General features: G+C 46.4%; 1 protein-coding gene across 1 annotated transcript; it reads right to left on the bottom strand.

The window, feature by feature from the left end:
* Positions 1-25565: 25565 nt before the first annotated feature.
* LOC115309911 (dermonecrotic toxin SPH-like) lies at positions 25566-70987 on the bottom strand. Its single transcript, XM_029968168.2, has 5 exons — positions 70765-70987; positions 38549-38680; positions 37906-38028; positions 28621-28852; positions 25566-25755 (listed from the first exon to the last, which is right to left on the bottom strand). The coding sequence occupies exons 1-5, from the start codon at positions 70958-70960 to the stop codon at positions 25566-25568; spliced, it is 873 nt and encodes a 290-aa protein (XP_029824028.2). The 5' UTR covers positions 70961-70987.
* Between the last annotated feature and the right edge of the window lie 1102 nt (positions 70988-72089).

Below are 72089 nucleotides of genomic sequence, written 5' to 3'. Positions count from 1 at the left end.
AATGGCACATCCTTCAAAACAAGAATCGCATTGATGGCTTTTTTTTTCTTTACGTTTTGTTACGTTTTGTATTTTTTTTTCTAACCGCGCGAAACCAAACATTGAGCCGTGATACTTAAAAAAACACACACAATATTAAAAAAACAAAAAAACAAAAAAACTTCTAGTTCAGGGACAGTGACAGAAATGAAAACAACCGTAATCCCGAATTCGAAACTATTGACCGAAGTCACCTTTTAAAGTTGTGACAGGAATACCGTTAGGATTTTCTTATAGCACGACCATACTGCTGAACGCCCTCACATAGGATACTGGTAATCTGAACGAAAATGTTTTTATCCTAGGGCTATTTTTTACGACCAAGCACAAAAACAGCAAATACAGACGCACTGAATCACGCCCAAGTAAGGAATCAAGGCCCCGTTGACTGTTTCAAAGCCTTATGAGTCTGACAATTATAAAACTACTTGTTCGCAGGTGATTGTCCCTGCAATCACTAAGGTTACATGTCTGTTGTTTTGTTGTCGTCTTTTTTTTCACGTAAAGCATACTATATAACTAAGGTCAAGAAACATATCTCAAAGCACAGCACAAGCTTGCTTGTGCTGTATCGACGAGATCGTGAAAAAAGTAAACGCGTGGGCGAGCCACAAGAAAAGGGGCAGAATCGACCAATTCCTGGAACAGGCACCCGACCTGACAACCAAGATGCTCGTCTTGAACGCCATGTATTTCAAGGATAACTGGAAAACTCAGTTGGACCCCGAGTTCACAGAGACGCGCACGTTCCTTAATCTGGACGGCGGCAAAGTCCAAGGTGCATATGATTTTCTTAATTCATAAATTTGAGTCCGTCGATGTCGACGCCCTGGACGGGAATGTGCTTAAGCTTCCTTACGCGGACAACCACTTTAGCATGATTCTCGCTTATGCTGAATTGTATGCTTCGAAACCTGGATACACAAAACGTCGAGCTGATCATGCCTAAGCTGAGCGTCAGCCAGCTGCTTAAACTGGGTGGATCTCTGAAGCAACTGGGCGTCAAGGTACCGTTTTCTCATTAGGCTAACTTTAACGGAAGCTGTGGAATATATGATCTGAGACTCAATGAAATGATGCACAGGCGGCTGCAGGTGTTCGACATCACGATCACGTACGAGTGAAGCCGCGAGCACAACGACGCCTACTGCCTGTCACGGGCTTCCGTGGACTCGACCCCGATGGACACAGATGACGACGAGGACATTTTTCTCGCGGCACTAAACCCCACGGACATAACAGCACTGCAGCGACGCGACCCTGAGCTTTTAAGCAGCTGATTGCCCACTTGGAAGGCCGGAGGCACGGTTCTCCGGATCTTCGTACGCCTCCTCCTTAATTTTAGCCTTCGAGACGGTGTTATCTACAAGAAGAACTTTGAGGCTGGCAAGTGGAAGTGGACCCTAGTTGTGCCGGAAAACCTACGCGAAAAAATCTTCGACGTCTGCCACGTCGATCTCACCGCCGGTCTACAGTCAAACGCTCGCACGCATTCGCGAGAAATACTACTGGTCGGGGCTCTGTCCGTCCGCCATTAAACCCGGACTTGTCGAGAGTGTCAACGACCAAAGACGCCGCCCACACAACCTGCGGGTTTTGTTTAGCCTTTTACACCGCCAGTGGCCCCGTTCCAGAAGATCGTTATGGCCTTGTTCGGTCCGTTCCCTATACTTCGGCGTCGAGGAACCGTTGGAAAATTGTGACGACGGATTATTTGATGTGATACGCCAAGGCGAAGGCCCTGCAATTCGGGACTACTACGAAAGTTGCCAAGCTTTATCGAGTCCATTTTCTTCTTTTACGGCACCCTAGAATTATTGATCACCCATCGCGGGTCTAGCTGCCTTCAGGCACACAGGGAAGGGGATCCTTCGTCTAAATCATAGCAGCCATGGCAAAACAACTGTATTCCATCCGCAGACAAATGGTTTGACCGAGAGACAAAGAGTCGATTGCTGACATGATCACCATGTACGTAGACGTGAAATATTAAACGTGGGATGAAGTGCTTCTCTATCCGGCGTTTGCGTACAACATGGCGGTTCAAGAAACCATAAGGATGACGCCGTTCCAATTTGGTGCACGGACGAAGAGTTACCACCATGCTCGACGCCATGCTGCCTCACGTGCCAACCGATGATGACAAGGACGGCGCTCAACTGGTCTCAGCGTGCCGAGGAGGCTCGTCAACTTGCAAGGGTCGGAATTCAAGATCAACAGCGAGTCGACGCACACCGGTACAACCTTCGTCGCCGCGATGTCTACTTTCAGCACGGAGATCGGGTATGGGTGTGGACACCGATAGGGCACCGGGGTCTCAGCGGAGAAGCTCATGAAACGCTGCCTTGGACGATTCTTCGGCGCCTTGGGGATTAGAACTACGAAGTTCCGCCGGACGGAACGCGACCGTCATCACGCCGCCCGCCGCGACCCGAGGTTATTCACGCCATACTACGACCCATAAGACACCAAGCGCTGTTTTGATTGTGTTTAGGAATTATGACCACTGCTGTCCTCTATTAATTTAGCATCGGGATAATGCATTTTCTAAGTGGGCGAGCAATGCCACGTGCAAAGCCGAGTGGGCAGAGCGCGCGGCTCCCACGCCGAACACCGCGTTTTAACCCACCAGTTTACTTCCATTTTCATTTCCGTTCCTGGTCTGGGAGGTTTGATATCATTCTTGTTATTTGTTGTGCGTATCAGATTGGAACATGCTGGAACCCGAGGAGACTATAAAAGCAGCCTCAGTGCGCTCCGTCGAGTTAGTCATTTGCCAGCACTCGATATCCTGCTGCTACGCCGACATCGATGCCTGTGACGCCCAGTTATTGTACCTTTTAATTTGGCACGACCCCTATTAAATATTTAAATAATTTATTTTCTCCCGGGCTCATTGTTTTTGTTCGGGACAATACCGCTCGGGGTTTTTAGAGAACCACTTTTGCCTTCTGTATTTAATACATTTTGAATTGGTGTTTGTTTTCATCGAAATGGGTTTCTGTATTGAAATATCAAGAACTATTTTGCAATAAAAAGGGCAGTAAAACGTCGTCGATATATAATGTTTCTTTACGTACGGCAGGGACGAGGACAATAATTACAATAAATAACATATAAACATATTCTGTCTATTGAGGTGTCAACTAGTGTCAACCGTTATATAAAACTCAGCCAAGCAAGAGCCCTATGAGCAAACGCGAAAAGTAGTCCGTAGGAAAAAAAACACAATTGAGCAGTCCTGTGTTAATATACAGTACAGTCACAACGGCAGCGGCGGCACGTCATGGCGAGGTCATTAGGCATCGGCGTTGCGTTCACGCTTGAACAAAAGCGTTCGGAACAAAATGAGAGGCATCGGACTTCTTAGCGGACGGCAGAGAGAACGCAACCACACAACGTGAAGATTGGGTTAATACTCTGTATTCCATTTATCGGGCGCTCGCCGGCGTTCGGCGCGCGCTCTCCGCTTGTGCTGATCAAACAGCTGCTATATAACAGAGCCGTAGTGCTGAATGAGATGACATCATCAGCGAAAGGTAGCCCTGGTCACAGATTGGACACGACGATTGCGTCAACGTTCGGCTAGAACTTCACTTGAAACCGAGCAATGACGCAGCATTCGTTTACAATCTGTGTTCAGCGTTCACCTTCCCTCGTGACGCAAAAACGTCTGCACTATGACCTTGTCTTCTAGGTGGTGAAGGCTGACCCACACCGCTCATAACTCCCCCCCTCTCCCCCCCCCCCCCCCCCCCTCCTTTTAGAGACAAAGGCGCTCTTGTTTGCCCTGTTCAATAAATATTTTTTTTTCTCGTTTTTTTCCTAGGGTGCGTGAAGGCGCGTTTCCCGGCATGGGCAATTAGCATTGACAGTGTTACGATGGCATTTTCTTTTAACCTGCTATTTCTTCTTTTCTTTTTCTTGGAGCGCATCAGGTACTACAAGACATAGCTACAAAAAAAATTGTATAAAACGGGTTTCTTAACGCTGTGAATTAGCTCACAATATTTTTTTTAAAGCTGTGGATTAGCTCACAATGTTTTTTTGTTTTTTTTATTTTTAAGCTGTAGATTAGATTAGTTGGTAACGCCTCTCCTTTGTACCCAGCAGACCCAGGTTCGAATCCCGCGGCGGCGTCCGACCTTTTTCAAGGATTTGGCAACGTCGACGACGGACGATCTACATTGCACAATACAATCAACAACTACAACTAGTACAACAACACCTACCACAACATCAACAACTGAGGAAATTTTCAGTAGTGGGAAAAGCCCATGACAATTATCGCTGTAAAAAAAAAGGAAGGTGTGCGATTAGTTTGGCGCGATTGGTTCCTTCCGAGTCAGGCAAGTCCGCGGACCTGGCACGGACCACGCCAGACCAGAAAAAAGTGACAATAGAACGGGCTATAATCTCGATAACTGTTTTAGGACAGGTCCGCAGGCCTATTTTATAACGTTTCGCCACGAAATACACAACGTTCTACAGGTCCACGGACTTGTCCCAGAACACGTTCCTATGGTCCGCGAACGAGCTCTTGAGTTTTGCTTTTTTTCACCTGGAACATGGCGGATTTTGAGCCGCAGGAATGGTGATGCAACCGATTTTGTAGGAACTTGCCCGGCAAAAGTCCGCCTTGTGAAAGAACCTTTAGGCTGACGCCGGAAATTCAGCACTGCGGCCTTCTAATCTAGGTGGTGTTGGATACTTTTAGTCATAGTTTAATAATGCAGAAATCCATTCATGCACGGCCAGGAGAATGTTGGGATCCAGGAAGGCAGTGGCCGGCGTTGGCACGGGTCCTCCGGAGAACATGGACTCGACGTGCGCGAGGGTGCCGTTGTTGTCCTTGGGCGTGGTGCCCAGGAGGCGACACACGACGTTGTAGTGGCCCACCATGTGAACGCCCTCGGTCAGGAAGCCCTTCTTCAGAGCTGGGATGTGTGAGGAAAGGTGTCGTTGAAAGCAACCTGGGAGGATTGGATCGCTCCCGAAAGGGTACAGAGTACCCGACACGGACCACGCTAGTGAATCTGATGAAGGAAGTTTTCGGGGAAGGGTCTCTGGGGAAGGATCGGCAAAGCCTTGTACTAGAGTTTTTCAGAATTAAAGTACTCTTTAGTCGCTGACAGTTTAAAAAAAGCAGGGCGTGGTTAGCCCCGAGCATCTCATTATCGCTCCATAGCCAATGAGATGGTGGCACTAGCCGATAAGAGCTCCGAAAGACCAATCAGAGAGAAAAAAGACTGAAGAATAATAAGCCATGCCCTGCAATTAGTCAAGCCAACAGCGACTGTAGATAACAAGGATCCCCTAAAGAACGCAATCATAGACTAACTGCGGCTACGTTCGGTTGAACCTCGTGTGAAATACTGAGAACTGAGCAACTGCCGAAAGCTGACGCAGCGAGCGTTTCTAATCCGTGAAAAACGAAAAATCCAGGAAGGTATTACTCCGAATAAAAGGTAGACATTTTGTTGCGCGAATACATAGCTACAATTCATAAGGAATTGCGCATATTCAAACTTAAGGCATGCACTGTAAGATATCCTAGTTCTTACGTTTCGAATATGTACTGATACAATGTGCGCCGTGACGACGCACGTTCGGAGTTGCTTGATATTTGACTCCATCGGATCAGAACGTGGGCTGTACTCGGACTTGGTGAGAAACAGTAGATTAATACTAGTATCTACTAGATGCACAAAATGTACTAGAGCAAACCTCGTGATTGGCACATCCATGAACGGAATACTTTCATGTATGTTCACGCTGACGTGCGGAATGCAAGAGCATGCATTAAAACTCCCCAATCCCCGGTGAAGGAGCTTATCGGGACCCGAGGCCAGGAAGATTGCTCGCATGTCATCTGTCTTGAGAGGATCGTAGCCGTGGTCACCTTTAGAAATTCTATTGGACATGGGTTTCATTTTATCTGTATTGTTCAGCTGGAAGATAAATTAGAAATGCAATTACGCAATGATCTACCGTCTCTATGTGGTAATGATAAACACCTCCTTTTCGACAAATATACCATTGGCGTCATCGTATTCATATCGTCCCAACAGAAGCAGCGGAACATTAGGTACAGTAAATCGATGAACTTACGCCAAGGGGTTGACGTACGCGTTTCTGAGTTTTAGAGAAAGGGTAAGCACAAATAGAGCGTCATGTAGACGAACACGATGCACACGCAGGAAACATAAAACAAAAAACACTGGAGGTCTTGTTGAGATAAATTTTCAGTCTGATAAGATTTGAACGAAAGGAAAACACTAGTGGCTTGACGAGTAACCAAAGTGACAAAGACAGGGAATCCGTGCCGAAGAGAGTAAACGTTGAAGCGAAGAAATTTGTGAAGACAAAAACTAACAGGTATTATTTTTTTTTCACTTAGCATCGGGTGTGGACACCTTTTTATATAATTCTTATATTCGAAAAAAATTCCTAAAAATATAGCCAGTAAGTTTTTTTTTTCACAATAAGTGCTTAGGCTGAGGTAAATTGTACTTTTTACAGATACGCACGAGCCAAAACAATATCATGAATATAAATGACAAAAAAGCTTACTTAAAATACACAATACCTTTCCTCTCTCACGGCTCAAGTGAAGATCTTTATTGACCACATAAATTTGTGTCTCTAGAAATTGAATTTGGAAGTATATAGTGTAGCTAGCATAAAACCGTTTTCGATAATAAGCTAAAAATGCTCTCACCAGATTGCGCTGCTTCACTTTTTCTCTCTAGTTCACGACCACTTCCAGAAAAGCCGAATAAACAGTCGAGTCCCCTTCCGACGTCAGTAGGTGGGAAATCGGTGAAGTGAGTGTAGTGCGTGCACTAATCCACCTTATGAAGAACACCTCCCAAGGCCTGGATGGTGTCCCGGCAACGGTGCTAGAAGCCTTGAGAAAGGACGCCAGACAAAAGCTCGCGTCTATCCTGAGCGACATCCTTTGCAGGACAGAATCTATACCAGATGACTGGAGGCTCAGCAAGGTGGTCTTGATCCCGGAAAAAGGGTACGATCGCCAACACCTACGCAACTACAGGCCTCTGACGGTTACGAGCACGATATGCACAGTATTCGCATACGTGCTCAAAGAGCAGATGGTTGCATGGGCAGAAGAGGCTGGGCACCTTACTGAGCTACAGGGAGGCTTTCGTCGAGGGCGTAGACTTGAGGACAATCTGTTCACAAGAACTCAGTGCATCGAGGTAGCCAGAAAGGAGCAAACACAATTACTGTGCTGCTTTCTGGATATTGCCAAAGCATGTGACAGTGTCCCTCATTCACGGCTCATTCGGTGTTTGGAACAACTAGACCTGCCACAACAGTGTGTTTCTCTCGTCCAATCTCTTTATGAGGGCAATAAGATGAGGGCAGAAATAAAGGGGTAGAATCCGAAGACGTGATTGTGACTAGGGGACTTCGACAGGGGTGTCCACTCTCCCCGCTTATCTATATGCTCTACGTGGCTGGGATGGAGGAAAGGCTAATTCAGTCAAGAGTGGGCTTCTCTTTAACCTACCTAGAGGATGGCGAGGAGGTGAACTGGGTGCTTCCAGGGCTCACCTTCGCCGACGACATCGTTTTAATGGCTGAGACAGCGGAAGATATGCAGCGGCTATTGGATATATGCACTGCGGAGGCTGCTGTTCGACACCTAGGCTTCAACGCAAAAACATCTGCGCTTGTACAGTTCTCAGGGGCCGAAGACACACTCTGTTGTACACTTAGGTTGGGTGTCGAGGTGGTGCCACTTGAGCACTCGTACAAATATGTGGGTGTCATCCTAGCCAATACGCCGGAATACCTTCGAGAGCATCACGCTTATCTTCGCCAGTCAGCAGGGCGGGGGGCCAACGTCCTCCGAAAAAGAAGTCTCTGGAGTTGCAATAGGTTCCTATAGTTATACGGGAAGTGTGAAAGGCAGTAACGGTTCCGGGCTTGACTTTCGCGAATGCTGCAGTGTGGGTCCCTGGGGGAATAACGTGAATTTCTGGATCGACGACAACGAGAAGTGGGACGACAGGCTCTGGGCTGCCACGGAAATGTGGCTAACGAAGCCGTCCAGGGAGATTTAGGATGGTCTAGCTTGGAAGCCATGGAAGTCACCAGCAAGATAAGCTATGATGCACGACTCCGCCACATGGATCGAAACCGACGGGCCAAAAAACGTTTTGTAGGCACTCACATGACTGGGAAAATAACAAGGTGGCAGAGGCGCCTTTATCAACTCCCCCCCCCCCCCCCCCCCCCCAAAAAAAAAACAAAAAAAAAAAACAAAAAAACTATGGCTTTGAACCCTTAGAGGTAGTGACGGGTGGGAGGTTGGAGTCCAAACTGAGAAGCAGAGTACATAAAAGTGAGGTCTTCCAGTGGTTTGGAGCCACTCAAGCGAAGCCAACGCTGCTGGTGTACAGTAAAAACAAGCAAATGATAAAACAGTTAGGGCGCAGGCGAGCTGGTGTAAGTTTACCATTTTTTTACCACCTGAGACTGGGTGGAAGAAACACGACGACGTCTCAAACACAGCTAACCACTTTATTTAGTTCTCCCTCCTTTTATACATCCTGACCAAACACCGCCACCAAAAAACATTTCAAACAATGGCACCAATGGGACACGCCTTGACATCGTAGCCACAAAATTTTTTTTTTTGTTAGTTTATTAACAGGGGGCACATAGAATAGGCAGCGGACAGGTCCTTAAATATTAAAATTCGGGGTTCTGGAGCTGCCGTGCCATGGGTCAGTTAGTGCCGCATTCCAAAGCTGGCCTTGACGTTAGCAACCTCCTTTCGGCCATGATGCTCGGTCGTTGTTCTACTCCGAATTGAAGGCGTCTAGCAGGGGATTGCCTTACATGCGAGAGACGCAGACACAACAGACTGCCCATCCGTTCAGGATCGGATTCTGCCTGGCGTTCTCGTGGAATGCACACGCCTCCGTTAAAGACAGACGCCATAGGCGCCGTAGACAAAACACACCGACGAAAACGTCTGTTCCCATGCACATGAACCGAGGCTCGAGAGAGACGCTTCTTCGGTTTCAGGTCAAACAGGTCCAACGTGCAAAAAGGATTCGGGTCGCACGCCCACCGTCTCGACGTTCACGTTGTCGTCGTCCGCACAGGTATGCAAGGTTGATCTCAACAACGAGCGCGCCATGCTGGCGGCAAGAAGAACCACGCGGGCCGGCGTTAGCCGGTTGTGAGATTAGCGTCTATAGACAGCCGGCAAGAGCCAGACGGCACCAGCAGACTGAGAGCCCACGATTATAGCCTGTCTCGCCGTACCTTGGCAACGGGTAAACGATAAGACCCACATTGCGTGCAGCTCCGATATGCGCTACGTATGGACCAACACGCGGCCTTGACGTCACGCAGCTGCGGTGGCGCTGTCGACTGCACTGCGCATGCGCAGACGATTCACCTCACGTGAATTCGGTTTCTGCGAACGCGCAGTGCCCACACCTGGCGTGGGCAAACAGGGCTTTTTTATAAGCAGCGTGTAGGTCTATACGAACGCAAAGCACACATATTGGAGCATAACGCAGCAAAAAGCCTGACACTTCTTCGCAGTAAAAGAGCCACTCCGGTGATACGTAGTCGCGCTCCGATTAGCCCGCCAGGGCCGTAGCTTCCGCCGTACACTCTAAGAAAAAAGGGAGGAGAAAGGTAGCAAAAGCGACTGTCCCTCCTTGTTGCGGACAAGTTGCCCAGAGAAGGGAGGAACGGCAGTTCAGATGAAAGGAGGCGGGCAAGCTCCTCCTTGTTCAGTTGGCGCAGGGGTAGAACATCGCGCTACTAACCAAGTGGTCAACGGTTCGATCCCCAGAAAAGTGTTTTTTTTTTTTTTTTTTTTTGTAAAGTTTTTTTTTTTTGTTTTTTTTTTTTTTGTTTATCAAAACACACATAAACAAACCCAGACCGATGAAAGGAAAATTAAAGTCCTTATTATTCTCCGAGACGTTTTCCTCCTCCAGGCAGACCGGAGAAAGCTTTCGCCCTCCCGACCCATCTTCTTTCGGTTTCGTTTTTCGAGTACATCGCGCACGTTGTTTAATAAATTAATGTTGAGTTGATTGAGCTTCAGCGGCAGCGAAGGCCGCCTGTAATTCCGTCTTCTAGTCCAAACGTGCAGAACATTTCGGTTGCATTGACGTTTCTACCACTAATTTTATCAAACGAGCTAACGAAGCCGCTAGAAACAGCGAAGTTCCGGAGCAGTGCCAGCAGCGCTACATACACTGGGTAAGACGGCCGTCTCCAATTTGCGGGACACACGCGGAACTACAGCAGCGAAACCACGAGGAACTGTGTCGACGTTTTCGACGTTATGGAAATCGCGGGAACTGCGTCCAAGGGAGGCAGGTTTTCCTGCCGGCTGCCTGGGTGCCTTCCGTGCTGAGTTCGGTTCCGTTGTCCCGTGCCGAGTGCCAACCGGCTTTCAACGTGATTCTGTATTTCTGCGTGTCTGCAACATCGTCAACGTGGTTCTGTATTTCTGCGTGTCAGCGACATCGTGATGGCAGTGTTGTGGCTTGTGAACAGAAGACTGGAATTATCGCCGATGTGACCGTGTGTTCGCGTATCAGTGGTGTAACAACGAGATGAGATGACGTAAACTGTCGGGCATTGATGCCGCTGGTCGGGCCGTTATCGGGGGGGCCGGGGCGTCGCAGGATGACATTCCGCTTTACATTAAAAAGTTTAAAACCACTTGAGGGATTAGGTGCAGTCGATCGACGTGTGGATAGTCATGTTGGAACGCTGGTCTGAACGGTAAGCTCCTATCGTACAGTGGCCAATGTGACTGTCGGTCCCCGAGAGCGATTGCGCTCTGGGGAAAAGACAACACTACGAAAGTATGACGGAAAGTACGTTTATTTATAATGGAAGTTTAGCATAAAAAAAAAGACAGGCAAAATCGAAAAAAAAAACAAAAAAACGCTATCCTTTATTTTACTGTTTAAGTATATTACGGTTCCTGTAGAAACTGCCCTCTAAGTGGCGCGCTGGGATGAGCGCTAGAAGTTTTCGAGCTCGCAACGGCGCAGCTCCGTACACTTAAGAGTTGTCGCAAGTCGCGGCTTTGACTGCATTCAAGTTGATCGAAAAGCGATTTCTGTGCCCGTGAAGCATCACTTACAGCTGAGTGGATATCCGCTCTACAGAGATTAATTCAAGACGGCAATTGCAGCTTTGCGCGAACAGCACAAATAGAAAAACGAACACTAGAGTATAAATACTGGCTACGAAGGGCCATGCGGGAAAACAAACTCATGGCTTGGAACCACATTGGAGCGGCTCGATTTATGGGCTTTCAAATAATTATGGCATGATCCAGCGTCTTCTTTTTAATAAGAGATTCATCCCCTGAGCCATTAAAAATAGCCTCAGATGTATGACATTGCTGGAAAAAAATGAACATGTTCGGAATAATTTTTTTTGCTTAGGGAGTCACCGAAAAATTCCGTACGTTCAAAACGACCACTATAAAAGACGGAAACGCAAGGCTCGGTAATAGTGATCGGGGTAGTGTGCTGTTGTATTGATGTTTGTATGTGCGATGCCTGTGTATGCGTCAATATATCTTGACCTGATGTTTGTAGTGTGCGCAACGTGTCTACATGTGTTCAAGATTCCGAAGAAAAGGAAACGCAATTGTGGCGTAAGAAAATAAAAATATATTTTTGTAAAACATGAATTGGGCGGTACCTAGCGCCACCTAGCCTAGCTACATGCGATTACTCTGCTTAACCGTGCCATCTGGTGGCAAGCGATTTAACATCCTTTTACGCTACGCGGCTACGCCATAATTTCGTGTTACCGTGCTGAGATAAGCCAAGAGGTTGCTTCGGATTTGCTTTTTTTTGAGAGCGGCTTTTGGTTTTGCGGGCGAATGATTTTCACTACTCCGTGATGTGCGGTTGACGCAACGGTTGACGAAGGAATTGTGGCTCGAGGAATAGCAAAGGTAGGACATAAAGTGCGCGAACTGAGTGCCGGTTGTCTCCGTTGAACATCGCAGTGCTGACGATGAGAAGACTGAGTGACTGCATGCTTTCGAAACGTAAGTTTCTTTACCTGCAGGGGTAAAGAAACTTCGGAAATGAATACAGTTCGCGGAAAGCTCGTGTTACGTTTTTATTTCCTGCTCCTCTCGCTTCGTGCAATAGACTTAGTGTTCTCGTTAAGCCTTACCGAGCTCGATTTGCTCGATTCGTGGCCGCCATAATGAGATGCAGTCGACGGAGGAACTTTTCCTCCCCTGCTTAAGGGACGAAAGTGTCTCCCTTTCTGAAGGAACATATGTGTCAAGAGCGTTCCTCCCTTTAAGGAGGACTATACTGACCCTTTTTTCTAAGAGTGTACTGGCATGTTATGCGATCACGGCTTCCTAGTCTACCCAGTATTTCTTGCTTCAGACACTAGGCTATGCGGCGACACTAGAGTGATATCTCACGTTTGAACTATCCAGCCGTCATTCCCAGGCACACCCAATGTTTTTTGCTTCAGTCGCTAGGTGACGCCAAATCAAACAGCATTGCAGGTTGCCTATAAACGTCGGGCTATCCGGCCTTGTTATGTTTCATAGCGCTGACCTATGGCGAATGATTTAACATAGGTCAGCGCTATCAAACAAAGCAAGGCCTAACGTTACTAAAACACTCAGTTGGGAAACTCGCCGTCGAAACCTGGGCCGCTGGCGTCCACCGGGACCGAGCTAAATACGACAACAGCGCCACTCTTTATCATTTGTCTGTACTGTGGTCACCTTGAGCTTTTAGAAAGCATGTTTTTGCATTGAAACCAAACGAAAAAGACTATATTTGTATGAAATTTTCTGGAGTTTAATACAAAATGAAGGGCGCGTGATGTTTTTAAAATCTTTAGTTCGCAAGGTTTTGCGGCACAATTAATATTGTTTTTATACAACCATGCCTCAGCGGTGCTTTCAGGTAGCGCGTCCCGACCTAGGTGCAATTTAACTTCGGTAGTAAAACGCGGCGTGTCCGCCGGGGAGACGGGGGTGGCACCCCTGTAACATCTTCCGCTGTATCTGTTTCGGTACCAAAATAGCCGATAAAGCCAAAATAGACGTCACGTGCAGTTCCTCGAGTGGCCGCTGCGGAAGAAGTGGCGGCGTTGTGTTCGCCATTAGCTCGGTGCTCGAGGACAGATCGGAAACACTTTTTCAGAGCAGTCTCTATGGCAGTTTCCCAACCGGGTGGTTTAGTAACGTTGGTAAGGCCGGACAGCGTGATGATGATAGCCGCTAATCTCGCAACCCGACGGTGCCCGGCTCAGGTGATTCCTCTCCCCGCCAGCATGACGATGACATGTAATCGAGGCCGCACGCTCATGGTTCTTTGTTGGCTCTTTTTACGACGACTGTACAAGGAGGACACTAGTTTGCAGGAAAGTAAACCAATGACAGCTCGATTAGCAATATGCTGAATCGGCCACAACAGGCGAACTCGCGAACTTACCTCTGAACGTTTTGTTTTCGCGAACACCAAACGTTCAGTGAATTTCGTGGACTAAACAGTCTCGTACAATGACCCCCAAAAATTATAAAAATAAATTATATTGTCTCTGTCTCATTTATTTACAAAGAACAAAAAATTAAGTACAGCAGAAATATTTTGACAGTAAGAACTAGGCTGAGTAGGAAATTCATTTAAGAATCAGTCCTGCTAAATTGTTCTTAAGCAGCATTTCACATTATTGGCCCTAGGAAATGCACTATTTTTATGCGGGTATTTGCTTACGGCGTACACGATTGATATTATATAAGTGGCAGGCCCGCCACATTAAGTCTGACATTTGCATTTCGCGAAATTGGCCAAATAAAATTAAACGGTGCAGGAGAAGTACATCGCAAGCTTTGTCTGAAGTCTAATGCTACGCACCACTTCATTGACCCGTGTAAACATATATTTATTTGTTTAAACAGATGCTTTTTGTAAACCTCAGTGGCCAGCCACTAAAAGCGAACCTCGATTCGCCATGAGCAACGTTGGACTCGGGCGATTTTTATGCAGTCGGTTTTTCTTCGGAGTCAAATATTGCAAATTCCAGACACTGGCGAAATTTAGAACAGCGTACGCAACAAAATAAAAAAGCGTTGTCATTACTGCGCATACGCAGAGCTCAAACCGCGTTTTTGATTAGCACGTAGAGACGACGCTGTTTCATTGCGAATTCGAAGAATCGTCGAACACAATTCGAAAACTCCGTACTCTTAAGCTGCCTGTGACAGTTTCCTACGCAGGAAGTCCCAACCTTTGTGTAATAAATTAAGTGAATTGAACGGGCTATATAAAGATTTTCAATAAATCAATTGGAAGAGGGCCAAAACGGGACCGAATAGTTTCCTAAAACGCATGAGTAAACGGACCAAGGGAATGTCTACATCGGAAAAAATTATTGAGAATGTCAAGCCCCATGTAGGTGTGACATTATGAACAAACAAGTCGTCTGATGTTGACGTACCAGTAATCCTAGCAACAGATAATATGCAAGTTACACGTTCATAGTCTATCCACTCCCCAAACTACTCCACATAATTTGAAAAAAAAAAGTTTTTCCTATCTAATATTAATACAAAGGACTATGCTTTCAGAAAACACACATGGAACCTCGCCAAGGCTTAGTGGAAGCAGATCTAAAGGCTGAACAACCAAACCATGAGAGTTGTAACAGGACTACCGCGATACAAATACCTCGACGAACTAAGGAAATACACGGGAATGAACAAGAAGGAGAAAGCAGAGTCAGAACAAATCGCACACTTCCAGCGCCTCGAAATAACTAAATACGTCCGACGAGTACTGGAAATCCTAAGGTACGCCACGCAAGGAAGGCCCCCGATAAAGGAGGCTTTTTCACTATGGCAAGACATAGCAATAACTGATCATAAGCTAACATTTAAGGGACAAGGGACCAACCAGAGAAACTTGGCAGCCAACAAGCACGTCCAGTGGCTGGCGGAGAACACCCAGTACAAGGAAATAAGCTACAGCCTTTGTCGACCTTGCTAGAGACAGTACCTGTCCCTAGCAACATATCGAGGGGCTTTAGGTACCGTTTGCTGCCTGAACCCGCCACTCGATCAGCGCCTAGAGGAACATCACAATTCGGACGAGAAGACAATATAAATACAAATCGAGTCATGGCATCGTAGAAGACATTTTTCTACATTAGTCGCGAAGAAAATAAACAAGCTGCACGCTGAAAGTTGTGCAACGATACGAAACTATACACGGTGCGTGCAGTCAGCGTATATATCATCGAACTTTATTCGCCATCTGAAGAGGAAACACCAGAATGAGTATGCGAAAGGTGGAAAAGGGCAGGCGAACCAGCCAAAAATTGAATTGAATATGATAAGAAATATCGAGATTCGCAAAGCAAGCGTGAACTTCTGCGTTTTAAAACAGGTTTCGTGACATGGTCTATACGGTCCCTCGTGCTGTGCCGCACAACTTGCATTTTGTCAGAGGATGTGTTCTTGCCGCTATGCATGGAGTCGCTCCCAGCAGTGTACTAGCCGTGTTGCTGTATATGAAGAATAAAGTATTTCTGCGCCACGCACGAACTGGATATTTTTATGGTCTTGTCAAACAAACACGCTGGCCGCGTATGTCCTAAAAGTCAAATGCAAAAAAAGTTTAAAAAAAAAGAAGAGAAAATGAGTGGATTTAAATTTTGCTGTTTGTTGTGAGTCACGTGGTCGCGAGACCGATGTCTTAAACAAGCATCGACATATCAAGGAACTTTCTCGATGTTTGCAGTACATTGAAAATAAACACTTTGTGCCACCAGCGGTCCGCTTAGTAAAATCAACGCTGTTTTAAGGAATTTAGTTTTTTTTTTTTTTAGAGCGCAGTTTTTAGGGGCCCGTTTCCAGCCTGAGCGGCGTCGGCGTCGGCGTCGGCGTAACCGGGGGGGAGGTCACGTGACCCCCCCCCCCCGAGGTCACGTGACCCCCCCCCCGAGGTCACGTGACACCCCCCCCCAAGGTCACGTGACCCCCGAGGTCACGGACTCCCCCCGAGGTCACGTGACCCCCCCCCTCCCCCCGAGGTCACGTGACCCCCAGGTAACGTGACCCCCCCCCCCCCCCCCCCCCGAGATCACGTGACACCCCTCCCCCGAGATCACGTGACCCCCCCGGGGTCACGTGACTATCCGCAGGTGACGTGACCCCCCTCAATACCCTTCCCTACTCCTCCTCAAGAGCTGCGCTCCCATTCGGCGTTACAGGGATTCGTAAACGACTTTCATTTTTTTGCAATTGTCTCTGCATTTGATAATGCCAGCTTTATGCTGCTTATGCCGCAACAGAATGTAACTGTCAAGTGCCAATTTTTACGTTTAGGAATTAAAGGAATGGAATGGCACAATTCAGCCATTCGTGAACGGGCCCAGTGTCTCCATTCCTAGGAATTGAATTATCGAAAACTCTAATTCCCCGGAATAGAATTGAAATATAATGGGGGGTGCTTATTCCGCAACACTGCACTGCTCGTACACCATACAATCACAAGTAAAGACTGAAAATATCTGAGAACCGGCTGCGCTGGATATTAAACAAAGTGTGAAGATTACGCACTCTGCGATTCGACAAATTAAGTGCCTGTGGGATCAGCAGCCTAAAAAAAAGGGGCAAACTCTTGCTGTGCAGGTCACTGGTCTGTAAATATACAAAAGACGTTACTGCACTCTAAAAAAAAAACCCGTGCGTCAACTTTCCCGCACAACACTCAGAGAGCCAATCACAGCAACTTACGGAGCCGGCTCAGCGGATGACGATGTCGAAACATATGTTTAGACCAAAAAACGCAGTCTGAGTTGTGACATTAAAAAACCTCTGACACGCCAAAAAAAAATTTTTTTTTCATGCTAGGCGTTGAAATGGCATGTCAGGACATTACAAAAAAATTGTTTCACTATAGAGTTGCGTAGTTTTTTAATAAAAAAAGTGAAAGCCGTTTACAACTCCCTGTAACACCGAATTAGAGCGCAGCTCTTGAGGAGGAGGAGGGAAGGGTACTGGGGGGGGGGGTGAAGTGACCTGGGGGGTCACGTGACCTTGGGGGTCACGTGACCATGCCGATGATGTCATCAGTGACGTCACTGATGACGTCATCAGTGACGATGACGATGCGGACTCCGATGACGTCATCAGCAATGATGACGATGACGATGCGGATGTTGGTGACGTCATCAGTGACGTCACTGATGACGTCATCTGTGATGATGACGATGACGATGCGGATGCCCCCTGAAGTCACGTGACACCCCCAGGTCACGTGACCACCCCCAGGGTCACGTGACCCCCGCCGAGGTCACGTGACCTCCCCGATGACGTCATCGTCACTGATGACGTCACCGGCATCCGCATCGTCATCGTAATCATCACTGATGACGTCATCAGTGACGCCACTGATGACCTCACCGGCATCCGCATCGTCATCGTCATCATCACTGATGACGTCATCAGTGACGTCACTGATGACGTCATTGGGGAGGTCACGTGACCTCGGCGGGGGTCACGTGACCCTGGGGGTGGTCACGTGACCTGGGGGTGTCACGTGACTTCGGGGGGCGGGTCACGTGACCTCGGGGGGTGACGTGACTTCAGGGGGTTCACGTGACTTTGAGTGTCACGTGACCTTGGGGGTCACGTGACCTTGGGTGACCTTGGGGGTCACGTGGCCTTAGGATGACCTTGGGGGGGCCACGTGACCTAGGGATGACCTTGGTTACGCCGACGCCGACGCCGCTCAAGCCGGGAACGGGCCCCTAAGAGCTGCACTCTAAAAAAAATGAAAGCCGTTTACAACTCCCTGTAACGCCGAATTAGAGCGCAGCTCTTGAGGAGGAGGAGGGAAGGGTACTGGGGGGGGGTCAAGTGACCTCGGGGGGCGGGGGGTCACGTGACCTTGGGGGTCACGTGACCTTGTGGGAGTCACGTGACCTTGGGGCGTCACGTGACGTCGGGGGGTCACGTGACGATACCGATGACGTCATCAGTAGCGTCACTGATGACGCCATCAGTGATGATGATGACGATGCGGATGCCGGTGACGTCATTAGTGACGTCACTGATGACGTCATCAGTGACGATGACGATGCGGATGCCGGTGACGTCATCAGTGACGTCACTGATGACGTCATCAGTGGCTATGACGTCAACGGGGGGTCACGTGACCTCGGGGGGTATCCCCAGGTCACGTGACCCCAGGGGGGGTCACTTGACCTGGGTAACCATCGTGACCCTCGTGAGGGTAACCCTAGTAACCCTTGTGAGGGCAACTCTCGTGACCCTCGTGAGGGTAACTCTCATGACCCTCGTGAGGGTAACTCTCGTGACCCTCGTGAGGTTAACTCTCATAACCCTCGTGACCCTCGTGAGGGTAACCCTCGTGAAGGTTACCCTCACGAGGGTTACTAACCCTCGTAACCCGCGTGAGGGTTACGAGGGTAAGTAACCCTCGTGAGGGTAACTCTCATAACCCTCGTGACCCTCGTGAGGGTAACCCTCGTGAAGGTTACCCTCACGAGGGTTACTAACCCTCGTAACCCTCAAAAGGGTTACCTTCACGAGGGTTACCCTCACGAGGGTTACTAACCCTCGTAACCCTCGTGAGGGTTACAAGGGTAAGTAACCCTCGTGAGGGTAACCCTTGTGAAGGTAACCCTTCTGAGGGTAAAAACCCTCGTAACCCTCGTGAGGGTTACGAGGGTAAGTAACCCTCGTAACCCTCACGAGGGTTACGAGGGTTGCGGTTACGCCGACGCCGACGCCGACGCCGACGGCGACGCCGCTCAAGCCGGGAACGGGCCCCTAAGAGCTGCGCTCTAAAATAGAAATACGAGGCCCAATTCGAAGTTCCCGCCAGTGCCCTGTGACGTAACAGTGTACCGCAAGGTGTCGGGGCGGTCAGAAGGGAGGCATCGTCCAACGTCACTAAAGGTGGGTTCGCAGGAAGTCACGTGAGTTTCACTCCTCGAGCTCTCCGTCTCCGCGACCGTGCCTAAGAATTCTTTTTTTAGAGCGCAGCTCTTAGGGGCCCGTTCCCGGCTTGAGCGGCGTCGGCGTCGGCGTAACCAAGGTCACCCCAAGGTCACGTGACCCCCAAAGTCACGTGACCCCCGAGGTCACGTGACCCCCCGCCGAGGTCACGTGACCTCCCCGATGACGTCATCGTCAGTGATGACGTTACCGGCATCCGCATCGTCATCGTCATCATCACTGATGACGTCATCAGTGACGTCACTGATGACCTCGCCGGCATCCGCATCGTCATCGTCATCATCACTGATGACGTCACCGGCATCCGCATCGTCATCATCACGGATGACGTCATCAGTGACGTCACTGATGACGTCACTGACATCCGCATCGTCATCGTCATCATCGCTGATGACGTCATCAGAGTCCGCATCGTCATCGTCACTGATGATGTCATCAGTGACGTCACTGATGACATCATCGGCATCGTTACGTGACCCCCAAGATCACGTGACCCCAAGGTCACCCCAAGGTCACGTGACCCCTCCCCCAGGGTAACGTGAGCCCTCCCCCAGGTCACTTCACCCCCCCCCCACCCCCAGTAGCCTTCCCTCCTCCTCCTCAAGAGCTGCGCTCTAATTCGGTGTTACAGGGAGTTGTAAACGGCTTTCACTTTTTTTCTTTCTTTTTTGTTTCTGCTTTTTGTACGAGCGATTGTAGGAAACGAAGTTTCAGTTCCATTATCTCTTTATCGCTGCACCGTTGGTTAGTTTGCGTGCTGTAAAAGTTGAGGACGAAGAGTCAGTGGATCGACGTGATGGAGGTCAATGATGAAAGCGTTGCGAGTACAAGCCAGTGTACAAGTGCATGCCGTCAGTCCGATGATACAGAGCTATACTGGGCACAAAAGAAGCTATCAAGTTTTGAAAAAAAACAATTTAGAACGCTTGCAGAAATTAGGATTGCTAGCGTACGACACGCCCAATTGCATTGCTGAAGGTTCGGACACCGAGGTCGTCGAATCGTCGTATACTCTCCAGGCTGAAGATGCCTGCCATCTCTCGGAAATGCATGCAGTGTGATCTCTTCTTCAGTTGCTGAAATACCGGGACAGTGCCTCACACAGCACCTTCTAGGCATTGTAGTTGATCACGTCAGTTCACTGACTCCTCTTCTTCTACCTTCACAGCAACATTAAGCGATGAAAAGCAAATAGAAGAAACCTTGTCTGCTTAGATCGCTCGTGGAGGTGCGGAAAATAACAAGAAATATTTAAAAAATATTACACGCGCTCGCGGTAAGCACGAGGAGGGGTACAACTCACGTGACTTCCGGCGATGCCTCCCTTCTGACCGCCCCGACACCTTGCGGTACACTGTTACGTCACATTCCACTGGCGGGAACTTTGAATTGGGCCTCGTATTTCTATTTTTTATATAAAAAAACTACGCACCTATATAGTGAAACAATTTTTTTGTAATGTCCTGATATGCCATTTCAATGCCTAGCATGAACAAAAAATTTTTCGCGTGTCAGAGGCTTTTTAAGCAATGAAAAACGTCACGCTTGCATTGCTTTATGTCACAACTCAAACTGCGTTTTTCGCTCTAAACATATGTTTCGGCATCGTCATTCGCTGAGCTGCTTCCGTAAGCTGCGGTGGTTGGATCTCAGAGTGTTGTGCGGGAAAGTTGACGCACGGGCTTTTTTAGAGTGATAGCAGAAGGGAAGAGTTATATCAATGCAATTCGGAGTGAGATGCAGGCCCCAAACTTTTTATAGCTTGACTTTCAATCAAACAAGTGATAATTGACTCTGTCGCCCTTTGCACCTTGACCTGTACACCTATGGTAAGCCTACGTAGCACATGTCTTATGGTTATAAAAAATATCGTAAGGGTGCAGGCGAGCTGGTGAATATTAACCATGCTGAATTAACCTGAAACTGAGGTAGAGAAGAAACATCAAAACCTAGAAGGGACAGAAAATAAACTGGACGACGTTTTTTGAAACTTCGTCACATAACAACCAAAACAAAACGAGCAAAAAAAATTCAGATTTGAATCTTAATAATTTTTGCCAGTTTTTGTTTTAGTATGGTGGGAATTACTTTAATAAAAAGGAGTAATTAAAATGTACTTTACCTTTCCAGCAATTCTTTGTTCCGCATCGCTATGAGTGATCGGACGAATTGATCAATCAATCTGCCATGTTGAGAAATACATCTGTACAGTGTTAAAGAATCAATTTTCTAGCTTTGGTAATTTAGATCGAATTTATCCGATTTAAATAAAATAAACATGATTCAGTAGATTTTTTTAAATCGTTATTTTTTCTTTATTTTGCTGATACAGCACTGACCGCCACGTGGTAAACGTTACTGAGATATAATTTAAAACAAAAAGTGCAAAGCGTTACAATGCGCGAGACTGATATCACGAGGAAGCGATGGCTTGTACTTTGCTTTCTATAAAATTAAAAAAAAAGATAACTGTCATAAAACAAGTAGTGGAATGTAAAAGGCTTCTTTCGGGAAAAAGAGGAAAATGTTTGAGCGGTAAGTAGGACGCTTCTCAATACCCGATTGAGTAAAACGCGAAAAAGCACCGATATTGCCATCGCAAAAACTAAGCTTTTTTTTTTTTTTTGTTAAAGGCAGCTTAGTTTTAACATTTTTTTTTTTTACTGTTCTAAAGAATACGGAAAACAGCCTGTTTGTCCAAACAAGATACTTCTTTAAACATCGTTGTATTTTATTATAATTACGGTTGTGTTTTGAATGTTATGTACAGTGAATATTTTTCTGTACGTGCCTTCTCTAGTCTACTAAATACCCCTTGAGGCGATGGATTCATCACAATAAATAAATAAATAAATAAAGCTTGCCGCTCTTGGGGAGTCGCTGCAAGGCGCGTTATTGATAACTTGTTTACTGCTTCGTGTTCTGACTTCATTGTTCGCCGTCGGTCTGAATCGACTGCAGCACTGATATCTGAGCAGGAGAGGAAGTATAATCTCATCTGGATATCTAATGGCACATCCTACAAAGCAAATCTCGCATCAATGAGTGTTTTGCTTTTTTTTATCATCTTTATCTTCTTTCTTACATACCGCCCTATACCGCTCCCATCGCTAATCCTTATTATGCATTGAACCACTCCCGGTATTACGCAAACCACGAGGCGTTTTAGTAAAGTAGCGCAATGTTCGTCGATGCACGAGGCACGTGCAACGTGCTGCCCTTGGGAAGATCATGGCGGCACAGCGCAGAACAAGGCTAGATTTCAGACGCCATGAATTTCCCAGAACTGGCGCGCGGCACGGGCCTCGAGCATTCCTACAACAATGAATGGCGCCACTTTTCCCAGGGTAGAGGGGCTTTCGTTTTAGTAGGTACCGAATTTGACCATCACGTGTGCTGCGGTAAAGCGCTGTTCTTCGCTTCCACAATAATGACCTTGCATATCTCGATAAAGTATACATTATAACATTAAACTGCCTTCCTAAGTGATAGTGCATTCTGAAATAAAGAAAAGCAAAATGAACAACAAACTATTGAGCCGCCTATTTGAGTCAAACGCAAGGATACCTTGTTGTACTTTAGCCATTGTTCGAATTAATTCGTAATCCTCTTTAATTACACAACTTGCCAGCACTGGTGATTGCGCTGGTGAAGAACACGCGCTTGTAACCAGTTTATCCCTGCGGTAAAACGCGGACAAAGAGAACTCAACTACACTGGGACGCCTTTCTTGTCGAATGAAGCACACTCGGCGAGTGTGCTTCATTAGAGCACACTCGCCGAGTGTGCTCCGAATGAAGGTGGCGGAATGTGGGTTCAACATGATCTCATCAAGACAGAACTCGCTACACATTTTTACAAACAAAACAGAACAAACAAAGAAAGTAGAGGACACGGAGGGCATCACGATTCCTAACGTCTGGCGTTCGTATGCTCCGCTTTACCTTACGATGGACCACTGACGACGCTACGAACCACGCAGTTGATCCAATGCTGTGTGAGTTTCACGTGTCGTTGGAGAGGTGCGCAGTGACGTATTGTCACTAATGATACGATAAATTAACATCACTACAGTCCATCGCAATTGGAAAGGGAGTATAGCAATGTCCAGATAAATTGGTCGAACCGTTTGGTCAGTAGACTACCCACATTAAATGTACTACTTTGGGAAACTAGTGCAGCGGAATCACCAAACCCTCATGGCCTAATTTGTCCAAAAGTCCAGTTTTAATAGCCACTATCAGCCCCATCCCTAATGATAAAAAAAGTTTTTTCTTTTTTTAATATAATGCTCCGTGTTTGTTTGGTAGATAATGCGGCCAAGTACGGCCACTGTGAATGCGGTTCTCGAGTACCACCACAGTAATTGAGACAGCAACCCTTCAACTGTTATTGGCTTCAACATATATACCTGGCTAAAAGTATTTTTTTCTAGCTTAAAACAATATAATGCCATATGTTTTTGCGGATTTAGAAATAACCGACTTTCAAGGGTTAATTCAGAGAAGTAAATATAAACAAAATCGAGGATGATTTCTTTTAATGGCCGCTCAAACATTTCACAATTTCGAAGTTTTTGATATTTAGAACATTTTTGGGATCGATGCAAAAGACGGTTACAATACTAGAGCGCTAACTTTTCTTAAAAGTAAACAAAGCACAAAAAAAGAACAGAAACACTCTGTACAAAAAGTGTCAGCTTAAAAAAATTGAACTGTAAAGTCAGTTCGAAAAAAATGCCGAAAATGTATAAAGGGATACTGAGCGCTATTTCGACCTCATTAAATAAGGCCGGGGGGATAGGCGGGAAGCTGCAAAACCAAAAAATTTCACTCATACGGCGATATATCTAACGGATCGCCGTATTTTCTGGAAAAGAAGTGCGCGATTGCACCCGGCCGACGAGGCCGACGAGACAAGGCACGTCACGATTCTCATTGTCTCTCCTCCTCGCTACGTCCCGCCAAGCTGGTGAACCGAAGCGAGGAGGAGAGAAGCGAGGCCGCTTCTCCTCATTCTCAAATTCTCCCGGAGGACAGTTACGTCAAAGAAATCGCTTGATCGCGCCCTTCTTTTTGCAAAAGTACGGCCATCCGTTTGAGATATCGATGTACGAGTGATGTTCTGGAGTTCGTAGCGTTCGGTTCAACACTTCTGCAGCCTTACTTTGCGAAATGCAATTTTCGGTTCAGTATCCCTTTAAATATGGAAGGGTTGCGCAGGAGGCCAAGTTCGTCATTTTATATTACTTAATAAATATAAATCTATATAACTTAATATAATTATCTCATGCACACAGGAGTTTCCCCAGGAATTGAAATTAGGGGAGTGGGCTGGGGGGGGGGGGGGGGGGGGGGTCTTTTTAAGGCATTGAGGACAGAGGAGTTGTTACGAATTAAGGGGGTGCCTTCAGAAAAACAAGGGGGTGTGTAGGGAACTCACTGCATGCAGACCAATTGGCGCTCTTTATAAATAAACATACTTACGCTGTAGAAAATTGCATTTTTCATTCCCGTTGGCTTCAAATTTGCGTCTAGTGCAATTTAGACAATCCCTGTCCTATCTCCTCTCAGACATAATTTTCTTTAAACGAAAAGAACACAGATTTTTGCAACAAAAGTAAGGTTGGTTCCGCTGCGTGGACACGTTTTGGTAGCTCATTTAAAACTTAATTGAAAATAAAAAAAATAGGCATGACACCCTTATTATTATCGCTATCTAAACAAACTTCAACTGAATACATTTTAACCGAGAGTAATTCCAATTTTAATTAATTAGCTTTTTTTTTAGAAACGTATACAAGACTGGTAATGACCGCCAATAGTGTCCGCTTGGAACTAAGCACCATAACGGCGGCGTCCCCCCCCCCCCCCCCCAAAAAAAAAAAAAAAATCTGAGAATTGAGTGCCGATTCTCTAAGCGTACCATATTTAGTGTCTTTAGGAGGCTCCAGGTGCGGTCAAGAAGCGTGGGAGGTGCGGCACAGCCAGGTTTCAGGCGCGACCCTGAAGCCATCTGGGGCGCTTCCAGCTTGTCATCAATTGCTCTCTCCACGTGCTTTCCTTCGCTTTCTTTGTTTCCGTTTTTACCCTCGTTTCACGCACAGGATCTTCATGTTCTTCATTCATGAACCTAACTGTTTGCTTAGTGAGCAACTTTACACGTTGGGTGCATATATATCGCTGAAAAAATGCAATGTTTTTGCTTAAAACCATATTAAGGATGGTTTATTTCAATCAAAACGCTGAATTGAGTAAGGTCGTTTCTTAACTACAAAACAATTTGACAGCGTTTTTTTTTTCTTGTTTTTTTTTTTCAATTGCACTAAAAGTAAGCATAAACTACCTCCAGTCTGTCAGATAACGTTTGTTTTTACTAACCTTTAACCTTTCGCTTAAAAAAGGTTGATCGGTGTGATTGCTTTCCGTGCCTTTATTTTTCGTTCCAGTCGATCTATGCTCTAAAGTCAGTCATCTCCCAGAGTGTCTTGCTCCGAATCTTGTTCCAGGTCGTCGTTCTTACTTTTCTCAGAGCGTATTCTGTCCCAGGGACTGTCGCGAATATCAGCCGGCCTCACTCTGGAACCTACCGAGGACTTCTGCAGGACCGACAGGACACGTTCAGGGCGGTTTGTGATGATGCCGTCTACTTTACGCCTGCATTTTAAAACATCCGTTTGTGATAATGCAACCCACTTCACGACTCCGTTTTAAAAAAACATAGCTGCAGATCATGCCATCCACTCAAAGTATTGATCATAGTTTAATGTACAATGCTTTGTGCCAAAACTAATCCGCACTTGTGAGAGGCTAGAAAGAATGCAGGGCAACCACGACATCCAGGGACAGAAGTCATGATGTATACGCTTGGAATATATTTTTAATACTGCGTTCGGGGGGAGAACCGCACTTTCCAGCTTCTCGAAAAGAACGCCACACGTCCGCTGAATTTGGTGGACAATAGGGAGTTTCGTGGACCGCGTTTCCCCCTCCGCTACGCCCTCCGCGACGAAGAAGTTGCTACTGCGCCTGCGCGCCGTTAGCCTTGACTGTAGAGTTCCGGGTATCGTAGCGGGTTGCGGAGGGCGTTGCCGAATGGCGAAAACGGTCTACGAAAACTCCCTAATAGGGAGTTTTCGCAGATGGTTCCCGCTGCCCCGCAACGTTCCCCGCCACACGCCACGAGACCCGGGACTCTGCAGGTAAGGCTAGCGCCGCGCAAGCGCAGTAGTGGCGTCTACGTTCCGAAGAGAGTAGCGGAGGTGCGAAAGCGGTCTGCGAAAACTTCCTAATAGGGAGTTTTGGTAGATCGTTTTCGCCGTCCCGCAACGCCCTCCGCAACCCGCTACGATATACCCGGACCTCCACAGTCAAGGCTATCGGCGCGCAGGCGCAGTAGCAACTTCTTCGTCGCGGAGGGCTTAGCGGAGGGGGAAACGTGGTCTGCGAAAACTCCCTAATGTCTGGCTCTCCAAATGTAGCGGATTTTATTAACGTACATTTTTAACTTGCGTGGCCATTGTAATAGTGTCACCGACGCAGCAGGTCTTTATCGCGGGTGACGCCTCACTCCTATTGGCTGGCATAAACGATCCTGTGGCCATGGCGAAAACCAATGGTTGGAAGTTTAGGTATACGAGTATTGGTGCATAAACGAATGCACCGATATTTATCGACCACAAAATGTATTATACGATGACACTTTTGCCAACTATTACCAAATAACATTTCGATTTATTATCTCATATCAGCCTTAATCCCATAAAGTTGTCACAAAACTTAGCGCATGCGTTACAGTGCCGCAGTTCGTATTGTTTTATCTGTCCTCAGTGAAAAAGATTTAAAAAAAAGATTCAGTGTGTAAGTACGAAATGGAAATTATGACTCACACTACTAATGCTACCGCTACGTCGTAAAGGTGACCCTAATGAAATATCTGGCTCAAACTTAGGAGTACCCAGCCCCAAGTAGTATGTCAGCACCTATGGAAAGACGTGCACATACACACACGCACACGCACGCACGCACACAAACACGAAATAGTAAAAGCATAAACAGATAAATCGTTCGTTTATCTCAGAGCAAACAGGTACAAAGAAGACCTAGCTGGAGTCACTCCTGTAATACCCCTATCAGACGGGCACGTTAAATGACATTTAAGCGAAATGACGTTGCAGCTCGGCCAATCCGCGTGTTTAAATACGACACGCTGCGCGTGCACGCGCCACGTGCAGAACCAGCATGACGAGCTGATTCGCCGAGTGGTGAATGACATTCGATCAAAATGACATTTACTTTCCCGTCCCGACGGGGGCATAAAACGATAAATCCAACATTTAAATCGGTTTGACAGCCATTAGCTCACGTAACTGAGGTAAATATTTACGGTCTTGTCTGCCGCACTCACAAGCGCCGCTCGTGAATATATATATATATATATATATATATATATATATATATATATATATATATATATATATATATATATTCTTTTTTTTTTTGCTGAACACTTTTCAAATTTATTGTTGAACGCAAACCACATGCAACTATGAATTTTTCCTTTGTTTCTGTATTAGGTGCTGGTCCGGAACAATGATTCTTGACTACCGTAACTCTTTTTAATGTTTTTACCACGTCTAAAAAGTGATTTCCTTTAAAATGCGTACAAAGATATGGTATCACGGCATGCCGAAAACAAATAATATACACATTCGCTTTTTCATAGCGTCATTGTATTCTTTTTTACTGGTTTGCCTTGTTCAGATACTAGGTAAAAACGCTTACTAGTTCTTATAAGGGTCTAGAAAACATTTTTTTTATTTACGATTAATTATACTTAGAATCACTCCCTAACGTTAATAACTGAATAATCTTGACTTAGTGTGTCTTTCTAAGCAGTGGCAGCCGCCAAAAAAAAAAAAAAAAATCAAGAAATATGAGAATTGTTTGTTTACTCAACTCGGAGCCAGAACAAGGGGCCACGTGGCCTGGTGCCTATCCTATGCTGCCAGCGTTAATCATAGACACGCGCTGGGGTTGGCAAACTAGAAAACGCGAGCTAAGCTCCAGGCATTGTTAGAGTTCGGCTATTCTCATAACCCAGTGGTTGGACACGAGCCAGTACCCGAGTGTCCGCCGAGAAATTGATTGTTACGAGCCCAAGTCGAGTGCTCACGCAGTTCCCGTGTCCAAACCTTGAGCCGCGCTCGACTGTCATCAGGCGGGTGGTTTTGATCTCACAATTACGTCGTCAAGCTTCGCAAAGGCGAGACTGAAAGAAATAGTCCCTTTTTATCCTCGTAATTTCACCGCGACAAAGAAGCTTCTAAATCAATGGCGGTCTGTTCCAGTATACTTGGGTTAGGCTAGGACCCGTGAGCCTCTGCAAAGTCATGAACAATCCAACCCGATATGATATCGTTTCAAGACCCCTATAATGATCCACAATATATGTATTTTGATCATCTTTCTTCCAGCACTATACTTCCTTCGTTTAAATGCATCTTCGATCGGCGCCCAAACCTTATAATCCTCCAAATGGCCACCGGACGGTCGACGGTCCAGCGGTAGACCTTGTCGACGTAGCCTTTGGCCGAGTCTCGAAAGTCAAGCGCTTGGCGTAGTCTCCCCATTGGCCATAGAACGCTGAGGCAGTTTGAGATGCCGTCTCCCTGCCATCGGTGGTCGCGAATTCCAAGTCTATGGTACATTCTCGAAATCTGGTCCAGGGGGTCGTTCATGCCCACGTCGTAACCTACGAGTGAAAAGCACGCTGAGTAGCAAACGGAAATGGCCGCGATGGCGTCTTTCATGGTGTACGAGTATGTAACAGAGCCATCGGCAATACCTGCTAGAACTATTTTTAGAAATGGTGGCCTGCGCAGACACTCAAAACGTTTTAGGTGTATAGTAATACGCTTTTGATACGTTAATTCATTTAAGGTTAGCACTTGCAGAACCAGACAAACACGTGATATAAAAAAGCAGAAGAAATTGGACACGTCATTTTAGACTGTTAAGACATAGTGTGCATAAGTGTTTCTATTGTTTTTTTAAGAGGGGGGGGGGGATGTGGGCGTCCCTTACGAGTCTCAAAAAATTATGATCTACGCTCTTCAGATGTCCGTGTTACGCGATCAATTATCCCTCATACCGAAACTAATTCTGAAAAGACCATTTATATACCCTTATACACTTGAGCTATATTATATTTAGTACTGAAAGTACTCAAACTGAAGTGCCGAAAAACTTCACGACAAAATGGCCGACACGTCATACGAATCTGACGTATATGTCAGACATGTCAGAGGCCGACACGAATATGTGTAATTGGCCTCTGCGATGCACAGGCTGATACATGCGCACCGCTATTCTCAAGTTTTCGACGAGTCGGTTCTATTGTCGTGCAGGTGCCTCGCCATTACCCCGTGATTCAGATTCAGGGGTCATTTCATTGCCACAGAAATAAGGGAAGGTGAGGGAATATGCCGAAACAATTTTCCCAGCTTATTCAGAACACATTTGCTGGAGACGCGAGGTCACAATGTAGGCAACTGCTTCCTTTGCACGAGAACCAGTGCAGCCGGGCAGCGTTCCACACAAAGCTCGCGCATCGAAAACGAAGTGAACGGCCAGGGATGTAAATTTTAGGTGAAAGAAAAATATCGCACTGTACGGAAGCGTCACCACACACGATATTTTGCGTTCATGCACGGGTCTGAAAGGCGATCCCCATCGCCATTTGTTGGTTCGGAATCACACTAACCAAGGATGGGGTTTCACCTTAAGTGTGAATGGAGGACTATGACGTCAATTTCGTTGCGTGTCCTCGCGCACACCGGCGTCTGCTGACTTGTGGAAAGATCTGCGTCGCTTATTATAGACACGGAAATGTTTGGTTCAGCCATAGCCTCCTTTATACTCACAAAGCCTGGCAGTACAACGACGGAGCCATGACTGCCCGGTCGCAGATAGATTTGGAGCGCGAGGATCTGGTTGCAGAGGGGATTTCTGGTATTCAGCGCACAGCTTCTGCAGCGGCGAAGACCCGAGACATTGTTTTCAAACCCGACGAGAAAAGAAGCGGTAGCGCGAAAAACGCAAGGAGCACGAGCGGACATTCCATCGCTTGGGAGAAGCGCGTTTAAGCGTCTCACCGCGGCGGGGTGACTGTCATATGCCTCTCCTCCAGACTTGTACCGCACGCATTACAAGCAATCAAATTACTTGTAATCGATTACTTTTTGGAGAAATTTTGTAATCACTTGATTACTTTTATTCGGCAGTAATCACAAGAGTAATCTAATTACTTTTTGAAGTAATAAATTACTTGTAATCGTTACAATTTGTCCATGGGACCCCCCCCCCCCCCCCCACCCCCCCCGGCACATGCTTTTATTTTTTTTTATGAAATGACAAAAATATTTTTTTTTTTGAACGGGAAAAACAAAGATTTTTGCGGAGCTGTAGGAAACGAGGTTAATTTCTTTCTACGTACAGTTTCTGTGGAATGTCCGTTTTTTTTTTTTTTTGTTTGTTTTTTCGAGCTGGGACTGGGGGGGGGGGGGGGGGGGAGTGGGAAGCCCCAGGGAAGCCACAGTGCGGGACAAAGGCCATTCAGGGCGAAGTTTGAGAAAGCAGAATGTAACTTTGTGAGTCCTTCGTTCAGACTAGCCCCTCACGCACACACACACAGAAAAAAAAAATCCTGTTTAGGCGTAGCCCGTAGGAAAACCAGAACCGAAGAATGCCTAAAGCGGATGCAAGATATTGTCACGGGTGGTGAGTCGTGACCAATAAACAAGAAATAAACAGAAATAAATAAACGTTTAATGTGGCGAACTTGTGCCAAAAATAAAGAAGGAAACAGAAGAAAGCAGAGCGTCGCGGGCGTCGAAGTCGGCGTGTCAGCAGAGGGCGTGGTGGTCTGTGACCACGCGAAACGGGATCCCGTACAAGTACGGGCGGAACTTGGTTATCGCCCAGACGACAGCAAGACATTCTTTGTCGGTCGTTGAATAATTTTGTTCTGCCTTAGACAGCGCCCGGCTTGCGTAAGCGATTACTCTCTCTGCCCCTTCTTGTCGCTGAACGAGTACCGCACCGAGACCGGTATTGCTGGCGTCCGTGTGGATTTCAGTCTCCGCCGACTGGTCAAAATGTCCGAGGATAGGGGGCGACTGGAGCCTTCGCTTGAGTTCGTCGAACGCTTGCTCTTGCTCCTCTCCCCACTGGAACTGCACGTCGTCTTTCGTCAGATGCGTCAGCGGTGCAGAAATTTGCGCAAAATCACGAACGAAACGTCTGTAATAGGCGCACAGCCCAAGGAATCTTCGAACGGTCTTCTTGTCCGATGGCTTCGGGAACTCGGCGACAGCGGACGTCTTGGCGGGATCAGAGCTTACACCCTGAGCACTCACGACGTGGCCCAAGAATTTGAGCTCACCATAGGCGAACCGACACTTGGAAGGCTTGAGGGTCAGCCCAGCAGCTTTGAAGGCCTGTAGAACGGCTCGCAGTCGTCTCAGGTGCTCGTCGAATTCGCTTGCGAAGACCACAACGTCGTCGAGGTAGACGAGACAGCTTTGCCATTTCAAGCCGGCAAGGACGGTGTCCATAACGCGCTGGAAGGTTGCCGGCGCTGTGCACAGCCCGAATGGCATTACTTTAAACTCATACAGTCCGTCCGGCGTGACGAAGGCCGTCTTCTCACGATCTCGTTCGTCGACCTCAATCTGCCAGTACCCGCTCTTCAAGTCCATCGACGAAAAGTATCGGGCGTGGCGTAGTCGGTCCAGGGTGTCGTCGATGCGTGGCAGTGGGTAGACGTCCTTTTTTGTTACGGCGTTCAGTCGGCGATAGTCCACGCAGAACCGAAGAGTCCCGTCTTTCTTTTTCACCAGGACTACCGGTGAAGCCCACGGACTGCTTGAGGGCTGGACAATGCCGTCGTCAAGCATTTCTTGTACCTGCTGCTGGATGGCTTCCCTTTCTTTCACGGAGACCCTGTACGGCGGCCGATGCACAGGGAGTGCGTCGTCATCAGTAATTATCCGATGTTTCGCAACCGTCGTTTGGCGCACTTTCGACGACGTGGAGAAGCACTCACTGAACTCGGCGAGAAGGTCACGAAGTTGTCGTCGTTGTGGGGCTGGGAGGGATGGGTCGATGTCGAGCTCTGAGGACGTGATTGTCTTGTTCTGCGTCGGAGAGGCGTCTTCTGAGATCACGGCGATCGCGGCTGAGTCTTCAATTTCCTCGACGTAGCCCACAGTTGTACCCTTTGTAAGGTGCTGCGACTCTTGCCGGAAATTGGTGACAAGGGCTACTGTACGCCCGTCCTGGAGCTCGGTTACGGCTCTTGCAATGCCAATCCCTCGTCCGAGGAGAAGTTGGGGGCTTCCTTCCAACAGTGCTATCCCGCAGGTGGCTTCGTCGGTCCCGACGGGGACAAAGACACTGGACAGCGGCGGCAGGTTTACGTGGCTGGTAAGGACTCGCACTGCAGCTAACGTCGCTTTGGGATCTTCCGCCGAGGGAACAGGTTTCCGAAGCGTCAGCTTGTTCTCCCCAAGGTCGATGATGGCGCCGTATTCACACAAAAAGTCCATTCCGAGAATAACGTCTCTCGAACAGTCTTGCAGAACGACGAACTTGACAGGGCAGGTTTCACCATGGATCTCAACGCGAGCAGTGCACCTGCCGACAGGCGTGATGAGGTGTCCGCCGGCGGTTCGTATCTGTGGTCCATCCCACGACGTCGTAACTTTCCGAAGGCGACGAGAGAGTCTCCCACTCAAAACGGAGTAATCCGCTCCGGTGTCGACGAGTGCTGTCGCGTCGTGGCCGTCGATGATAACGTTGAGGTTGTTCGACACTGTTACAGAAACGTCGTTTCGGGGCGTTGCGGCGTTAGAGTGGGAGAGCTCCGACGATCTTGGAGGATCTTGGCATCGTTCGTCTTCGGCAACACCACCTCCCGGCATTGCCGCGCCTAGTTTTCCCGACGGGACGCAATGGGTGACAGGCTGTCTCGGCGAGACCGGCGGAAGGGCGATGGCGAGCGTCGGGGAGATAGCGAACGGAATACTCGGCGGGGAGACGACTCAGGAGTTGAAGAGCGGCGGAGGTAGTCCTCGATGTCCCGAGGTCGCTCTCCAAGACGTGGTCGAGGGTCGTTGGGCGCGAACTCTCGTAGGCCGAGCTGGCGGTAGGGGCATCGTCGGTAGATATGGTCGGCTTCCCCGCAGTGGTAGCACAACGGGCGTCGATCAGCCGTCCTCCACACGTCGGTCTTCCTTGGCGCAACTTGTTCTGGACGAACGTGTGCCCGATCTTCCTGGCGTCGGGAATGCTGCGGCTCTGGAAGCACACGTCCGGGAGGCGCCATGTACGGACGCGGTGCTGATGGTGCTCGGCGGAGCATTTCGGCGTAGCTTACGGCTGGCTCCTGCTGTGCTGCTGCGGTGACGGCAACCTCGGGATGGAAAGCTCGGTGAACTTCCTCTCGGACGACGTCGGCGAGTGAGAGTGAGAGTGAGAGTGAGACCACTGAAAAAACAAAGCCAGTTGAAATATTTCCCCATTTCCCCTACGTGGTCTTTGTGACAAGCAATGTTTCAAGTTCAGAAGTGGTCGGGGCGATCTCTTCCGCTAATGGATACTACACATGATCCGTTTCAAATCCTGGAGCTGCTCCTCTTTTGTATAACATGCGAGCTCATTCACATGTGAATAATAAAATGAGCGACGCAAACTTTGAGGGACAACACTTGCTCAAGCTTAGGAAGATCTAGAACCCCCACCGCCCCCCCCCCCCCCCCCACACACACACACACTGGCGAACGCCCAAACCATTAAACGTCTTCAAACGAATTCTAGGCTTGTGTCCGCATTGTGAAGGCGCAACGACCACGAAGAGGGAGCCAGTTTTTCTTCTTCAATACTCGTGCAAATGCGAAATATAGGTTGGAAGTAGTTCAATGTTATGAGCGGTAAAGATGTGTCTTCACACAATAAATTAATCGGAAAAGAAACGATTACTTCTTTAAGTAATGTCCAATTACTTTTGCCGTCAAGTAATCAAGTAATCTAATCGAATACTTTAGCCAAGAGTAATAGTAATTGTAATCGATTACTTTTTTTTAGTAACGTGTACAAGACTGCTCTCGTGGCGATCTGTCAGGCTTTGTCAGTATAAAGGAGGCTATACTTCAGCATACCTTTAAAGGAATGATGCAACGATTTTTGTACTTTGCGCAAATCCCGCTTGGAACGAATCCCGTTAATGACTTCGGAAACACACGCATCGGTTTTCACCTCCGGTAATAGAAGTCGCAGAAAAAGTTAAAGAGAGACGAGCAGCATTATAGACGCTTTACACACGCGCCAGAATGCAGCCGCCATTGCTGACCTTCTCTTGTTTTACCGAGATACCGAGCCACTGAAATTGGTGTGGACGAGCCTCCACAAAGGCCAATGCTGGGGAGCAAGACAGAATAAAATCTAAGATGTCAATAACCTGGCCTGCTATGGTAATAATGAAGTGAAGTAAACGTAATAAGGGGGAACAAAAACTGAAGGTCACTTATGGCGGCGCCCATGCACAGCTGCTGCAAAGCGTCTATACCCTTTAACTGGCAGCCCGAACAAGCAGCCACGTGATTTGGAGCCGATTATATGCCGCCAATGTTGATCATTGCCACGAGCTGGGGTTTGCAAAGCACAGCACAAGCGCCAAGTCCCAGACATTGTCATGGTTCGGCTATTGTCGTGATTGCAGCGATTGGACATGGGAAACTAGCCGAACGCTTGTAGAGCTACTGATTATCACAAGCCCAAATCGAGTGCTCACGCAATACTCGGCCCCAATCCATGATCCGCGTTCAAGTATCGTCATGGCGGGGGTACTTCAAGTCTAGAGCTACGTCATCAAGTTTTGCGAAGGAGAGCTCGAAAGAAAACGCCATCTTTTGTCCATGAAATTACACTGCAACAAAGGAGTTACTTTGTCAGTGGCGTTGCGTGAGAGTGTACTTGCATCCAACTAGTGCCAGTAAGCTCGTGTAAAGTAAACAACGTTACAAGCGAATGCCGTTGCATGTCCCCTTTAAAGGGGCCGTGCAATGTATTGTTTTGTATTGCGGGAGTGGGACGCTGCTCGTTCTTCTTTCAATTTTTCTACGATTTCTAATGCGTGTGGTTCAAAACGAACACGTGTTTCATAGGTCATTAACATCAGGAATTCGCTCTAAGCGGTAATTGCGCATATACAAAACTTGTTTCATCGCCTCTTTAAGTTATGGGAACACCCTTAGGATGCTCCTATAGCATGAGAATACGGGTGAACGCCCTTAGATAGATGCTGATAATCTTAGGAACATATTTTTATCCTAGGGATAATTTTTACGAGCATCACGTTTAAAACCAACAAGCGCAGCATACATTCTTCCCATGCGCAAGAAACAGCAAATACAAATGCACTGATTCACGCACAAGAAATGAACCATGACCCCGTTGTCCGTTTCACGGCCTTATACACGCAACAATTAAAAAAACACCGATTCGCAGGTGACTGTCTCGGCAATCGCTATGGTTACATGTATATTGCCGTCGTCGCTGATTGCTGATTGAAGTGGGTGTCCACCGATTAAAAAGGTGTGTCAGGGTGTCGGTGCAGCGAACACAGCAAAAATGATGGGTGTTCGGTCTGCTGCTTTGTGCTCAGAAAGTCCAATCGGCGATTCGGTTACGGAAATAGGCGTCTCTAGCGTTCCTTCGGGACTATTTACCTTCGACGCAACTCATTTAATTACTATGGTATAGAACGCGTCCGGAGTTGCGTTACATCGCCCACTTGTATTACGGGGAACGGGGGCGACTGCGGTGAGTAGTCTGCAAAGCAAAGGAATGATGGGAAGACAGCGCCAAAGGCAAGAGACGCAGGGGGAGGGCTGCCATTTGGAAATACTTCCAAGGGTGACGGCATCAATGGCGCAGTGTACGACAGGCAACTCAATATTTTAAACACCGCCAAGTAACGCAAGGCCTTGATTTAACCATCTGAAACTTCAGCGTCGATGAACGAATGCCGATAGATTACTGCGGGTACGTCTGAAAAAGATCAACCCACGCTGACGGACCTCTCGGGTTATACCGAGCTCCTGTCAGAAGAAAAGGACGCGAGTTCTAAGTGCATTTTTATGCTGATCGACTTACCTGTGGTCTTTCAATATAAAAAAATATAAATGCTGCTCTTAGGAAGTTTTTTTTTTTCATGCGATATTTTAAGCTAACTGTTTGTATTCAATTCGCGTTCTATAAAAATAATACTCACATTAACCTAATCATAACGTGTGGCGGGCAAGTGAGCCGCGATACTAACTTCGTCGAAACAAAAATGTGTTCCTTGGAATACAACACATATTACGCACCTCGAAGCCGCGCTGCAAACATCTAAGTAAAATATGTTTACAAAGAAAGTAGTAGACAAAAATAATTATATAATTTTAGTTAACTAGTTCGCTGCAGCGAAGAAAGTGACTTAAGTTGCCTCGTTCACTGTCACGCAATTACATGTAATCGCGCCACAATCACGCCGTAACGTTCGCCTCTGTCGACGACTGTCGATAAAATTGCAAACTATGCATTGGGGGACAGATGTCAATTTACCGGGGGTGGGAAGGGGGTGGGGGCGCCCCCACCCCCTTCACCTTTTGTTTTTTTGTAATTTCGCATCTCAAACGTGTTTGATCCCCTGGATAACGTAGAATAAGCATGCCGACGGCGTGATACCTAAACAAATGTCTGCTTTTGTGACCCCATAATTTAGCTATCATTGAAGTTCTGATCAGGGAGTTCCGTGGTTCAAGCGCACTGACCATAATGAATTGTTTCAACATTTGGGAAAACGAAATGGGGCTTACAAAATGTTTTATGTTGTCTACCTCCATAGGCTGCAGGTCCGCTAGGGGTGCACTGCCGCTGTCGTCCTTCCCATCTACTTCCAATGGCTTTCAAAGGAATTTCCAGCACTAGCCCTTATCGTGTTTGCTAATTGCTACGTAGGGTCCTCTAGCAGGACTGCACGAATAGTTAGAACAATTTATCCACTGGGTGCCATCTATCGATATGTGCGGGCACCAGGGCGCACAGATGAGATTAATGAGGTGCACCCAGAGGTTCCGGAGGCGACGGTACTTGCTTTTCCCAAAAGCTCGGGAGGAGGGGGGGAGGGGGGGGGGGGGAGATTGGTATTGCCGGGGGGTCTCTGCCGCCCCCCCCCCCCCCCCTGCCCCGTTTTTCCTGGAATTCCTGGAAACTGACCCGGGGGGGTCAGTTTCCCAGCTTCCCCATGGTCGGCGCCTATGAAACTATGCCCGATTAGCAACACCTTTAATACACAAAAATATATAAAAAATGCGAACTAGTCTAACTGTAATTATGGTTGAGTAGTTTATAGCACAGCGAGACACTGTTGTCGTAACTGGCTCGTTATCTGACCGTCAAATCTATACTTGTTCATGCATATAAAAAACATTCCAAGAGTCGTCCTCTACACGCTGCCATCTGAGCAGTGCAAAGCGCTGTGAGCATGCGCAGCCACTCTCTTCCGCAAAATATTGACGCAGCGCATGTGTCGCCAGCATAGTGCTTCGCATTTTTCACCTGAGTCATGAACTCCGGAAAGGTGTATCCTTGAAATCATTTTTTTTTTGTTTATAAAGGGAAAATAATAACAAAACTTCAGACCGGTCTTTTTACAATAAAAGCGCAATAATAAAAAAAAAAGAAGAAATATTGCCTTACCGATTTTGCTGAGAGCGAGCGGGCCTCCCCAGCGCTTGATCGTCTCAATGGCGCCTCTGAGGACTTTATTGTCAGAGACGTGTTGGATGGATATTAAAACATTTACCATGTCTTTGGGACTCACTGAAAATAAAGAAGTGCCAAATGCGCTATGCTATGACTTTTTTTTTTATCGACACAATGAGGGTTGGAGGTCTATTTATTAATGGTCATTTCTATTGCTCTCAAAAGCGCATTCAACGAGCGACTTTACTCGAAAATTCATTTTATGTTTTCTGCGGGCGGAACTTACAATGAACGTAGGCAACTGCAGGCAGATTCAGCGTACGGAACATTTTTCGTGGCATGATATTGAAGAAGTATGGTCACAATTACTTTTTAAAAGCATCATTTTTCAAAATATATGAACTTATCGCAAACAAAACGTATTTATTTATTTACGTGACATATTTTCGGTCCAAAAAGTCAAAGACTTGTCTAGGAGTGGAATAAACAAAAGCACTTTGAAAAGTAAAAACTACTAAAAATAAAACAACAACGGCAAACAAATCACACCAAGAGCCCAAGAGAAATCTTAAAATTAACAGTAAAGCCAAAACGCGCAATAAGTTTTTTTGTTCATTTGCTGTAATATGTTTTGTACCTTGACTCCAGAGATGCTGGATGAGGTTGCGTGCCAAGTCGATTCCTGCTCTATGCTTGCTCTCCTCCGGCACCTCTGCCGTCTTCAGGTCAAAGAAGAGCAGATTCAGTTTTCTTCTAAACTTGGCACCGGCTAAAGAGAAACTTGCCATGAGAAACGTACGTGAGATCTGAGCATTGTACCCAGAGAACCATACTTGTTATAAATACTTACCCGTAAAACATACTGAGAATAAGGTAACACTCTACTTAACAATCATTAGATCATTGCAGATAGATGCCGAGCGCTCGTTCCATTGATCACTTGAAGTCAGAATATCTTGCACATGACGAAATATTAATATGACACAATTGAACACAGTTCATTAGTGAACAGGAATCTTCAGAAATCCTGTCAGATCCCTCATATAAAGATTTCGCATGTTTAAACAAGCTTTGGGAATTTTTTTTTCACAATCCATGCTGACAGATGTGACAGCTTGTCGTTACAATCATATCTCGCTTGAAACATCAGGCGTTCCTGATAAAATTATTGGTAGAGATAGATAGAGTGTTGATAGAGGGGAAAATTAAGAAGTTGGATGTGAGCTTGGATTTGAATTTCTCCATCAAGCAATAACAATCTGTAGTCTGATTTGCTATGATATACTCCCCTTTAGGGCGTTGTCCTTTTTTTATCCGATGCTGACGGCAATCGCTCACTGTGAGAATATAAAAATATAGCCTGTAAAAGAACACCGGCAAAACACAGCCAATGCAGAGACCACGTGTCGGGGGACGCGTTTTCACGCGCTCCTGAACAAAAAGAAGCGTTGTGAGCACAATGGTCAGATGTCACCACCCAGGCTACCCTAAACAGAGCGCACACGCAGGCACTCTCCCTGGCCAGACATGTGCAAGTTACTCAAAAAAAGTAATTAAGTTAAATTACTGAGTATTAACCTCAAGAGTAATTTGAGTAGAGATTACACAAATGAAAAGTAATTAAGACAATTATTAATTACCGTAAAAAACTTGTGAATTACATTTGAAGTAACTTTTATGTTGTTTTATCCTAACAAGAAAGTACGTAGGTTTTGATCCGCTAGCGAAATCGTGCTAGCCAAATATGAATTGGCTTGTTTTATCACAGAAATGCTTTAATGGCTGGTTTTGCTCCTGCATGCCTAATTGTTTTGTACTTCTTTGTTTGTTTGCTTAATGATGTACTGCGAATGTGCCATTTCTACTTTGAGGTTTAAGGTGCTACCCCACCCTTGGTTAGTCTGATTCTGAACCAACAGATGGCGGTGGGATCGCCTTCCAGGCCTGTACATCAATGCGAGAAATCGTGTGGTGGCGCTTCAATGCAGTTGCGTATTTTTCTATATCCTGGATTTGACATCCCTAGTTCTTCGCTTGTTTTTCTCTGCACGAGCTTTTTTGGAACGCGCACGGCTGCGCCAGTTCTCGTGCAAGGGGGCAGTGGCCTACGCTCCGAGCTCACGTCTCGAGCAAATGAGGGCAGAACAAAACGCGAAAGTCGTCCTGAGCCAAATGGCGAGACACATGCACAACCAAACCACCGACGCGCTGTAAATTATAAAATTGCCTGTGCGTCGTTATCGGAGATTTCAGAGGCCAATTACACACATTTTAATGTGACCAGATTTATATTGACACGAATGAAGGTGACGAGAGGACGGACAGTGAACTGAAAAATAAAGGTTTAATCAGAAAACTTGTGGCAAACAAAAAAAGCAAAAAAAGAGCATCGAGGCAGCAGAAAAGCAGGCGGCGATTCGGCAGCGTAACAGAGGGCGAGAGCGAGACTGACTCGACAAGGTCGCGGGCAGCTGCTTATCTACAGTGCGTCACCATATCGAAAGTTCGGCAAAGAAGGTTCAAGCGTCGCGTTCTCGGGGCGAGGATGAACTAGAACTTTCGAGAAAACAAGAAAGCAGGGCGAAAGTTACGTCTGGTGCAAGAATGAACGTGAATCTTCTAGAAGTCCGTGACTGAGCGTCAATTTCTCGGCTCTGCGGGCGACAATATGACGGGCCGGCCATTTTTACGTGCATGTGTTTGGCTCTTTGTGGATTTCCAGGAAAACGTGATGACGTGATAGACTTGGGTTTCCAAAATTCTAGTTTGAGGAACTAACTACCCAAAGAATGAAAAAAATAAACTATTTTTTGGGCGGTCAGGTGTCTCATTTTAAGTAGCTGGGTGTTTATTTTGACCAAAACCACGAGACTGGAAAACACAAAAATAAAATTATACTTAGGCTTAGATGTTGAGTTTGGTAAACTCAAAGTAGGACTGGTGCTGGTATCATGATAAATAATTTCCTAGGTTAAAAATTTACTCACAGCAATAAATGACAAGAATTAATTTTAATATGAATTCAGTAATAAATGCAATGACTGGCCAGGCAAAGATTCGGGGTCTGTGAATAGCTTTTGCACGTAGTTTAAGCAATGTACGGTGTGTTGACAAAAAATAAAGTTAGTTTTTTTGTTTTTTTTTACCGCGAAATTAAACTAAGCATCGCCGAACGCTCATTCTTCGCCCAAAGGTAGCGCTAGACGTCACAACCAGAGCCCGATCCGATGCCTTATTCAAAAGTTATTAGGGTTGTTCTGAAACTTTCAATGAGAAAATGGCGGCCGACGAAGTTTTCGAACATATGGGGCTCTATGGCACCAGAAATCGAAAACGGACAAAAATAGGCTCCATGTTCCCATTGAAATTTTCAGAAAATCACTCATAACTTTTGAATAAGGTGCCCATTCGGGCTGAAACTTTCGCATCTGGTAATGAATTCTAGCGCTACCTTTGGGCTGAGAATGAGCGTTCGGCGATGCGTAGTGTATTTTTCCAATAATACAAAAAAAACCTGCAATTTTTTTTTCTGACATCCTGTACCAGTTTTACTTTGGTGATTTACACGCGCAAGTAGTGGTGTTCAAAAATGAAAAAGGTGCAAACGAGTAGAGTTTGACGTTGTATAAATATAGAGTGTAAGCACGCACATGGTACGCTGATTAAGAATGAAACAACCCTACATTTTACACTAGCGTTGACCGTATCGAAAGTTAAGGATGCATCAAAAGCTAAAGCTTGTACATATATATTGCTCAGATCGATATGTTTGAATGCTCCATAGTACTTTATTACCTTCAGATTTGGTGCAAGTTGTGTCCTGATTGCTGACAATAGAAAGAAGGAAACGTTCTAACTCTCGGTTGATAGAAAAACTCTACCATGCTGACAGCTACCAATCATCCCAGCGTCAATTATAAGTAACGGTCGCGTGCTTAGAACGAGTTTTTCCCACGTGATTTCATACAATCGCAATTGTGACGGACAAACAACAATGTTTACTCAGGCAAGCGGTCACATGTGAAGCTTAGAATATTTTGTGTTGGTCGTGGCACACGTAATAAGTTGCATAGATTTTTTTTTTTTTTTTACAATTTGCGAAATAGATTGCTCCTGGGTTACCTTGGTCTCTAATGGATGTAGCACACAAAAGAGTCCGAACTGAATCGCAGTGGGAAACGAAAACAATAATGATAAACAAGCGTGTAACAACGCGAAAACTGAGGGCGTTGCCTATATACAGATGGTAAGCTTTGTTTCACTAAATACATTATGTACCAGTAAAGTATTTGGTTTTATCCTGCGAGCGAAGCGGAACGTACAAGTGCGAGCATACTGCCCTGAACTACACTTCCAGTGAACAAGCGCACCGTCAAAAGCATCGAGCTCGCTTTCATAGCTTTTGGTGCGCTCAAACCTTTGAAACACAATTATAATCAAATATATTATTTCAATTATTTTTACCAAGTGCGCTTATGATTTTTTTTTTGACTTCTGCGTTCTCGCGCCATTTTCTTAGTTATATAATAATTTTCCAGAAGTCCAGCAACTATAGTCTGTTTCACCATAAGAGCCGCATAATAGAAAAAATGTAGGCACAAAGAAAAAAAGACCGCGAACACGCGGACACACATCAAAAATGCATTGTGACGGCGCATTCAAAATTTGTCGTTAGTTTTTTTAGAGAGCAAGAGTTTCGTAGGGCGACATTTTTACCCGTTGTAGATTATAAAAAGTGCAGTACAACTGTTAGCTCGGGGTCTTTAACGTGCATTACGCAGTATACGTGATGCACGGTCGCACGACGGTAGGATGCAGATGGTCGACTGAACCCAGCTGGTCCCTGCTAGAGCCCCCTGATAAGGCGTTTTTTGCAAGTACCGCCAACTACTGTTGCGGAAACGCGCTAGACGCGTGCCACGAGTGAGTGCTCCGCCGCCATTCGCTTTCAAGGGCCAGTCATTTTAGTGCTGTGCCGCCATTTGCCTCCAAGGGCCGCTCGAGACACGGGCCTCGTGCACTGGCACCTTTGAGGTTATTTGAAAGGCCAACGCAAACATATCGAGGGGATTTAGTCCCTAGGTTCTGCAACGTGAGCTCCGTGCTTTGAACGGAGCTCGTGCTCGAGCATATCTCCCCGTGCTCTGATCTGCGGCCACAACACAGCCAACGATCCCCCACCGCACGTGGTTTAGCCTAGTGAGCTAAACAAATTCAGCTACGCTTAGAGCACCATGGCTTAGAGTATCGGCCCTCTTTTCCCCGACATTGTTGTGGGCGTCACCGTCTTGATGGTTAGTAAAAAGCAAACGCAACTGCCGATCGTCACGATTCAAAAGTGCGACTTCCTCAGTATTAGTTTCGGTGTCAGAAAGTTCACGTAATATTGCTTTGCTTTGTCGCGAACTGTTCAAAACATTTGTAGAGTACCGAAAAGCGTTTCCTATGATTTCAGATAAAGCTTCAGATAACTGACAACCATCATTTGAAGCACCAAGATGTCTATGAAGCCTAGCTTATTTAGTGGCTCCCCGACCGCATAGGCACAGAAAGAGAACGAGCAGCTTGACCTCGCGCTCCAGGCGCTGGTTCAGTGGCTTCATCAGTCCGTAGAGTTGGTTGCGCTTCGAACTAAGGTAAAACAAAGCAAATATTCAGATCTTAGGGTTTCACAAGCCAGACCAACAAAAATCATTTAACACGCCCAAATGAAAAAAAAAAAATGTGGGTTTATTTTGTCTAACTGGATACTTTCTGACGTGCAACCGAAATATCAGATTGGCATCCGTCGGATTGCGGGCACCTCGGCCAATATTTAAACCCGACAAATATGAATTAATGGGCCAGCGCGTTAACTTAGAGACGCTGAGACGATTTATTGTTTTGTGTTTTGTTTTGCCACTTAAGAGTCACCGAGGTGGTTTTTGAAACAAAGTATAGTCAAACCATTCCGACAAGCATAGTTTGATTGCGAAAATGATTTTTGCAAGTGATAAAAACATTAAAATGTTTTTGCATATGTGGCGGAATCTGAAATTTGATGGCGCCCATTTTATTTGGATCGCGTCGGGCATGTGTACCGATGCACAGTAGAGCGCGCAAAAGTAGCTGTGGTGCACCCGCAGCCTCGCGCTTGTTGTTCTAACATCTCTGGCTCGCTCACTGCGGGCATCCAGGCATCTGACAACCGGACACCTGGCGTTTTTTCTGTCTTTCACGTGGCGTTCCAAGCGGTACACGACGAAAAATGCACATCAGGCTGTTCTTGAACACGTTCGCCATCTGTACTTTATCTCAAGAAACTACAATTTGCCGTAACTGAATGGGGAAAGTTCGAGGTCTTATCACATTCTTAACATGTAATATATCAATATGGAAGTTTTGTAAAATGTAATATCGAAGGATGCTTCCTAATTTAATGTCTCGTTATTTTGATTAGCTGACGTTATTTCGTTTCTATAGCGCCATAAAATAATACCATTTTAAACTTCATCTTTTTAGTTTAAAGTATACATTATCTGAACAGTTCGTTGCTTACTTTTTTAATTTATTACATCCAACCGAACGCTCACGTAAAATATCGTAGACGATGGGACGTTATAAGTCGAGAAATCAATTTTTCAATATTAGAGACTGTGGTCTATTAAAAGCTGAATAATTAACCAACAACTAAATATAATCGTAATATCGAGACATTAAAATATTGTTTAAAAACAGGTCTTTAATTTGACATTTATTTTATAATTGTAAGATATATGGAAAGAAAGTTTTAAGCCGTCAAAAAAGCACCAAAACGTCATGCACGGCGGGGTTGCTTTTTAACACTGTCGGAACTTCATATTTTAGACACTCTTTTTTTTTTGTTCACAGCGTTGCGTAAAGTACATCTAAAAGGTACTTGAAGTAAAGTACAAAGTAAATTAGAGGCTATGTACTTCAAGTAGTAAGTAACCGAGTACCAAAAACTTTTAACACGATCTTTTATGATGCCCTTTCATTTCCTATACAGTCTTTTTTAACTGGTAGGCATTCCTCCAGTGGTAAACGGAGGTGCACCAGTTTTTTTACGGAAATGGAAGCAAATACTATATAAAGTCAAGTCGCCACAGAGTATTTGTTTTACTCTCACTGACGAGCTATTTCACGCAATCAACTCATAAGGCACTTATTTGTGTCGGTCGTATAGTCGCCATCACTTCACTCAGAGAAATGGCCAAAACACGTCTCGAAAGAGCGCGGTTTGACACGACGATGCACCATTTTATGTTTTCAAATTCGGGGAATGTGCATTGAAATCGGGAGTATTACTTTCCTCGGAAAGTACCAGAAAAAATGCATTAGTAAAGTACATGTTCAGAGAATGTACTGCAGGTAAAGTACAAGTTTTCTAAACAGTAGTACTTTAAGTACCATGTACTTAGAGTACTTCCAAACACTTGTTGTTTATCATTTTTGTATATAAAGACGTTGGGGTAATTACTAAGGTTTCTCGAAGGATGTTCGAATCTTTGAAGATCTGCATGTTTGAGTTTTGGGAGGCAAGGCCACGCAAAAAGGTCACCTTTGCATTGCCCTTTAGCACGCGATTCTTCGAGTACAGCAAAAACTGCGGGAGCATTATACGAGATTCAGAGCGGGTGCTGCATTTTGTTGCCTCCTTTGAGTGGAGGATGCAGTCTGTACACCTGCTGTAGTGGGCGAGACTCGGGGATCGGCCCTTTCTTCAAATGGGTCAAGTCTCCTTGAACTTCGGGGCAGAAGGAAATGCCAGTCTCCGGCGCTAATCTCGCTGTTGCTAGGTCACTCTTCCGTCGTGCCTGTTCGCTCCCCGCGCCTCATAGCAGTGATGTTGCAGTCGGGGGCTCGTAAAACTTTTGGGGGGTTTCGGACTCTCTAAACCACCTTCCCCCCTCCCCTCCCCGCCCATCCCTTCCTACGCTACCTGCTTCCCCCTCTTTGCAAATATCAGCTGATCTTCCAACATCTTATATCTTTTGTGCAGGAATGTTTGTTGATAGGCAAAACCACCACTGAAATTTGAAAGTGATTTAAAATTTGAGTATAAGTAACTCGGAAAGAGTAATTAAAGTAAACTACTAATTACCGAAATAAAAATGTAATTGAAAGTTACTAAACTACTTAAAAAAGTAGTTAAACTACCGCAACTTGAGTATAGTAGTTGAACTACGTACAAGTCTGAGTTGGACAAATGGCACTACCCTCTGAGTAGTACCATGCAGTGTAGTAGGCGTTACCAAAAAAACAAAAAACTAACGAAATACGTTACTCGTTACTTACAAATAAAAAGAACCCGTTGCCGTCCTACGTTACATAAAAAATAAAAGTACCTCGTTACCGTTAACAATAAAAAAGTAACGCACATTACTTTTGCGTTACTTTTTTAATTGCGAGTTCACACGTTTTACTGCTTAAGGTTACAGGTATGCATAAGAAGCGTATTTCTTAAAAAAGAAACATTATATTCATGTAGAAACTGAACGGTTTCACCCAAATACTGACGAGACAAAACGCAAAAAAACAAACAGAATAAAGATTTTTATTATTATTATTATCATTCTTATTATTATATTATCATCATCATAAATAGGGGCTTTTAGTGCATCGCATGCAAGAGCCTTGCACTGCCAGCGCGAACTCGTGCCGTTATTTCGTGCATGAACTGAACACGCGTCCACAGGGCCCGTATTTCGCAGTGCGCGATCAACGAAAAGTCCCTTATCGCCTTCCTCTTCTTGCCAGACCCTTCGGACTCCAGTCTCAGGGGGGTAATATGCCGAGAATGTGTGAACACAAAGTGCAAGACCGACTGTTCAGTCGGTCATGTCGCCAGCGCGATCGTCACACCTCACCTTCTGGAACACTATATTAATATTAAGAAGTAGGCTACGTTGTTGAGCTAGTCGGTTCATCTTAGTTAAAGCATAAAATAGCGCAAAAAAGACAAGGACAAGAAGTAAACGGGACAAGCGCTAACTTTCAACTAGTTTTACTCAGGAAAAGCAAATGATATATACACGCCACACGCGAAGCAGCAACACGTAAAAGCTATCAAGTCAGTATCCAATCATGCAAAAACTGAAATTCCTTCCCATGGAGCACAATTGACGTGTCACTGACACATGCCGTCCCACTTCTTTTTTTTTATTAAGGACCCTCCGAAAGTTGACGAGCGACAGCCTCATGGCTACTCCCCAGAATCCTTATGTGCTGAAGTCGCGAAACACGGCCACCCGTGTTGCTATGTGCAGGCAAATGCGAGCAATATTAATTTTTTACTGATAGTGCGTGCTTCGGTGCACGGTCATTGATGCACCGCCCCGTCCGACCTTACCACAACTCAGTGGGAGCTTGTAAAGCTCCTGGATAAGAGCTTCCTACAAGTAGCGACATCCTTTGAAGCGCCGACTGCGCGATGATGCAGGTTTTGGGAAGCGAATGGCGGCGCACAGCAGAAGATGAAACTGAATGACGCCATTTTGTAGCAGCGGAATGTGCTTTGTCATTTGTATTGGTTGTCATTACTTGTAAAAGGAAGCATCAAGGGACTTTAGGATTTCGTAGACCACACCCAATGTGCAGTCCACGTAAGGGATGGCGTGTTTCTTATCACATGATTTTTTTGCTTTCTCATCAGAAGTGTGGGAGCACAAAGAAGCTGGTTGGGTTGTGCTCCCGCATTTCTGTCGGGAAAGGAAAAAGGCCATGTGATAAGGAACATGTCACCCCTTACGTGGACTGCACAGTAGGTCTGGTCTATGAAATTACGCTAAGTTGTGATAAGGTCTACATCGGCCAGACGGGGCGGTGCATCAATGACTGAACACGGGGGGCACGCACTATCAGTAAAAAATAAATATGGCTCGCATTTACCTCTACATTGCAATACGTGTGACTATGTTCCGCGACTTTAGCAGATAAGGATTCTGGGAAGAAGCCGTGAGACTGTCGCTCGTGAACATTTGTTGTTCCATCGATATAAATTGAGAATAGCGTGGGGCCAGCTACACTGCCCTGAGGCACCTCCCGATAGAACGTCTCAGGATGACGATGTTCAGCCGTGAAACAGAACGCGCTGTGTCCTCCCAGTGACCAGGTTGAGCCACCGTTGAGTAAAAAGCCTTAAATACCTGCTTTACTGAGTTTTACGAAGGGCAGGTGCTGATCAATCCGGTTGAATGCCTTTGCGAAGTCAAGTTGTACCAGCTGTTCGGAACGCGTGGTTGTCTGTGACTTTGGGTGCGGCAGGGAGCAGAGCCAAGGCAGGATCCCATGAGGACGTAGGAATCTTGAAGGATCAGGCAGCAGGAGGGGTGTCTCGTATAACTCTGTTCATGCACATATTGGCAGGTTCAACATCAACTGGCGAGCGCTGGAGATCGCTTGAGAACACTAGAGAACACGCGCTAGCAGCCGCCAGCTCCTCCTTTTATAACGTCACATTTCCCCAGATCCATAGCAGGGAACCCTCATTGTCCATGCCTCGACCAAAGCGGTGGGGCCATTGTCGTAACACCCAGGCACGCCCCTTCCCTCTCCCTCACATACTGCCACTCGCGTCAAGCACACCGAGGGGTCAGACGTCCTTTGTCGCTGTGTCGCCGGACAATCGCGGCTGACAATGGCACCATCGAAGTCCGAACGGAGGCAGAAAGATTCCTAGTTGCAGGCGTCTTGGATACCGTGCGGTGAGGAATAATCCCATAAAGGCGCCGAAAGCTGGGATGAGGATTCATTTCTTCGTCCAGGAAAACCCAAAGCTGTCGAGGCGCCGAGGGCCGGTTGAAAATTACGTCCCGAGTTGACACTTCGTCGGTCAATTCGATAATCCCTCGTTGCAGGCCACGTCATTCCTTAGAACTAAAGCTTTGTACGAGGCACGTTGGCGACCCCAAGGCGCCTCTCGCTTGGCTTTTGGGCACAGCTGACCGTCACCACCTGGCGACGTCGCTCCAGGGCATTCACCTGTGGCGGTCGGACTCGACAGGCGAAGATCGTCTTCTGGGGCCTTTCGCAACACAGCTCACATGACAACCGGTTGTGAGGGGACGTACTGACAGTGTGGACCACGACCCCCAGCGCTGTTTGACCCCCGGTGCTGTTTGACAGCTCCTTCCAGGATGAATTACATATTGAGCGTTGAAGACCACACTTTTTGCTGTGAGGTAGCAGAGTACATTTTTATTGACAATGGGCTCCGAAGTCCTGCAAACCACAGACGTAGAGGCGATTGGGCGGTAAGACTCTATGAGATCAGTGCGCGTTCCACGTGGGAGATTCCACGTCAGTTCAGACAATGATGGTCCGGGTCATAATTTTTATATTTTTGCTAAAAAGATATATGAAAGCCATGTTCTTGGAAGGAACATTCAGCTATATATAAATGCCGCAACAATGTTTTCACTGAGATATAAAATGCAGAAGCTCGAGGCGTGGAAATTGAGAAGATTTCACGATGCTACTTTGCACAGTCGTCCTTTTCTAATGTAAGCTTTCCCGTCCCCGTAACGTTTTAACACATTTCTAAGAAAATATGCAACATATACACAAAAAGAGAAAAAAATTGCAATAAAATATGTTTATGCAAACAAAAAGATCAAACATGGCATAAAAACACGTTTTAGAGACATATTCACTTTTTTTGCAAAAAACAATTATATTTTATAATACTTGAGAAAACGTAATAAAGTGCGCGTTTTTAAATTATATTTACGAATATATAAAGATAATATGGCCACCCGTAGTTGTTTTCTTGTTTTTTAACGCAGAAATGCAGCTGATTTCTCGAAATGTGGCAAGGTTGGGCGTCGATATTTAAAAAAAAAACTCCAACTTTTATTTTTTTTAACTCCCCTTGGCACTTTGCAGTGACTTGAACTAACCTGTCATGGAAAAACATTGAGTATCGTGTGACCTCCGAACGGCAAAAGCTACGACAAACCTTCACTCGAAGCGAGCCCACGTCTTCGTTATAGCGGCCTTGCCGCATAACGTCGCCTTTATGGAAGCGTCAAAAGCTGGAAAGCAGTACTCTATCGTAGCGAGTGGAAAGTCCTGCTGTTCCGAGCATTGCTTTATCGTTGTGTGACCATACCCCCCCCCCCCCCCCCCCCCGCCTCATTCTTGCCACCCCTTATCACGAACAAGAAACGCCTGCGAACGTCACTGCTGGCGGCAGTTACGAATCGTGAGCACATCACATTACCTTGAAATCCAAAGCTAAATACGTGAAGAGTCAGTTACGGGAAAATAAGGCGAGAGTAGTTGTAAGGAAAAATATGCATGCCAGTTGGTGAGGACACATTGCAATCTAAACCTTGAGAGGAGAAAAATATTTAAAAAAAAGTAACGGAGAGTGCGAAACGAAATTTCAAACGCAGCTGAGCTTATTCACAAGAAGAACGACAAAACAATCTCCACGTGGTGAATGATGTTGATTGGGGCGAAGCTCTGGTGGTGCTGATGATACTGATTTTGTTCAAAGGTAGTGCTGATGGTGCTGATCTTTTTTTTTTATTGCTCATAGGTAGTGCTGAGTTCCGAGTTGCGTTTAGACTTCATTATTACTGCTTTATGGTCGATGAAATGCAGAGCCAGTGGTTCTTCTAGCGGATTCATCCTGGAGTTCGCAAAGGCTAGGTCTATGCACGTTCCCCTCGAGGTCGTTGGTTGCTTATAGTCGTAAGAGATGCACCGCAGAGCGTATGGAGACATCATATGCTGCACGAGCCAGTCGTCGTCCGTGATGTCTACGTTGAAATCTCCCACAAGCACAAAGGGGTTGTTTTCGTACTTTGCTTTGTAATCGCATATGGCTAGGTCGATGTACTTTACTACGTTGCCTAGGCAGAGATTCGGATCCAGGCACATTGTCATGACGACGGTTTCATCAGAGCCCCCTACTCGTCCCGCAGTCGTGGCCGAGTGGTTAAGGCCACGGTCCCACTGAATGTGGCAGTTTAGGTACTTTTCGGCAGGCCATTACTCATCTCCTTTTAAATACTGTTTTTTGGGATTGATGTCATTTGAAAGGCAATGCAATCCTCTTTCATTTGATATTATGTATGTGTTGGTTTTTACTGTTCATGCGCATTTGTAGCGTTGCGAATATGATGGCGCGGACCCTCACTTGCTCCGCTAGTTCATGTTTTATGAACGATCCATTAAAGATAGCACGGTTCCAATATGGCAGTTTTGTTAAGATGATGTCGGAGCAGAATCTAACGATCCACTTTTTTGATATTTGCTCTACTTGGTTTTTTTCAACCCTCCAAATATTGCCCTAAAATTGACATTTTCCCGCACAAATATGTTTTTAATGACAAGAGCTAGGGCAATGAAATTAGCTACAGATGTAGTGCTTATAATTGGTAATATGCAGAAAAAAAATTTAATGTTGTGTAAATTTTTTTTGTTTAGATATTTTATATCAAACGTAGCACTTTTTTGTGCTTCGTGTCATGGTAGTTCAAATGCCGCTGAAGAAATAATTAAACTATGATAAAATCTTTTATAACATTTAGAGCTACAATGGTTGCCCAAGAGGTGGACGATGGCTTTTTTTTATTTTCAAAGTCATAACGCTCCAGGAGCCCTTCAAACTTACCTGTTTTTGACGCATATTTGTTTTGGACATCAAACAGATTTATTGGCATTTAATAACATTTATAGTTTGGAATAGATATACATTGCGATGTATTAAATTTTCACAATGATATTGCTTTGGTTTCTTAATAGGTGTAGAGCTTAGCTAATTTTAAAAACAATTAAAAACTGTTTGGGTGTTTTGTTGCGCTACCTGGCGGATGGCAGACAAACTGCTGATTTCTAATGTTCAAAATATTTCCGAGGGCGGCGTTGGCGTCTGTATCATCATCAATCTCTGTGTCTTTTTACCCTCACATTTAAAAAATATATTGGAAGATTTACTATCGATAACTGAATGGTTTAAGTACTGGGTCAGGCTAATAAATCTAAGACCAATATTTACACAAGCGTAACGTGATATATTGTGTTCATTATTCGATATGATTGAAATCAATAAACAATGAAGACGAAGAGGAGAAGAATACACCCGAGTTCACTTTATGCCTAGAGTCACTAAAGGAGCTTTAAAGTATCGGCACTCCGTTCCCCAAAATTGTCTTGGCCGCCGCCATTTTGGGTCTTGCTCAGAGCAAACGCAACTGCCGATCATCGTGATCTAAAAGTACGACTTCCTCAGCATTAGATGCGGTGCTAGGAAGCTGATGCAATATTGCAATGCTCTGTCGCGGGTTGTTTAAACATTTGTGAGGGAGGGAAAAGCGTTTCCTGTGATTTTAGATAAAGCTTCATATAACTGGCAACAATGATTTTAAGCCACAATATGGCCAAGTGTCGTTACTCTGAACCGTAGCTAATTTACTGGCACAAGCGGGAACAACGAAGAAGAGGCAGGTGTCAAAAGGTAGTGGCTTGTGGAATCCACGGGGCTTACGATATGGCCCCTCCAGGTATTACTGGGTGGAGCACTTCATGTGCCCTTTGCTTAGGGTGGAGCACGACATCTGGCCATTTTGTCCCCCTCTTTTATTTTTATTTTTTGTTCAGAAGCGCGTGAAAGAGCGTGTCCCTGCACGCGCATGTGGCGCTGATTGTGCTATGGCGACATTTTGTTTTCGTCGATTTCTTTGTATTTTCCCCGTGAGCGCGTGCCGTCGGCATCGGGTACTACAGAGGGTGGCATCACCCTAAACAGAAGCACATTGAGGCACCCTAGGTATTACAAGCCTCTTGAACAAGAGCATGAATAGTGTTATTAAATAAGCTACGCTTCAGAGTAGCCACGCTTGGCCTTAGTATGGCTTAAAATTATGGTTGCCAGTTATTTGAAGCTTTATCTGAAATCACAAGAAACGCTTTTCCGTCCCCCACTTTAAGCAGTTTGCGACAAAGCAAAGCAACATTACATGAGCTTCCTAACACCGAATCTAATGCTGACGATGTCGCACTTTTGAATCATGACGATCGGCAGTTGCGCCTGCTCTGCACAAGCACCAAAATGGCGGCGTTCACAACGCTGTCGGGGAAGAGAGTGCCGATACTCTAAGCGCAGCTCATTTATTGGCTCTAGTTGCCGCGAAACTCCTTTTCCCTGACTGAAACTGAAAGTAAATATGAATAATACACCATTATTATAGCTTATTTAGTTATAACCAAATACACATAATGAGAGGAGGAAGCGGGCGGGTAGGAGAAACGCGGGTTTTATACGCGACTGTTCTAACCGTCTCAAAAGAGAGAACGCACGAGCTTGCGCTGGTTTAGAAAAAAAGGCATCCAAAGAAAAGAGGCGGCACACTGTGTTCTTTGTTATTATGCGTCTAATTGCAAATTGTTGTGTGTATGTTTATTCAGCCGGAAGTTAGTCTGCCTTAGTGGGCGTCTGGTGCCTCAGCGTGCGCTGAGGCACCAGACGTGCGCCACGCAGTAGTGATGCACGACCGCACGCCGGTACGATGCTCTTCCAGATCGAAACGGGCAGGGGCGGGGTGGGTTCTGCAGCGCGAGCTTTCGCTCCCAGTGCTCCGAGCTGGTGTGCGCTAGACCATGCACTCGGCACCCAACCCCCCCTTGTGCGTCTAATTTATATACAGGTATAAGTATTTGAAGATCGACAATGGACGTCGACCGTCTCGAGGTAATGTAACGTAATAACATTATATAAATTATAAACTGGTTGAAGGACTGAACGACTTAATTTTTCAATTCTTGGAGCCTTTTGTACTTACTGTTGATGAAGAGCAATATGATGTGACGAGGTAATGATTAAATGATGAGGCTCTATAACGACGACGACATTAATGGGTGTTGAACCACAACGTACAGTGCCAGACTTGTTTCAAGTATCGTGTACCCAAAGACTTTCTTCACCCGCAACAGTATATGGTAGAATCAATGAGGATGTTGCTTTACAACTGTACGTGGAACAGGAAAATTGCACTGTGCAGAAGCGCGGCTTATTCGTTAATATGAGGGACGGATTTCTAGCAGCATTCCCTGATTGAATACTTGGAACAAATGGCCTCGTTGACGTAAAGTGTCCCCGTTCCAAAAGATTCTTGAAGCATACTTAAAGGAGCTGTGCAACGATATTCAATTGGAATGTTTTTCTCTCTATACGAACTTACTGGCACACCTGGGACTCAATGATACTCAGACGCAACGCCATTGGCCACGAAACTCCTTTGTTGCGGTGTAATTTCAAGGACAAAAGCGATCATTTTCATTCAATCTCTCCTTTGCAAAATTTGATGACGTAACTCGGGGATCGCAGTACACCCAAGTGACGATATTTGAATGAGGTTCATAGATTGGACCCGAGCATTGCGTGGGCACTCGACTTGGGCTCGTGACAATTGCTTGCTCGGAAAGCATTCGGGTTGTGACCCGTGTCCAATCGCTGCAACGACGACAACAGCCGAGCCATAACAATGTCTGGAACTCAGCGCGTGTCCTGCGCTTTGCCAACCCCAGCGCGTGGCTATGATCAACACTGGCGGCATATACTCGCTTCAGATCACGTGGCCGCTTGTTCTGGCTGCGAGTTGAGGGGGTGAACGCTGCTCGTTTTTCTTAAATTTTTTTCTGGGACTTCTGTTACGTGGGGTAAAGAACGAACGCGTGTTTCATAGGTCATTAGCGTTATGGATCCGTTTTAAGCGGTATTTGCGCAAAGTACAAAAATTGTTGCGTCGCTCCTTTAAACCGCAAAGGAGTATGAGGCGAAAAATAAGAAAAAGGGGTCTGGTGTGAAAGGTCCAGATCACCACCGTAGCTTCTACTATCAAATACAAGGGCAGTTACACAATACACAAAGAAAGGTTTGTGATTTAGTTATATTTACACTTAAGGGCATTGATATTTAACCTATTCAGAGAGATGACACCTCCTGGTCAACCAACATAGAGCCTTTTCTACTCAAGTTTTACATGGAAGGCCAGACTTCCGCTGAAATCCCTCACATAGGCGAGTTGTCCGACGGAATAAACTGCCATTACTCCCGATGTGGGTATCTCTCGATCTTTGTTCGTAAGCGATAGTATCATGAGATCGAGGGGTGTGGCTATTCTTCCGCCGAATATTGCTTCGGCGGGTTTTTTTCCGTGTAAGATGAGACCGACGCGTGCTGCCGGAACAAGAACCTGGCGATTCTTCACTGAACTGCTTCTTCCGTAAGCTTCAAAAGGGATTTTTTTTTTTCGTTTCGCACACCATCTGTTCTGCTTGCCCGTTAGTTGCAGGATGGTATGGTGCACTAATGTGATGCCTGATGCCGTTTTTTTGTTTCTTCAAAAACTTGTTTATTTTATTTTAAGCAAGATTTGGCGCGTTATCAGAGAAAAGTATTTTCGGTAGGGCAAAAGTAGGTAAAAGAGACCGTAGAACGTCAATGACGTGTTTGGACGTCGTGGCAGACATCGTGTAAACTTCCAGCCATTTAGAGTGCGCATCGTACATGACTCCGCAGATGTGGATACGTTTCGCCACCCACCGACTGAATTGTGGATCGTTTTCAGTTACTGTTCGAGTCTCTCCACAAAGTTAGCCCAGGTGCCAGGACTTTTGTCGAAAGCGGTAAGTGTTCGAAACGTCGACAACGTCGGTAGCCACGTGTTGTACTTGAAACTGGACACTTACCAATCGCTGAGAAGAAACTTGCTTGTTCGTCTGCCATGAGTCGTCCGATATCCGGTCATCACCACAACACCATCCCCCGACAAAATTGGTCTTCATTGTCCGCATGTCCATGGTTAGCAATCACGTCAACTTATAAATTCCCGAACGCTCATAACTTGCCGTCGCTAGACGCCGTTCATTCATAGCGTCTTCATTGCAAATAAACGTCATCGTATTTCTTCTGATGGTTTCCCTAAGCTGTACTTACAACATAATGTGTGTCGGTACTTCCGAAAATATTGCAACGGCGTTTGTTTTCCGGGAACTATAATGTAACAACCTTTACAACATCTTCCGGACCCCGTGAAACACAATATTTCGTGATGTTATTTTAGTCGTCATTAAAATGGTGAGGTAAGTACCGTAAATCGCGAAGCAGTTTACTCGACGTCCGCTTCCACTGGTTGAGTCTACTGAGCGTGCATTCCTGCAGAGGAAATTTTCATTGATAGAATATTGACACGTCAATCAACATTTGATTCCTTCTTGGTAAGATTTATTGCGAAAGCCCGTTACAACCGCCGACCGCATCTCCCTATATCAGACAACAATTTATACCCAGCCTGACATTCTGGCATACATCCGTTTGCTGGGCCACGCTACTTGAGCTAGCTGAGCACAGCTGGCAGCGGCGCGAGCAAGGCCACGAGGGGAACGTGATGGTGCTCGAGCCATCCCACTGTGAACCAATGTTTCGGCCACCCCACGGGTGCGTGTCGCCATCTATTGGTTGAACTAACGCCTTGTTCAAGATGGCTGCCGTGGGACCGCAGCCTTAAGGCGATGAACTAGAAATCCATCGGGGTCTCTCCGCACAGATTCAAATCCTGTCGACTGCGCAAACATTTTTTTTTCTTTCTAAGAAGACAGATGGGATGGCAATCGATGTGAGCACGGACGCCGGACGGACAAGGCTAGACCCTAAGGAGCTTCGCCCACAATAATTGCATGTCCACACAGAAAGAAAAAATAAGAAAGTTAATGGCCTGTGACCGCAAAGACTTGACCGAACCAAACCGGAAAAACTAAATCGTTCCAAGATTAAAGGGACGCTGACACCCATTGAAAAAAAAATTTCATTTTTGCCAGGCAGTTTGATATGGTTGTCAGAAGACTACCCAATTAATATTTTGCTACTGAGTCACGTATATTTTTAAGAAAGCCAAGAAACGCAATTGCTCGAAACCGAAACCGAAGGAGAGAATGAATGCCGGAAGTCACGTGGCTACACCCGACCGTGCTTTCTTTTTCTTTATTTCTTTTTTTTGGCCCAGCGCAGCAGTCGACGCAAGTACCGTTTGCCGTGCGATTGCGTTGTTGTTATATTTTTTTCCGTTCTCTGTTCTGCACTTCAGGATGAGTTGTTTTGTTTATTAAGAATTATAAACGAGTGGTGAATGCCCATTAATCGGAGGCTCCGAAAAGAATGCCCCCAAGATGTTGCATCACAGGCTCTGCATTGAAAAGTGGCATTGTACGGCAGGGTCTGCACAAGTTTCCGAAAGGTCAACGGGATTAGGATCTATGGCTGGCTGAAATTCAGGCAGAACAGTTACGGGCACCTCGGAAAGCGGACGCTACGAGATTTATATGCTCCTTGCATTTTGTACAAAGCGACCACATTGAGTTCGCAGGTGTCAAAAAGCTAGTCTTATACCATTTTGCCCAGCGACTTGTCGTCCACAACTTTTGTTTTTCCAGTGATAATGGTAAAAAAGAAATGTGTAAATATCGAACAAGTTCAGGCAAAAAAAAAACAAAAAAAAACAGATATGCCCACACTCAGGATTGAACCTGGGTCCACTGCGTTGGAAGCGGACACCTTTCCACTGAGCTTACTCTTTTTCTTCTTTATTCCTGAGCTACTTACTCTATAACATGAAATATTCGTTTTTCCTGGCAACAGAGACTTGTGGATGTCCTTGGACATAGGTAGCTTCCTATTGTAGAGCTCGAAGTACGATAGCTTTAACATCGTAATGTTCACGCACACGACGGGGAACTTTTTAGTCGGAAAGTTTGCCCCCAATTTCCCTGCAGCAAACGTACTCGCCACGCTTGAAGTGCGGCAGCCCCACGGACTGGCCACATTCACACCTAGCAAAGAAATCGTACGCATGCATATTCAACTCGAAGTACGCACTTCGTACTTGACGTTTGCACGTTTTTCAAGTTCTTACCGATTCGTGTTCGTAAGACGAGCGATGTCTTCAGCCACGAGAAGGGGCGACGACTCGGCGTCGTTTTCGTGCAAATCGGCTTGGTGGTCGGGCGTACCGTACGAAATGAATCCTAATTTGTCATGATTTATAAGACAAGGAAAAAGAAAAGGAATAAAGGAGAGATTTCCGTCAGCACAAAAAAAAAAAAGAAAAAAAAGAAGGCTAAAGAGGCGCGAGAAGGGTTCTGTCACGACGCGGCAGAGCTCGTCGCGAGTAAAGGGCCGCCCACACTAGCGAGAAAACGCGCGTGGCACGCCGATCGCGGCAAGTAACAAAATGTCGCCGAAGCACAGTCAGCGCCACGAGCGCGTGCAGAGACACGCCCTTTATCTTCCCGCTTAACCGATTTATCGGCGCGCCGGGCGCGTTTTCTCGCTAGTGTGGGCGGCCCTTAAGACTAGCGTCCGGTGGTGGCTGAACGACACCGAGGTTTATCGGTGCTCTGAAGACAAAAACGAGGATCGAACGCCACGTGCCAAAGCAAAAAACCACACGATCAAAAGAAAAAGAAAATATACACGCGTGCTTTGACACGTGATGAACATGATTACAAAATACACAAGGAAAACTTTCGTAGAAAACAATAACTTGGGGCTGCGTTTTCTACAATTCTCTCCTCTTTAGAAGTGAAACCTGTCGACGGGCTTTCGGGTCCTGCTGGAACGCCGTAACGTCGCTTCTTCCTGGAGTTCCACTGGGATTGCCGTCGGCGCGTCTGGATGGTGGCTTTCATCGTTTGTGATCGCCGAAGATGATGATGTTGTCGGAGGCCGCGTGGAGGCCGCGTACCGGCCTGCTGGTCTAGCAGGTGATCCTCTTCCGGTATTCTTCTCCGTACTTGGTCAGCGTGGCGATGTACCACCTTTGATGGCGTTGAGACAGTCAGCATTCGCGACCCGGAGGTGGACTTGACTTGACCAGGCGTCCAGTTGTCTCCATCCCCGTAGTTACGAAAATACACAGGATCCCCTGGAGCAAAATTCCATCCAGGGTCATCATTCCTAGCGTCCCGTGCAACCGATGGAAAGCAGGTGTCGATCCTCGATCGAATTTGATAGCCCAGCAGGACTTCCGACGGAGATCTTCCGGAGGCTTGTGGCGTTCTTCTGTAATTGAACAGCATCCGAACAAGGTTAGTTTCCAAGTTCTCGCCTCGCATCTTCTTAATCCCGTCTTTGACGGTGCGCACGGCCCTTTCTGCCAGGCCGTTGGATTGCGGGTGGAAGGGAGCGGTTCGAAGATGCGAAATGTTGTTCATCGTGACAAACGTCTTAAACTCCTGACTTGTGAACTGAGTTCCGTTATCTGACAGCAACGTGGGCGGAATTCCAAAGCGACTGAACAACATACGTAACGTTGCTATCGTTGATTGAGTGGTCGCGTGGGACAATGGTACGGCTTCGATCCATTTGCTGTGTGAATCGACAACAATTAGTATCACCCACGCCTCCTGAGAGCCCATGTAGCGCCAAAGCGCGAGACTTAGAGCAGTGACTCACGCAACGTCAGCAGCTAATGACGTATCAAGCGCGCGGCACGAGCAGCACCGACGGCACCGAGCTCAGGGTTCGAAGAGAACAACACGAGCCTGGCGAAAGTAATCCCTGGAGAAGGGGAACAAGAGGGACAGAGGACAAACATAAATCTCCAAACACAGCTAGGCGACTGGTGCGCGACCGAAAAAATCCGCCTGGTCCGGGTATCGAACCCGGGACCTCTCCATTACAGCTGGAGCGCTCTACCAACTGAGCTAACCAGGGGTTAGACGTCAGTAGAGCAAACGGGTTTTATCAGCTGCCACCAGTCTAACACCAACAAGGGTGAAGCTTGCAATTTAAGGTTATAATTATAATGCAATTAAATGCAAAGGTGCAAGCGAGCTGGACAAGAATGACGAAAGTCATTCTTGTCCAGCTCGCTTGCACCTTTGCATTTAATTGCATTATAAATACGAGCCTGGCAGCGTTCGACGATGTAGCAGGGCGGACTCAGCGGAGTCCTTTTTGTGTTCTTTTCAGTTTTTCTGTGGTGATAAAGATAAGTTTGTTGATTTTCATCGACGGCGTGGGTGATACTAATTGTTGTCGATTCACACAGCAAATGAATCGAAGCCGTACCATTGTCCCACGCGACCACTCAATCAACGATAGCAACGTTACGTATGTTGTTCAGTCGCTTTGGAATTCCGCGCACGTTGGTGTCAGATAACGGAACTCGGTTCACAAGTCAGGAGTTTACGACGTTTGTCACGATGAACAACATTTCGCATCTTCGAACCGCTCCCTTCCACCCGCAATCCAACGGCCTGGCAGAAAGGGCCGTGCGCACCGTCAAAGACGGGATTAAGAAGATGCGAGGCGAGAACTTGGAAACTAACCTTGTTCGGATGCTGTTCAATTACAGAAGAACGCCACAAGCCTCCGGAAGATCCCCGCCGGAAGTCCTGCTGGAATGTCAAATTCGATCGAGAATCGACACCTGCTTTCCATCGGTTGCACGGGACGCTAGGAATGATGACCCTGGATGAAATTTTGCTCCAGGGGATCCTGTGTATTTTCGTAACTACGCGGATGGAGACAACTGGACGCCTGGTCAAGTCAAGTCCACCTCCGGGTCGCGAATGCTGACTGTCTCAACGCCATCAAAGGTGGTACATCGCCACGCTGACCAAGTACGAAGAAGAATACCGGAAAAGGATCACCTGCTAGACCAGCAGGCCGGTACGCAGCCTCCGACATCATCATCATCTTCGGCGATCACAAACGATGAAAGCCACCATCCAGACGCGCCGACGGCAATCCCAGTGGAACTCCAGGAAGAAGCGACGTTACGGCGTTCCAGCAGGACCCGAAAGCCCGTCGACAGGTTTCACTTCTAAAGAGGAGAGAATTGTAGAAAACGCAGCCCCAAGTTATTGTTTTCTACGAAAGTTTTCCTTGTGTATTTTGTAATCATGTTCATCACTTGCCAAAGCACGTGTGTATATTTTCTTTTTCTTTTGATCGTGTGGTTTTTCGCTTTGGCACGTGGCGTTCGATCCTCGTTTTTGTCTTCAGAGCACCGATAAACCTCGGAGTCGTTCAGCCACCACCGGACGCTAGTCTTACTCGCGACAAGCTCTGCCACGTCGTAACAGTGGAATCAAGTCTCGTCCACCTAAACATGGACCTCGGCAATCCACGACGGTCAATGTACCCTGTACGGTCGTCGACTGGTATACAACTTTCATGGTTAACTCTCCGATAACTGGAATTGATCCCATGTAGCAACCCAACTTCACTTAAGGCTTTTGAAGTCTTGGCCAAGTTTTGCGATGCCTTTCGTACATTTCTCTCGTTATGACGCAGACAGGTGACCCCGTGTCAATTTCCATGACCAGATCAATTCCACCCCACGTGAACGTGCGTCGGACTGGCGGAACAAGTTTCCTTTCTTTTAGGGTTATCCGATTCCAAATCTGTGTGGTCAGGCTGTCGTCATCTTCGTCCAGGGACTCTACTGCTTGTAGTTGGTTGTTTTGTCCCTTGGCACTCTTAGGGTTACGACACTTGCGAGCCAAATGCCCTTGCTTGCCACACTGGAAACATTTTGCTTTCTGCCATTTACAGTTGCCACTGCTGCGATTGGCATTACCGCAACGTTCGCAGCCTACTGGTGAATGCAGCGATGTCCTGGCAGCGGGAGGCATCCTCTGCTGACCCTTCAGTGTGTGTACTTCGGATGGCCCACTTTCCCGCGACATTTTTTGTGCGTCGGCTTCTGCAGTTTCTGCTGCCACGGCTAGTGCTTTGGCGTCCTGCAAGCTCAGCTCTCGTTTGGCCAGCAACTGTTTCTGCAGATTCTTTGATCTGACGCCGCAAACGATTCGGTCTCGTAACGTCATGTCTAATGTCGTCCCGAAGTTGCAGTTATTAGAAATTCTTCTTATTTCCACGATGAATGCGTGCACTGATTCTCCTTCCCCTTGGCATCGATGGAAGAACTTGAAACTCTCCGAAATCTCATTTGGTTTTGGGTCGTAGTAATCGCTCAGAGCACGGACCGCTTCGTCGTACGTTAGCGAATTTGGCTTCCTGGGCGCCACCCTTCCGCAAAGCACTTGTATCGTACTTGTTCCCAGCGCTGACACCAGCAGAGCCCTTTTCTTAGCATCATCCACCACATCGTTGCCTTCAAAATATGACTCTATCTTCACGAGGTAAGCGTTCCACTTATCTTGTTCGTCGTCAAATTGCGGCAGATGGTGGGCCATGCTTGGAGCGTTGCCGGTTATCCTTGGAAACCCTGCGTCACCAGATACCGTCCCTGCCGTTGTCTGTTCATCACCCGCCTCTTGGTTCATGTGCTTGAAACTCGTCGCCACTGTTACGACGTGGCAGAGCTCGTCGCGAGTAAGACTAGCGTCCGGTGGTGGCTGAACGACTCCGAGGTTTATCGGTGCTCTGAAGACAAAAACGAGGATCGAACGCCACGTGCCAACGCGAAAAACCACACGATCAAAAGAAAAAGAAAATATACACACGTGCTTTGGCACGTGATGAACATGATTACAAAATACACAAGGAAAACTTTCGTAGAAAACAATACCTTGGGGCTGCGTTTTCTACAGGTTCGAAGCAATCCGACGAGGCGCGAGATTTGACGGCTGTCTTCTGGGGTTGCGGAGCTCGGGTCGGCTACGTTCCGTCCTCGCAATCGACTCCGCCCAGCTTGGATCACCGCGCTCGGCATCGTCATCTTGGTCCGAAGGGCACCAGCGGGCCGGGCATCATCCTCCGACGATCCGCCCAACCACGATCCACCCGCCACATCCCATGGTGACTATACAGGGTGATGACTATTTGTGTTCACAGTATATATCTTTACTTTTGAAAGCAATATTTATTTCATTTATCCGACGCTTGATCGTATTCCAGTTTTTTGTGTTTTTTTCCTTTTTTTTTCTTCTTACAGTAAAGTACGTTTGAATTCTCCCGCTGGCTATGGTTCCCATGATTCTCTCTCACCTTCCCGAACGAACCTCACATAATTGTTTTGATCGGTCCAAAACTTCTCTTTCGAAGGAAGGCAGAGTCGCCGATATCACGAAAGACAGTTCTGAAGAAGAGGTTCCACGCCAGTCGCCCGCCGCCGTCGCCATCCAGCGCGCCAGTTTCACGATACGCGATACGACGCCTTGTTCAGAATTACGCAGTGAACGAACAGAATGCTTCCGGTTGCCTGTGGAACTTGTTTTTTTCTGTGCGTGTGTGTTTTTTTTTTTTTTTTGCAATCAGTGCATTGGCAGCTTTCTAGAAGCCACAAAAATTGATTTTTTTTTAATATTTTTAATATTTAGTGTGTGCCTGCGATGACCCACGACTTTGATTAAATTTGGCGGTTGTGTTTAAACCTTGGAAAACGGCCCGTGACCACGGAGGAGAGAGTGAGCGTGACTCAAACCGGCCAGTTCTCAATCGGCGGTTTTCGGGTGGGAAGAAACCAAATTTTGAGCCGATATTTCTCTTCGCGGTAGCTGGGCTCTCATATGTCATGTACAACTAAAAACCTTGGCGAGCATGAATACGCTGTTAGCGTCCCTTTAAAGAAAGCAACGGGAACGGGCTCCTCTCCCAAGGACCTACACAGATGAGTTTCACCACGCTATGTGAGCCGACTGAGAAAGAACCCCTCACCCCCTTTCCCATTCTAGGGCCGTAGCCCTCCTCCCCCACAACACACACACACACACACACACACACAAGCTACACTCGAACACCGAAAACCCCAAAAACATTACAATAAAGGAAACTTTCACAGGGTGATTCAAAAGAAAAGAAGACTCGTTTTCTTTGGCTCAATAAGTGTAACCACAAACATACAACACCAGCTTCACCGTGCGCTGTGCACCGATTATATCTACAAGGGAAGACAGAGGTTGATAACCACAATAAAATTTTCTTTCGGAACACTGACCAGATATTTTCAGCTGGAAAAGAGGAATTCAGAACCTATAAAATTGTTCTTTGCGGGGACGTTTCAAGTTCTGTCATTTACGAAGCGAGTAAGAGTCAAGTGTCAGAGTGAACAGCCATGGCCCAACGATTCAGCACCGTGCGATTGTTCTTTGTGGACTATTTACGGAGACGCAAGAAGAAAGTGTACCGCGATAATCACCTCAGACCAATAGGGAGACTCAAGAAAGTGCGGGTGGAAAAGCTACTGGCTCCAGGGACAGTGAATGAATCTGACCTTTTATGCCAACACTGCTAAAAATACCTCCAGAATGAGATTGCTTCTCCTCACAATGTGAGTACATCAAGCTCTTCTTTCCGGGACTCTGATAAAATTCTGGCTGCCAGTCCGTCGGTAACTCTATTAAAACCTCGTAAAACCATTAAAAAAAAAGTGAAAGCCGTTTACAAATCCCTGTAACGCCGAATTGGAGCGCAGCTCTTGAGAAGGAGTGAAGGGTACTGAGGGGATGGTAGACCCCTCCCCCTTCTCCTCCTCCTCCCCTCATTCTTTAATATGCTCCGGGGGGGGGGGGGGGTCACGTGACCTCGGGGGGGGGGGGAGGGGTGTCACGTGACTTCGGGGAGGGGGTCACGTGACCTCGGGGAGGCGTGACCTGGGGGTCACCTCAAGGTCACGTGACCACCAAGGTGACCCCCACGTGACCTTGGGGGTCACGTGACCTGGAGGGGTCACGTGACCTCGGGGGGTCACGTGACCTCAGAGGGGTCACGTGACCTGGGGGGTCACGCGGGGGTCACCTTGGGGTCACGTGACCTTGAGATGACCTTGGAAGGGGTCACGTGACCTTGGGGAGGAGACCACGTGACCTCGGGGGTCACGTGGGGTCATCTTGGGATCACGTGACCCCTTCCAAGGTCATCTCAAGGTCACGTGACCCCACGTGACCCCCAAGGTCACGTGACCTTAAGGGGGTCACGTGGGGTCACGTGACCTTGGGAGGGGTCACGTGACCTTGGGGGTCACTTGACCTTGGGATGACCTTGGTTACGCCGACGCCGTCGGCGACGCCGACGCCGCTCAAGCCGGGAACGGGCCCCTAAGAGCTGCGCTCTAAAAAAAGGTGCGAAGCGTATTTGAAGAAAAAAAGCAAGCTCAAGTGTGTTCTTCGATTAGAAGAAAGCTGTCAAACGTTTATGGCGTGAAAAGGGGCGAAGACAGTTGTGAGAAATGTGCGGAGTGGTTCGATGCGTTCCGCAAAGCGCTGAAGGCATGCAGTTCCCGCCATCACCGCAAGCGATTGTCCACGCTTCTGCCACGAAGCATGTCGAAGAAAGAACTATTGAGACGGGTGCCGGAAGTGACTGCCTACATGATTCATCAAACAAGAAACCTGAAGCACAAAGGTGGTGTATGGGCAACCCCTGATCCCTATATGGGAAAAAGGCCGAATGCCGAAGACGTGAGGGTTGCACTTGAGTACTACACACCCGACGACCTCGTATACGCTCTGTTCAAAGCCCCAAACAAAAAGGACGTCGTTAAAGCATGATCAACGACAACAAGACTAAAGTCGTATAAAGGTTTATGACCCGCTCAGTTAAGGTAGCTTACCAGCTGCTTAAGAAGGACCATCCCCATTGAGAACTAGGCATCTTCGAATTGTATTTCCTACGACCAAAATTACTAAAAAAAGGGTCCTGAGCACGAGGTATGCGCAGGCATATATTGCGTCAATTTTCAGTTGCTTCTAACGGCAATAACAAATGCCACAAAGAAAATATTTGCTGAAGACGACCTCAAGCGCATCTACCTCTGCAGCGCTCCAGAGAACGATTGCTTCCTGCGCCGTTGCGAAAAGTGTAAAAAAAAAAAAAATACGGTGGCTTAGCTCGGCTATGCCAGGATATACGTAGCGTGAGCTTATGCGCACAAAATGAGAGGCGCTATCGAGCGGCTCCGGCGCAGCGTCATACTTAGCTACTACGCAACGGAGGCGCACAGCTGGCCACGCGGCGGCGACAGTGCGTCTGCCGCGGCTTTGATGTCACTCCTCTGGAATGCGCAGACCGGGGAGGCGAACGCGGCGGCGGCTCCGGCGCGCCAGCTGTGCGCCGTGTGACGTCACTGCTCCTCGCGCACGCGCAGCACGGAGCACGACTCATTATGCGAGCCACGCGAAACAGCTCAACCTCGGCCAATTAGCTCACGCTACAAAATGCAGAGCATCTTACTGCAGTAGCTTCATCTCGACGAAGACAAAGAGATTTGTTTCGCGTTATGGGACGCCGGCGAACTCGTCAAAAACGTTATTGACACTTCCGCCTTCCTGCGGGACCTGGAGTCATGGAGCGAAAAGTATGAGGCATTCTTCCGTGACCTTCAACGAAGCCTGATATGTGACACAAGAACCGCCTTACTACCCAAGGCAATGACGTTCCACTTCGATTTTGCGGAAAATTGGACAGTACTCTTCCCAACCGAAGTGCGAATTTTCATTGAAAAAAAAAACAACGAAAGGCTTGTGTCTCTCTTCCCATGTGTGGTAACGTCCCCGCAAGGCACGCAAAGCATTGCCGTTCACCGATGACACGACACATGACACAGCTCACGGTCTTCTAGCTACAGACCCATAGAAGAGTATATTGATGAACATTACCCAGCCTTTTCTGTAATAATTTTTGTATCAGACGGAGCGGCGGCGCATTTCAAGAATCATTTCCAGTTGCACGAGTTGTCTCGGAAGCCGTACTCTTCGACAAGATGGATCTTTTTAGCCACTGGTAACGAAAAAAAGCGCTTGTAATGGAGTATGTGGTGTTCTTAAACCCCACGCAACGCTCACCAACTTGAGATCTTCGCTCAGCTCAACGATTGTCATTGCTGCGTGAAAGTGCTGCGTGAAAAAGTAACAAATGTCTGCATGTTCCACCTGTCTGCGGAACGGGTTCGAGAGTTTCGTGCGGTGAAGCAAGCATAGCGGACCACCGTAAAACCTGTGAAAGGGATCTAGGCATCTCATCTGTGGAAGTCATCATATGCCGAGAGGCCGGATGTATACATGGCCAGTTGCGCAACTGAGAGTTTCAAGCTTATTTATGCATAGTTAGCGAATTTGCAGAATCGGGCCGTTATGTTTTTGACAATTGTAAGCTAAGTAATGGTATTTCAGCTCAAAGTCCCTTTTCGTGTCAGTTATACCCACCCCTCTTCAAAAAAAGGATTTGAGAAATAGAAAATACGTGCCATAACTAACGCTAAAAATGTTTGGCGCTGTGCGGCAAAGCCGCTATGACGAAGACGTCGGCTTGCTCTGAGTGAAGGTTGGTCGTATCTTTTCCCGTATGGAAACATATGTCACTCAATGTTTTGCCATCAAACGTTGATTCTAGTCACTGCAAAGTGCCAAGGGTAGTTAAAAAGATATAAAGTTTTTTTTTTTTTTTATATCTACGCCTAATCTTGCACATTTTGAGAAATCAGCAGCATTTCCGCCTTAATAACAAAAAGACAATTCAGCGTGGGTATGCTATCTTTATATATTCGTAAAGAATATTTAAAGACGAGCTTTTTGATATGTTTTGTGAAGTACTAGGAAAGATGGCTTATTTGCAAAACAAAAATTGTAAATATGCCTCTAAAACGCGTTTTTAGGCCGTGTCTGTATTCTTTGTTTGCATATAGATAATTTATTGATATTTTTTTCGCGCATGTCTCGCACATTTTTAGAAAAATGTATTAAAAAGTTATGGTGACGTGAAAGCTTTGGTGAGAAAATGACGACTGGGCAAAGTAGCCATTGCGGAATCTACAATTTCCATGCCTCGGGCTTCTTCAGTTTATATCTCAGCAAAAAAAAAAGTTATGGCGTTCATATATAGCTGAATGTTCCTCCCACAAACATGGCTTTCATATATATTTTTAACAAAGATATAAAAATTACGACCCGGACCATCATTTCACGAACTGACGTGGAATCACCCACCTACCTTGTAGATCGGGGTGACAACGGCGTTTTTTCATGACGAAGTCATGGAGACAGAATCAACAATCCGTATTAACAACCCTGCCAGAAGGGGGTGAAAGTTTTGAGCTGAAAGCTTAAAGAGTGAATAATGTACAGCATCCTCGCTGGGGCTCTAGAAGGGGAAGAGCCTGGTGAGAGCATGCTTTAAGTCGTCCCCTGTTACGGTGATGGAAGGCAAAGAATCGGTTCTAGTATTCGGGGGCGCAGAGAGAACATCTCCTGCGCGTGGTGAAATAGTCATAGGAGCGCTGCGGCGAGATCAGATTAAGGCGGAATGAGTGCTAAGAAGTTCAGCTATTTCGGTTTGTGAAGTAACCGGTTTGTTGTCATGGAGAAAAAGAAATGGGCTCACCGATGTTTTTCGCTGGTGTTTGACGTAGGCCTCGAAGCGTTTCGATTTTTCTTTGTGACCAAGGCCGCGATGTCTGTTACATACTTGCGGTGAGCCATATAGACTTGTTTGTTTATTTCCCTCTCAGTAGATTTGGCCTCTGCTAAGCAAGCCGAGGAGTTCTTACGCTTGGCCTTCATAACGAGCTTTCGTTTGCGCCTTGAAAAACGAATGATCTCTTTGCTAATCCAAAGGTTCTAAATTTCCGATGTGAGCGGGTCTCTGGCACACATTCAATTTCGATGGCTGCCATAAAGTTAACCCAAGCCTCGTACATGTTGTCGATTGAAGGTTCATTCAGGACCATCGACCACGGCGCGAGATGCAAAAGGGTTTGCAAGTGTACATTATCTGTTTTCTTGTACAGGTGCACAAAGGCGAGCGGAGCGTCCATAAGATGGGATGAATGTGTGTGTAAGAATATGGTTTTATGGTCGGCTGTTTAGGAGATTTTTTTATGACTTCACAATCCACAACTAGAGAACAATACTGGACAAAGCCGAGGTCAAGGTGTGACATCGTACCGGAAGGTGACATGTAATGGGCTCTAGACATGCTTGGGTGAAGCCAGCATATTCGACGATTTCAATTAGGCATTCGAAAGCTTTGTTCTAAGCCACGTGAAGGAGTGGGTCGGAAAACGAGCGCATTAAAGTCGCCTATGATTTAGATATTGGTGTACGACGCGCGGCTATGTGATCGAGGTCGAGCGATCTGCTTAGGGTCTCATAAGGTGCTTCGCGTGAATCTGGGGGCAATAGACGAATGAGTAGGAAACAGTCCGGCCCGATTTTGATCTCAACGAAGATTGCCTTGAGAGAGGCATCCTCAAGGTCACTTCGTCGACGACACGGGAGATGGGCGGGGACCATGCACCACAACTCGCCCCACACGGAAACCAGGGCGATCACGGCGAAAATGACAAGCTAATCATGTATCAGACAATGAGAACACAGTTTTAGGAGATGCGCCATGTAGGGCACTAAAGTCTGGTATCTTATTTCTGATCGAAGGGATGTTTGCGGGCCAAATGTTCAGATTACGCGTGCGCTTCGGCCTGGATGTTTGTGTCGTGGACTGTGAAGAGAAGGCGGAGAGCACCCGGATGGGAGGTAGGAGGGTAGGTGTCGGGAAGATAGATTCATCGAAGGGTGGGTGTTGGCACGCACCACAGTGCCTCCCCTCGTCAGATGGAGAGAGGCGGCAATAAGCTGGAAAGGAGAGGCGTTCGCCCCTGCGGCGCACCCAAAGATCAGACCTGTCACACTGTAGTGCTGCTGTCACACTTGTCAGACTGTTCTGCTGAGTTCTGATGACGTGGCACAAGCATTTGGATACCCTCCTCCGAGAAGGTTGCCGCCTGAGTCATTCCATCCCCTGTCAACTAGACACACGATGGAAGTTGAATTTTTGTTTTGACTTGTATATTATCATATATTAAGCATTGTTCTGGCAAGTCCGAGAGTCACCAAGAGGAAGTGCACCGGTGATACGGCCTTCTTAGCCTTGCCTCTCTCGACCACCTCTGCTCGATCTGCTAAAAGTCGATCGACACCGTACATTTTTTATGATATCGTTATACAGTTATCGGGGGTCAATAACTATCTTCTCAAGCGCCCTGTTATCCGAAACAGAAGCAAACTTTATTATCTTTGTAGAGCATGTTGGTGAGTAGTACTCTACGGTGGCGCGCTGAATTTCCCAGGCTGACGAAAGAAGAATGCGGTCGAGTCAGGATTGGTCATGAGTACAGTCTGCGCCCTGATTAGCCTTGGCTACAATCAATGTATCGGCGCACGCTGGGGTTGGGGTTAGAGTCCCGTAACCGAAGGGACGAATATTCCCGGGCTCCAATACTAAATTTAGAGCAGCCGGTTCCAGCCCCACGCACAGAGCTGTGACAAACATCGCTTTCGTAGAATTAGCACCCCGCATTGTGATCAATTCTTTTGTACCAAATGTTGGGGAAGTCAACTCCGCTCAAATTTTTCCGAGTTATTTCCTAGAAGCGTCTAGTGCGTGGAAAGGTGAAAAAAGATATTCTGAATCTGGTTATGTCTAGGTATTATAAAAATATTCGGGAAAATAAGAAAATTGTTTCGTGGTCCCACTAAAAAACCCAGAGGCTATTTATTTGACACGTAAACCCTCCATTCTTGACGGACAAGCTTATTTGATCACTGTTAGCAAAATGCTAATTCGTTAGAACAACTTATCTGGCGGTTTCTCGGGCTTTCGTTTAAAAAAAATTTATATACGGTTACTAATCTACATTGTAAATTTTAAGGGGCTGCAGGCATTGTATTGACGTGTGACTTTACTCTTCTTTTTTTTTTTGGTTCTGGGATGGCCTTCACATTGCTGTCATATTCCAGGTTGTTCTGGGGCATTAAATAAACCAAGAAGTATCAGTGGTACCATTACTATTCTTAAAATGCTCTCATACACGCATCTGGTTGTCGCATGTGGCCTCTCAATTAGAAAACAAAGAACAAATAAAAGGAAGGTACACTGCTTACGAATGCTGGTCACGTGTCGGATGTATTCCAGGTAGTCCGCAATGTTTTCTCGTTCTTTGCAGCGCCGGAGACAGTCACAAGGAAACCCGTGAAATGTTTCGAGGACAGTGCCGTTGGGGGCGAAATTAACGTCGGCCTCCAGAGCGTTCGCACCACGAGTTAGAAAGCGATCTACTTCGTGAATGGAGTTCACCATATGGCCAATGATGAAGAAGGGCCGCTTCTTCGCGCAGTTAGCCGCCTGCAAGAGCATGGTGCGTTGCTACGGTGTGCTTCGCTAGAGGCGTGAACCTACATGTGAGGTGTGGCCTTAGCATTCTTGCCTCACCCACGCGCTCAAAAATAAGTTACTTTGTAAGCAAGAACTATTGACTGGCTTGGGCCTTATATTTCTTATATTGTCCCATACTCATTGCTTTAATTAAGTTTGCTATTCCAGCGTAGTTATTTTGAGCCCATCACAAGATTAAAATTAATATAAAGAAATTAAAATACTCTCATGTTCCGCCAATTACTTTTTGCTATTTCCAACCTAGACCTTGAACTTTGTACTCCGGCAGTGCTTGCCTCAGTGTGCAGGGAAAACAACATTTCAGAATGCGTCAAACGAGTGAACTATCAAACAAAAAGGCTTACCAACGGGAATAGAAGCAAGAACCATAAGAGGCTATGCAAGAACACGTATAGTTGGAGAGAGCTATTACTTGTCATGCTGGCCCTGGAATGTCAGCTGAAAGAAAGGGCGTAATTTTAAATGCATATAATGAATCAGCAGAATAATTACATTGAATTTCCCGCATTGAAAAAACAAGATTGTTATTAGAAATATCATCCTCGGGTGAAATGATCTACCGCGATATAACCTAGCAAACGTTGTAGAGGTTCAGATTGGTAATGCCGTTTCATATTTATTCAAAGCGAATAAGAGCTATATCTGTTCGACGAGGTGTTTTGTTGTGAATATTATCTGAGACACAATCTTTTATATCTAGTTGACTGCAATTAGCTTGTATTTCAGAAATGATAGTCGGCGGAGAATTATAATATTGCTCGCCCTAAAGTTTCCTCAGCTTCAATTAAAGCCGAAGACTGAAACGAAACATACTTTTCAGGGGAGCTGTTAAAGGCTAGTTTCTCAGTACCGTGTCCGCCAGCAAACAAATGATGACACAAAACTCTGGAGAGCTACCGCCTTCTATAAACGACGGCGGCAACCTTTCCAGCCTTTCTACTCTAGCCAACTTGCGGCCGGCCATTACTTTGTCCCCACTATTGTGCAGCTTCGCTGGCCTTCCTTCTTTTTTACTAGTGTTCTCAAAATATGC

Source organism: Ixodes scapularis, unplaced genomic scaffold (genome assembly GCF_016920785.2).
Source record: "Ixodes scapularis isolate PalLabHiFi unplaced genomic scaffold, ASM1692078v2 PGA_scaffold0__279_contigs__length_252992795, whole genome shotgun sequence".
Classification (NCBI taxonomy): domain Eukaryota; kingdom Metazoa; phylum Arthropoda; class Arachnida; order Ixodida; family Ixodidae; genus Ixodes; species Ixodes scapularis.
This window is presented reverse-complemented; position numbering and strand designations above follow the sequence as displayed.

Bases quoted from the DNA above. Each gene is read 5' to 3' on its own strand.
- LOC115309911 (XM_029968168.2), bottom strand. From the start codon at position 70,960: ATGGTGAACTCCATTCACGAAGTAGATCGCTTTCTAACTCGTGGTGCG. The intron at 38,681-70,764 runs GTAAGCAGTGTA...GTTTCTCTTTAG, and splicing joins CCGACACGTGACCAGCATTC to CCGGTGCCAAGTTTAGAAGA. The intron at 25,756-28,620 runs GTTTGGGCGCCG...TTTAAAATGCAG, and splicing joins GCCATTTGGAGGATTATAAG to GCGTAAAGTAGACGGCATCA.